At 47.4% G+C, this 72,089-nt stretch overlaps 1 long non-coding RNA gene, 6 other non-coding genes and 2 pseudogenes across 7 annotated transcripts; 4 read left to right on the top strand and 5 right to left on the bottom strand.

Annotated features, from left to right (window-relative positions):
• Window positions 1-15,379: 15,379 nt before the first annotated feature.
• LOC125977318 (uncharacterized) lies at window positions 15,380-15,896 on the bottom strand. Its single transcript, XR_007484592.2, has 3 exons — window positions 15,836-15,896; window positions 15,564-15,626; window positions 15,380-15,490 (listed from the first exon to the last, which is right to left on the bottom strand). It is a non-coding gene; the product is annotated as an uncharacterized lncRNA (long non-coding RNA).
• A 6,789-nt stretch (window positions 15,897-22,685) lies between these two features.
• LOC125977942 (U2 spliceosomal RNA) lies at window positions 22,686-22,893 on the top strand (annotated as a pseudogene).
• A 6,383-nt stretch (window positions 22,894-29,276) lies between these two features.
• LOC125977944 (U5 spliceosomal RNA) lies at window positions 29,277-29,361 on the bottom strand (annotated as a pseudogene).
• A 1,295-nt stretch (window positions 29,362-30,656) lies between these two features.
• On the bottom strand, window positions 30,657-30,822 carry LOC125977934 (U1 spliceosomal RNA). Its single transcript, XR_007484780.1, has one exon. It is a non-coding gene; the product is annotated as a U1 spliceosomal RNA (small nuclear RNA).
• Window positions 30,823-34,460: 3,638 nt separating this feature from the next.
• Window positions 34,461-34,533, bottom strand: trnat-agu (transfer RNA threonine (anticodon AGU)). Its single transcript has one exon. It is a non-coding gene; the product is annotated as a tRNA-Thr (tRNA).
• A 753-nt stretch (window positions 34,534-35,286) lies between these two features.
• trnak-cuu (transfer RNA lysine (anticodon CUU)) lies at window positions 35,287-35,359 on the top strand. Its single transcript has one exon. It is a non-coding gene; the product is annotated as a tRNA-Lys (tRNA).
• A 7,263-nt stretch (window positions 35,360-42,622) lies between these two features.
• LOC125977935 (U5 spliceosomal RNA) lies at window positions 42,623-42,734 on the top strand. Its single transcript, XR_007484781.1, has one exon. It is a non-coding gene; the product is annotated as a U5 spliceosomal RNA (small nuclear RNA).
• A 4,101-nt stretch (window positions 42,735-46,835) lies between these two features.
• trnas-gcu (transfer RNA serine (anticodon GCU)) lies at window positions 46,836-46,917 on the bottom strand. Its single transcript has one exon. It is a non-coding gene; the product is annotated as a tRNA-Ser (tRNA).
• A 2,764-nt stretch (window positions 46,918-49,681) lies between these two features.
• LOC125977945 (U5 spliceosomal RNA) lies at window positions 49,682-49,793 on the top strand. The gene has a single exon (XR_007484788.1). It is a non-coding gene; the product is annotated as a U5 spliceosomal RNA (small nuclear RNA).
• The last annotated feature ends 22,296 nt before the right edge of the window (window positions 49,794-72,089 follow it).

The following is a 72,089-nucleotide window of genomic DNA, read 5'->3' as shown; positions in this document are numbered from 1 at the left end:
TCAGACCGGCGACAAAGCACCCGCGACGCAAGGACGAGTCCGATTCCAGGCTGAAGAGGAATGTTTGGCGCCAATACGCTGGCAGAAATGGCGGGCTACCTCTTCGGGTTCCGTGTCGGGGGTTCTGTCGGTGTGAAAAGACAAGGACGATCCGTCCGAGTCCACCAACACGTCTTCGTCGTAGCCGTAAAATGTTTCGATGACCTGCGGGCGCGGAAGCAAACATCTCTCTGAACAAACTGAAGCGACACCTCACGATGAATCGACGAGAGGAACGATAGCGAGAAAAAGGCCATTTCATCTTGCGCAACACCAAGCAGCCGCAAACAAACAGACTCACCTTGCAGGACCTCACGCTTTGTTCCTCCTCAGAGATTCTCGACGTCGGTATCGTAGCAGCAAATCTCTCTCCCGTCGACACAAATAATCCGCCTTTGAGATTCTTTGGATGCAAAGGGAACGAACGGCTCCGGCGTAGAAACAAACGCGACTCACGATGACATTTCTGACATGAGCTCCTGTCTCCAGAGCCTGAAAAACCCGTCACCGGCGATGATTGGAGGGACGCTCGTCTTTTCCAAAAGTGACAACTACAGGGTGTGTCAGGGTTTTCCAGATTATCTTTATCGTATGATTATGTTGCTTTGACTTTGACTGCAACCTGTAATAAATAATATTATTTATCCCTTATTTATCCCTATCGCTTATCCCTTCCTACACAAAGTCGTAAAACATCCCTTGCTATGTTTTGACTAGAGGTCAAGGGCTTTCTCTATTCAATCCACTCTTACACCCACCCTGTTTCTCTTAATAAAAATGCTCGTGCAGGCGCCGAGAGTCAGACTTCATTCGTACAACGGATGGACTCTCCACCTGCAGGTGTCCAAAAGAACTTACTTGTCTCCCGTGTGGTTCTTGCAAAATAAGTTGGAGCGAGCGCAACTCTAACAGGGTTCATTTTGCCACTAGCTGCCTACGGACAATGACATCGCGCTCGCGGCTCATGGTTGACGGGCTGAGCAGCCGGGCGAGTCCGTCGTTTTCAGCGCACAGCGAGTGGCAAAGGCGCTGACAAAACGGGAGCTTTGAGCTGCTGAAAACGGCAAAACAAGTCTAAAGCGTGTTCAAACGCGTGCGCACAATGCTCCTGCTTGAAAGGTCGGAATTTAAGGGGCCAATTTTTTGGATGTCGGCCGCCGGCCAAGCTTTGGACGGAAAAGGTTTCCTGGCGACAGCGAGCGAGCGCGGCGCTGCCGTACGTGCACCGAGTCACCTGCCTGAAGACCTTGGACAAGTCGTCGATGATGTGCCGCTGCTCCACAACTTGAAGGAACTCCATTTCACCGTCCTGCTGGCCGCAACCGCGCTCCAGGTCATTGAGCGAACTAGGCCTTCTCTGTGGAACACAAATGCAGTGGACTCTGTTGGCACGCCGCCGTTGTCCGCGTCGACTTACCAAGCTTGCCATCTCCTCGTTCTCCTGGGTGACAAAGCGCACTTTGTTTTCAAGGCGACACAGCACCAGCGAGAGTTCTTCATTCTTCCTGCTCAGGCGTTTGTTTTTGTACAGGAGTGGCAGAAACTGGCTTTCTGTTTCTCTCAGTCGCTTAAGCTGCAAGCATGAAGTGCGGGATGCGAAAGACGCACAACACGCGGGCCAGTACGTATCCATTCCTTTTGCATCGGTTTGAACGGAATCGTGGCTTTGGCTCCCAATAAAAGACCAGGCAACCTCTCAACTAATAAGCAAGCGCAATGGGTGCCTCGCTGGATGGCGCGCATCAAACGTAGCGCAAACCTTCAAGCGTGCCGTCAATAAATTACCAGTTCATTGCGCTCTTCAGAAAGCAGGGCGTTTCGATCCTCCAGTTTCCTGATGACTGCGCTGAGCTCAGCGATTTTCAGATGAAACCTTCGCGTGTCCCGATCCTCCTGAGACTGAAAACGCCCCGCAACACACACAAACAACCACTCGTTCAAAGTTCAAAAGTGATTTTTGTACTACCTTCCTCCAGCAACGAACTAAGTCATGCGTACTGCAAGTGTGTGATGAGGTGGCTTACGCTATGAAGAGGATTGCTAGTAGCGCCGTTGACCCCACTTCCAGGGTAGTTTAGGCCCGCCCTTTGGGAATCCCTCAGGGCAGCGATCTGCTGCTCGGCAGCCTGAGTCTGCAGCTGAAGGCGGTGGACGTGGCCGGCCCCAGGGATTTATCCAAAACACTAACCGCTCTGTCTTTCAGCTTGATCTCATCCATCTGGATGTACAAACGGGGAGCGCTCAGGCAGGCGGGCAAACTCATTTGCCAGAATTGTGACAAAAACAAAGAGAGCAACCGGCCAATTTTTATCTTGAATCGACTAGAACACCATTGCTGTGACAAAAGCGAAGCGAGCAACCGGACGTTTTCTTCTTGTGAAATAGAATAGAATAGAATGCCTTAGGTGTCATTGCACTGCAGGTATACAACGAAATTGGGAACATAGCCACGCACCGCGCATCTGATCAGTCCTACCAGTCGGCAGATCTCCCTCTCGCAGTCTCTCTTGGTTCGGCTGAGCTCCTCCCGATGCTGGTGATGAGCCGATCGGAGCTCGGCCGCTCGGGACTGCCAGGCCTGCTGGGCCGCTGCCAGGGCTTCTTCCGCGCTCCTGGTGGAGGCGACACCGCTCGGTCTCCCGACACCGCCGCGTCTCCTCCACTTCCGCCAGCAAAGCGCCCCCGCTCCTCACCTGAGCAGACATTGCGCCACATCGGGCCGTTGAGACCGCAACGGAGCGCCGCGACGCTTACTGGGGACAAGCTACACAATACGGTAGCGGCCGCATCGGAGCCCGACGTGGCGTGCGGATAGTCAGACACGGATTGAGCGGATCACCTTGTCCATGGAGCCGTCCCTCAGGCTGAGGACCAAGGCATTCAGTCGCTGGATCTCTCCATCTTTGATTTTGATCACTCTCATCAGCTCCATTTCATGCTGCCGCAGTAATGTCTCCCTGGTAACGGCTAACTCTTTCTGCTTCTCCTCATGGAGTTTGCTTTTGAGTTCCGTCATGGCGGCGGTGGCACGGTGGTGCTCCGCCCGCAGGTCCTGACTTCTCTCTCTCTCCAGACAGCTGACCTGACATGACTTAGACAAACTTTATTGTCATCTTGTCTGCACATGGTGCATACAAAACGAAATTTCGTTGCACACGGCTTACAACAAAGTAGTGATATTGCAGTTGAATAGAAGTAACATATCCTATGAAAATATATATATACATATACTGTATATATATATATATTACAAATAAGTATAAAGTGCAGCAGTGCTAATTATGCAATAGTGCAAGTAGGCAAAACAGTATTCAAGAGTGTGCAGAGGAATGCTAAACCATGTATTAAACTTCTATTTAAAGGGTTTACACAAGTTCAGTAAAGTTGGTAGTGCGAGATAGTGCAAGATAGAGGTCCGTAGTGTCATAAAGTACAGTTCTGTGAATGTGTGATGCAGAGTTCAGTTTAGAGCTCAACAGTTCTAATGTTCAACAGTCTGATGACAGCAGGGAAAAAGCTGTTGCAGAACCTGGTGGACCTGCAGCGGATTGTGCGAAACCTCTTCCCAGAGGGCAGCAGGGAGAACAGTCCATGGTGGGGGTGTGATGGGTCATTGATGATGTTACGGGCACGGGACATGCAGCGCTGAGATGAAATGTCCTGAATGGAGGGAAGAGGAGCCCCTATGATCCTCTCTGCTGTCCTCACCACTCTCCTCACGTTCTTCCAATCGGAGGCGGTGCAGCCTCCACACCACACAGAGAGTCAGCTTGTCAGAATGATCTCTATGGTGCTCCTGTAGAACGTCCTCATGATGGGTGGGGGCAGGTGGGCTCTCCTCATCCTCCGCAGGAAGTACAAGCGCTTCTGTGCCCTCTTGATCAGTGCCGTAGTGTTCATAGTCCAGGTGAGGTCTTCTGTGATGTGGACCCCCAGGAATTTGGTGCTGCTGACCACCTCCACAGCTGAGCTGTTGATGATCAGTGGAGCGTGGTGAGGCTGGTTTTTCCTGAAGTCGACGATGATCTCCTTCATCTTCTCCACATTCAGGATCAGGCTGTTGTCTCTGCACCAGCCCACCAGCTGCTCCACCTCCTCTCTGTAGTCCAGGTCGTTGTTGTCTCTGATGAGCCCCACCACCGTTGTGTCGTCTGCGAACTTCACGATGTGATTGGTGGTGAACCTGGGGACGCAGTCGTGTGTCATCAGGGTGAACAGCAGGGGGCTCAGGACGCAGCCCTGAGGGGAGCCTGTGCTGAGGGTGATGACATCAGAGGTGTTCTGTCCGACCCGGACTGACTGAGGTCTGTTGGTGAGGAAGTCTAGCAGCCAGTTGCGAAGGGGGGTGTTGAAGCCCAGGTGTTCCAATTTTCCTACTAGATGCTGTGGGATGATGGTGTTAAACGCTGAGCTGAAGTCCAGGAACAGCATCCGAACATGGGTGTTCTTCTCCTCCAGGTGAGCCAGGCTCAGGTGAAGAACGGAGGAGATGGCGTCCTGAGTGGAGCGGTTTTGCCGGTCGGCAAACTGGAACGGGTCAAATAATGGGGGGAGTCTGGAAACGATGTGATCTTTAAGCAGCCTTTCGAAGCACTTCATCATGACCGGAGTCAGTGCAACAGGCCGGTAATCATTAAATGAGGTGATTTGAGGTTTCTTCGGCACCGGAATGATGGAGGCAGTCTTAAAGCACGCTGGCACTGTGGCTTGGCCCAGCGAGGTGTTAAAAATGTCTGTGATGACCCCAGCCAGCTGACTTGCACATTCCCTGAACACACGCCCAGGAATGTTGTCGGGGCCAGGGGCCTTACGGGGGTTGACTCTCCTCGGGGTCTTCAACACATCGGCGGAGTCAAGGCAGAGTACCTCCTCTTCCTGATGGGGGACAGTTTTAACTGCTGGAGTGCCGTTTAGTGCCTCGAACCTCCCAAAGAAGTTATTTAGACCATTTAGAAAGTCAGCATCAACTTCACCCACCGGGGGGGGAGGGTGAGTTGTAGTCTGTAATCGCCCGTATGCCTTGCCACATACTCCTGGTGTTGTTGGCGTCGTGGAAACGATCCTGAATTTTTCGACTGTGGTCTCGCTTCGCTACCCTGATGGCACGGTTCAAGTTGGCTCTCGCTGTCCTCAGTGTCTCCATGTCGCCAGACTTGAAGGCAGAGTTCCGCGCTCGTAGCGTTTGACGTACCTCCTCAGTCATCCAGGGTCGTTGGTTGCCCCGGGTGATGATATTCTTAGTGGTGCTGACGTCCTCGGTGCATTTGTTGACGTAGGCTGACACAGTCATGGCACACGCATGTCAAATCTACATCGGGGAAACTGGGAGGGAGGGAGGGAGGGAGGGCGGGAGGGAGGCAAGCAGGGAGGCAGGCAGGCAGGGAGGCAGGCAGGGAGGCAGGCAGGGAGGCAGGCAGGGAAGCAGGCAGGGAGGAAGGCAGTGTCTGTCTGTTGAGGTTTTCACCTTGTTCTTCTCCTGCTGAAGTTCTAACTGGACGTCCATCAGTTTGGCTCTCAGCTCGTCATTGGCGGCCTGAAAGGCGTCCGTTCGCTCCGCCTTGACCCGCCCTGCCGGAGCTCGTTTGGACATCTCTTACTCGAGTCTCGCCCGATCGTCAGTCAGAGATCACAACATTTGTACCTGGAGAGCACAAACGCAGCGCTGTTTTCCACTGGCTTCGGACTCAACTTCAATCGGTACCGTAACGTACAACATCATGAACATAGATCTAGCTTGACTTATTCATTGAATAAATGCATTTGGTTCTTCAAAACTGCATCACGCAACATAGCGTGACCGAGACGGCCGTTATCCACCTGCGTGAAGTTATTTGGTGAAATGAATGAGATGTTTAAGACACCATCGTTCTGTCTCTATGTAGATGAAGGGAAATAATCGATTGCTGAAGGTCCAAAGGTGTTGTGATAAACAAATAAACATATTAGTGACATATTTGTGATAAACATATTAGGCTGTGGCTGGAAGCAGACGCCGAGTTCGACGTTCCTCCCAAATGCCACACTGCCTCGCTTTTCAGGCCAACAAAAAAACATATTTTTCAAAACAATGAGTTGTAATTACCTTGTACGCTCTAGACGGTCAAGTTGCAAGCTGAAAACAAAAATATTTGTCTTGTTAGTCGTCGTGTTACTAACCGCTGTGTCTTGTTTGCCAGCATTGCCGCTTTCCTACTTCCTGTTGCAAGCCACGCCCACGGATTATAATTTTGCCATGAGTTCCGCCTATTGACGTCATGTCCGCGTCGCATGACTGCGACGTAATATTATCTAAAACTGTTTGTGCGGCATGGTGTTGTTCTGTGCGGTATTGTGTTATTCTGTGCGGCGTCGTGTTGTTCTGTGCGGCGTAGTGTTGTTCAGTGCGGCGTCGTGTTGTTCAGTGCGGCATGTTGTTGTTCAGTGCGGCATGTTGTTGTTCAGTGCGGCATGGTGTTGTTCAGTGCGGCATGGTGTTGTTAAGTGCGGCATGGTGTTGTTCAGTGCGGCATGGTGTTGTTCAGTGCGGCATGGTGTTGTTCAGTGCGGGATGGTGTTGTTCAGTGCGGCATGGTGTTGTTCAGTGCGGCATGGTGTTGTTCAGTGCGGCATGGTGTTGTTCAGTGCGGCATAATATTGTTCAGTGCGGCGTAATGTTGTTCAGTGGGGCATGGTGTTGTTCAGTGCGGCATGGTGTTGTTCAGTGCGACATGATGTTGTTCAGTGCGGCATAATGTTGTTCAGTGCGGCATAATGTTGTTCAGTGCGGCATAATGTTGTTCAGTGCGGCATAATGTTGTTCAGTGCGGGATGGTGTTGTTCAGTGCGGAATGGTGTTGTTCAGTGCGGCATGGTGTTGTTCAGTGCGGCATGGTGTTGTTCAGTGCGGCATGGTGTTGTTCAGTGCGGCATGGTGTTGTTCAGTGCGGGATGGTGTTGTTCAGTGCGGCATGGTGTTGTTCAGTGCGGCATGGTGTTGTTCAGTGCGGCATGGTGTAGTTCAGTGCGGCATGGTGTTGTTCAGTGCGGGATGGTGTTGTTCAGTGCGGCATGGTGTTGTTCAGTGCGGCATGGTGTTGTTCAGTGCGACATGGTGTTGTTCAGTGCGACATGATGTTGTTCAGTGCGGCATAATGTTGTTCAGTGCGGCATAATGTTGTTCAGTGCGGCATGGTGTTGTTTAGTGCGGCATGGTGTTGTTTAGTGCGGGATGGTGTTGTTCAGTGCGGGATGGTGTTGTTCAGTGCGGCATGGTGTTGTTCAGTGCGGCATGGTGTTGTTCAGTGCGGCATGGTGTTGTTCAGTGCGGCATGGTGTTGTTCAGTGCGGCATGGTGTTGTTCAGTGCGGGATGGTGTTGTTCAGTGCGGCATGGTGTTCAGTGCGGCATAATGTTGTTCAGTGCGGCCTAATGTTGTTCAGTGCGGCATGGTGTTGTTCAGTGCGGCATAATGTTGTTCAGTGCGGCATAATGTTGTTCAGTGCGGTATATTGTTGTTCAGTGGGGCATAATGTTGTTCAGTGCGGCATGGTGTTGTTCAGTGCGGGATGGTGTTGTTCAGTGCGGCATGGTGTTGTTCAGTGCGGCATGGTGTTGTTCAGTGCGGCCTGGTGTTGTTCAGTGCGGCATGGTGTTGTTCAGTGCGGCATTGTGTTGTTCAGTGCGGCATGGTGTTGTTCAGTGCGGCATGGTGTAGTTCAGTGCGGCATGGTGTAGTTCAGTGCGGCATGGTGTTGTTCAGTGCGGCATGGTGTTGTTCAGTGCGGGATGGTGTTGTTCAGTGCGGGATGGTGTTGTTCAGTGCGGGATGGTGTTGTTCAGTTTGGCATGGTGTTGTTCAGTGCGGCATGGTGTTGTTCAGTGCGGCATGGTGTTGTTCAGTGCGGGATGGTGTTGTTCAGTGCGGGATGGTGTTGTTCAGTGCGGGATGGTGTTGTTCAGTGCGGCATGGTGTTGTTCAGTGCGGCATGGTGTTGTTCGGCATGGTGTTTTTCAGTGCGGCATGGTGTTGTTCAGTGCGGCATGGTGTTGTTCAGTGCGGGATGGTGTTCAGTGCGGGATGGTGTTGTTCAGTGCGGGATGGTGTTGTTCAGTGCGGCATGGTGTTGTTCAGTGCGGCATCGTGTTGTTCAGTCCGGTATCGTGTTGTTCAGTGCGGTATCGTGTTGTTCAGTGCGGTATCGTGTTGTTCAGTGCGGTATCGTGTTGTTCAGTGCGGTATCGTTGTGTTGTTCGTATTGTGTTGTGTTGTTCGTAATGTGTTGTGTTGTTTGTATTGTGTTGTTGGTATTGTGTTGTGTTGTTCGTATTTTGTTGTGTTGTTCATATTGTGTTGAGTTGTTCATATTGGGTTGAGTTGTTCGTATTGTGTTGTGTTGTTCGTATTGTGTTGCCTCTAACACTTAGCTTCTAACACTTAGCCTCTAGCACCTAGAAGGTAAATAAATAGGAAGGAAGGACTCACCGGTGACGTCGTCGCCCACGTCCAAGCATTGTACTTTGTATTTTCATCCTTCTGACAGTGGAAAACATATAGCCAACAAACACCGTGGAACCTAAACGAATGAAAGAAAACTATCATTTGGCCACAACCAACATTCACAGATACAACACAATGTGACGTGCGGTGTTGAGGTTAAAGGTTGAGTGAAGGGCCCTCGTTTTAAACTACTTTTTTGAAAAGGAGTGGGAACAAGTAAGACGTATTTAATTTATTTATTGGGAAGTAGTAAGACTTATTAAATTTATTTAATCTACTTTTCTTCCCAGGCAAAATTTGATGTGCTGCAATTCCAAATTTCCAAAGTGAATGAAGGAATGAAATCCTTTAAATTATGATTTTGTATAAATACTAGGCATAAACACAAAATCTACGGCACAAAATGGGCAGACTTTACTTGTTTGAAAAGGACTGGTTACAAGACAGACTTTTTTAATTTATTTAATGGGAAGAAGACTTATTTAGTTTAATTGATCTATTTTTGTTCCCTGGCAAAATTCGATTTGCTGCAATTCCAAATTTCCAAAGTGAATGAAGGAATGAAGTCGTTTAAATTATGATTTTGTATAAATACTAGGCGTAGACACAAAATCTACGGCACAAAACGGGCAGACTTTACTTGTTTGAAGAGGACTGGTTGCAAGACAGACTTTTCTGATTTATTTAATGGGAAGAAGACTTATTTAGTTTATTTAATCTATTTTTGTTCCCTGGCAAAATTGGATTTGCTGAAATTGTATTTTGCCAAATCTTGACTTGAGACCTGATAGGAAGTATTAAACGCTTAGTTAAATCGAAACAAGTTGGTAATAAGAGCGAGTAATGTTGGTTGGACCGATGAATGAAGGTTGAAAGCAATTTAAATTATGACTTTGTATAAATACTAGATATTAACAGAACATCTACTGCGCAAAATGGGCAGAGTTTACTTGTTTGAGAAGGAGTGGCTTATTCAAAACTAAGATTTATTTAATCTGTTTGTTCCCAGGCAAAATTGGATGTGATGCAATTCCAAATTTCACCACATGATGGTGCCCAATTTTGACTTCATAGGACATGTTAGGGTTTTCCAGGTTATCTTGATCCTATGATTATGTTGGAATGTAACCTGTAATAATTAAACTCGCCTGTCCTGTCTTAACAAAAGTAGTAGAACAAAGTGCTAAGATCTTTTGAACTGATTGACTAGCTGCAGAGGAAGCAATCAAAGTTGTTTTGTTCACACAACATCGTGAAGGACCCCCTGCTGTGCTTTGATCAGCCAGGGGCTTCGGCCATTTGTCTACTCTGACCCCCACTCTCAACCCCCACTCTGTTTCTCTCAATAAAAATGCTCCTGCACGAGGCCTGAGTCAGACCTCCATTTCGATCATCGCTGCACGCACAGCGACGAATGGACTCTCCACCTGCAGGTGTCCAAAAGGACTTACTTGTCTCCCGTGTGGTTCTTGCAAAATAAGTTGGAGTGAGCAAATCTCTAACAGGACATATTAAACACTTAGCTTATTATTATGTTCAAGGTAATCAGATTTGTTTATTATTCTAATGGCCTTTTCAAAACTATTCTGGATTACTACTTTGGATCTATTCTACATTACTTGGCAACAACATACTCTGTAACAGATTAGGCAGTATAATCACATATGTTAACTTGAGAGTGCCCACACTCAATCTACTTATCGTGATGTGTTAAATCAAATAAATAAATATGCATTTGTCAAGATATTTTATATTTTCGGTGTCGACCCCTTGCATTTTAATTCATGTCGGGGTAGCGGCTTTTGTTTGCTATTTGATTTTCCCATGGTTTATTTCTCTAAATTTCGGAGTTGGCAATTCGAATGGCACCTACAGTGTCCTAAAGCCAATTTAATTCACAGGACAGTGGTAAAATATTCAGTGGTAAGTCTCCTTTCCTCTGCTTCCACACAAAGCCACTGTCTACAATCCTGTTTTATATAAAGGAGAGCTCACATGAGATCACTCTCAGTCAAACCATACACACACACACACAATGCACACTCTTATCATCTCACAGGCAAGCAGGGGAGCCCGCCCTCCCGTGGATTTTAACAAACTCTTTAACCTTCCTATTGTGTAATAAAAAACTTATTTTTGCCTTATTCTTAAAGTAGATATAAAACCTATCTGTCATGGATAAAGAAGCCAAACCAGCTAAACAAGAGTTAAGAAAAACACCACAGATGGCAGCAGAAAGCTAACACATTAGGAAGGCTAAGTTAGGAGGCCCCACGACACCTCAGCGGAATTTAACTGCTCAAAATTACCTGTACTTCTTTAGAAAACAGATGGGTCCGCTCTCCCATGGAATTTAACTGACTTATCAGTCAGGGGACTCCATCATCCCAGCGGAATTTACTGTTTCTAATTGCACTTGATAGGGTCTAGAATTGTCAAGGTTTTAAGTGACCTCTTGTCACTGCACTTTCATTACTTTCAACAGAATCAATATTCGTACTCACAGTCTGGTGGGCCTTCTCCTCGGATGATCTCGTCAACCACTCCGGCGTCCAGCTGACTGATCGAGTCAGCCCCGTGAAAAGGGTTTCCTCTATATGCCTTGGCCAAGGACTTGTCCTGGGTCGAAAAGTCAGCTGGAATCCCGAAATAGGTCTATTGAGACCCCGGAACGAGCCCCCAAAAATCAGTTAGGTTCAAAATAAGCAAAAGGATCAGCAGACAAAACCAGTGAGGCAGAATATTGAGTCTTTTCTCGCGAGGAGTGCATTCAGACTTACAGCAATCCGACTACACTAAAAATCTGTTTTACACTCCTCGCTCTTTTTATTTGGAATGCCCTACCCACAGTGTGAGACGATTAGCCCTTAAGGGGGGGGAAAGAGATTGTGGCTTCGTCTCGTAAGAAAATAAACAAAAAGTAACGCACAAAGTGTTGCGTGCAGATATGGCTATATCAGCAAAACAGTTTAAGCGATATTCCGAGAGATAAAAGGAGAAAGTGACGTTCTTTAAGGAAGATCAGAGGGTTCATGACGCATTGTTTGACATGTTGTTTTCACGATCTGTTCTGGTGGACGCTGAGCTGTCAGCAGCATCTTGTTTGACACAACCGTCATCTCGCCCCTGACCCAGCCGTAATCCTTCTGTTCTGTTGTACAAGATAAGAATAAGCAAGGCAAAGCAGCAAGCATACTGAACAGTAATATTGTGAATAAGTACTCATTAGAGAACGCATGATAACATATATATACAATTTTTCTAACAATTACTGTTAGACATTATTTGTCTGATAATCTACCAAATCTTTGAATTGAAGAATTTGTGATTTAATTAATAGCTTGCTATTATGTTCAGGGTAATCAGACTTGTATATAATTCTAATGGCCTTCTTTTGAAAACTATTCTGAATTACAACTTTGGATCTTATATTACTTTGCAACAATATACTCGGTGACAGATTAGGCAGTATAATCACATATGTTAACTTCAGTGCCCACACTGTATTTATTTATGGTTATTTGTTAAATCAAGTACTGTTAGACATGAAATAGGAAGTGTTTAACATAAATGTTATGGCTACTCACCATTGTAGCTCGCTCCTGATCAATGATACTTGTAGCTCGCTCCTGGTCAATGATACGAGCCTCTTCTTGCAGTGGAAAACTTACAGCCAACAAACACCGTGGAACCTAAAGGAAGGAAATTAAACATTAACATTTAGCCTCAACCAACATTCACAGATGTAACGCAATGCAAACTACACAAACGTAAATCTTTTTAAACACAATGAGTTGTACTTACCGTGTACGCTCTAGACGGTCCACTTGCAAGCAGAAAAAAAAGATATTTCTGTTGATAGTCGTCGTGTTTTTATCCGTTGTCTCGCTCAAGGCCATTGCGCCCACAGATTTGAATTTTGGCGACAGTTCAGCCTATTGACGTAATTTCCGCGGTGTAATACCCGCATATCTGAAACGGCAAAGTTAAGATTAGAGTTAAATAAAGTTTTTAATCAACGCAATCATTTACAACCGTTGACCAGTCGAAATAATCGTCGAAATTCGACGTTCCCCCCAAACGCCACACTCACTCGCTTTTCAGGGCAACAAAAGTACTTCTTTGTAAAAACGATGAGTTGTACTTACCGTGTACGCTCTGGACGGTCCAGTTGCAAGCAGAAAATAAAAATATTTCTCTCGTTAGTCGTATGTCGTATGTCGTATGTTACCATCCGCTGTGTCTTTGTCAACATCGCCATTTTGCTACTTCCTGTTGCGAGCCACGCCCACGGATTTAAATTTTGGCGGAAGTCCCGCCCATTGGCGTCGTTTTCGCGTATAGCAAATCCGATTGGTTGGGAAGGGGGCATGGTTATGCAGCCGAGGAGTCCTGTGATCGGTGGGATGCAAAGTAGGCGACGACGTCACGTGACCACGACGTGGCAGACGTCATATAGCAACCGCTGTTTTGTTTAGGAGACTTACAGTTGTTATGCATTGACATAATGGCGCACACTCCAAATAGATTTAAATAAATTAAATAATTCTTCTGCCCACTCCCTTTTAAACAAGTTAACTCTCCCCGCGGATTTGAATTCCGGCGGAAGTTTCGCCCATCGACGTCACGTCTGTCACGTGACCACAACGTGGCAGATGTCATATAGCAACCGCTGTTTTGTTTAGTAGATTTACAGTTGTTATGCATTGGCATGATGGTGTGCACTCAAAATAGTTTTAAATAAATTAAATATTTCTTCTGCCCACTCCCTTTTAAAAAAGTTAACTCTGCCCACGGATTCTAATTTCGGAGGACGGTCCGTCCATTGATGTCTTGTCTGCGTCACTTGACCACGACGTAGCGACGTCATATAGTAACCGCTGTTTTGATCAGTAGACTTACAGTTATTATGCGTTGACATAATGGCGCACTGGTTAGCATGTCCACCTCTTAAGCATGATGTTGCGGGTTCGACGCCTGATCAATGTTAGCCATGGAGTGAGCTGAAGTGCATGGCGCTGAAGATATGAATCTTTGAAATGCGCTGAGGTCTGACATATAAGGCAGAATGGTTTGCCATCACGGTCAACAAAAAATAGAAACTTTCCCACTCTGATAAAAACGTCCTGTGTTCATCTACATATTTCCGTTTTGCTGTGCATCTATTCCCTGCCATTTCGAGAGCCCAATTGACACTAATAGTTTACTGGATTGTGTTTGCCCATCCTACTTTGTGGAATTTCACCACATGCGCTTTTGACCAAAATACCAAATTGAACTCAAGTGAAGCCAACACGCACAACCCCCCCCCCCCCCCCACACACACACACACACACACACAAATGTAGATATGAACATAAAAGAGCCGCATGCGGTTCGGGAATTGCGGCTTGGCCAAACCTGTACTATACAACTTTATTTGTATAAAATTTTCACAACAGCTGTCACACAAACAAAGCGGGAAAAACCGAAGACGTGCGTGTTCCGCCCACGCTGGATTTATTTGCACCTTTGAAAAGACACCGTATTGCCGCAGATGTTGCAAAGAGTAGTTTTGGGCATCTGAGACGGAAGGATGTCCAAAGCATCACGTCACCAGCTGGTGTTAGGGCCACAGAATGAAGGCCAAGGAGAAGGATAGAAAGAGAAACAGAAACTTCTCCTCCAATTGTTTGATTTGTCTCTTCTGAGCTTCGATGAATTCTTTCAGCTCTTTGTTCCTCTAGGACGGACAAATGGAAAGTGGCCTTCAAAAGCCAGTAAGCGTGCAAGTAAGTGCCGGGCTGGCTTTGGGCCCTTACCTGTTGCGCGCTGTGCAGCAGATCCATTCTCTCTTGGAGGATGCAAGTGTCGCGCTCCCTCAACTCACACATCAGGGCTCGCTTCCATTGGTCCACGGCGCTCCTAAGCTCTTCTCTCTGATCCGCCGTCAGCACGTCATTCACGCCAGCGTGGCTGGCTTTTTCGCCGTCCGTGGCGGGGCAGTCCCGCTGCGGTAGCACCTCGTACAACATGGCCTCCAGCTCCAGGATCCTCTGGGCCGCAATCCTCGTCCATCAGTGGTCCGGCGGGAGATTTGAGGGCGGCTTACCTTATGAGCCTGGTTCATGGAACGCTTCCTGAAGTCCAACTCTTCATCCAGGTAGCCCTTCTGCTTACAGAACATATCCTAGCACAGCTCAAGGTCAGAATTGTTGGGGCACATTGCCGGAGTTCCCCTTGGCTGATGTCGCGTGTCTGTCTACCTTCTCACTTTCAATGTCCAACATCTTCTGTTGAAGTGCTGACTTGGTCACTTTGATGTATTCTAACCACTGAGGAAAGGCTGCTGTCACATAAGCAGAATGCGAGAGCGTGCGTGGACGTGCGCGTTACCTTCTCGGCTAGGGTGAGAAGGGTCCTGGCGTGAATCACGACCACCTGCTCCTCGTTGGTGAGATTCTGCAAGAGCCCAAAGGCACAGCGTCAACAAGCTTCTTTCAGCGCAAAGCCTTCCAAAAGTCACATTTGAGCCGCCGAGTCTCGTGGAGTGCGAACATAAGGAGTTCGACATACACTTACGGCGTTATCGCCCAGGATGTCCAGCTTCTTCATCAGATCACTGATGACGATGTCCGGGGGAAAGGCGCAAGGAGCAATGTAAGGTGTTCTGGGACCTCGGGTTAAGGTTAGGGTTGCGAGGGACGCCTTACGTACGCTCACGCCCTCGGCCTCGCAGTAGATCTGCAAAGGGCTGAGGCCGTCTGGGAAACGGACTTGCAGAAACTTCAAGACGGGGGAGCGCCACTCCCTCTCCTGAAAGGCAGAGGCATGCATCCGTCCGTCCGTCCGTCTGTCACATCTCTGGCCTCAACACGCTTGTGCGAGTCTTCGCACCTCCAGCTCCAGGATGCGGAACTCAAGCAGTTAGTTTTGGTCTCGGATATCCTGGATGTGCTCTTTCAGACGCGCTTCTTCCGCCTCCATCCGCCTGACCTGAAAAGACAGTCAGACCTCATCTGCGGGGCTTCCCGACGGGTGTGACGCCCAGCGCCTTTCTTTCCGTCACCTTTTCGGCCAACTGCTGATTGCTCTGACGCAGCAGCTGCTTCTCCTCCACCCACTTGACTTTCTAGAAGAGACAAACGCGTGGACAGCTTTGGAATGTTGTGTCATTTTCATCCACAAATTCTTTGGTTGACTGGAAAATGACATTTGCTTTTCTCCGCATTTTCCCAGCCACGTTCAGGGGGGGGTTGGTCCAGTAATGCCAGACGAATGAGTGACTGAATAATGTAGCTATTTTGTCTGAGAAAAAGGTGTGCTCATTGATGAGCTTACCTGTCCTTGTTGCTTTAGCGCTGACTCCAGATCTGCTACTCTGCTTTGATAGTGACCCATTTCTACCATCCTCCTCCTTTCAGACCAGAGAACACCCGAGGCTGGGTGAGAACGGGGAGGCTGCGACCCGGCCGGGGGTTGCGGGAAGGGGCGCCACCTTGATCTCCTTCTCGGCGTCGTAGTCCCCTCCGCTGGTCTGGGCGAGAAGCGCGTAGGCTCGTTGCAGCGCTTGATATTCTTGCATCAGCTGGCGGTAGCGAAGCTCCGCCTCCTCATGCACACACCAATGCAACACAGCACTAGTACCAGAATCAGTCAGACCGGCGACAAAGCACCCGCGACGCAAAGACGAGTCCGATTCCAGGCTGAAGAGGAATGTTTGGCGCCAATACGCTGGCAGAAATGGCGGGCTACCTCTTCGGGTTACGCGACTGGTTGCTGGTGGGGAAACCAGCTATGTTCCGATTCCAAAGTTCTAATATCATTGTAAAGAAAATTTGATGTATTAGCCCAGGAATTAGGTAGTGTGGCCAAGCATTCTAAGCGGTTATTTATTTATGCTCCAGTCACTCCTGACTTGTGGGTTCAAATCCCACCACAGAATCAATTCAGGTCTGGTCTTTTTGCCCAAATCCTGTCAGTGCAGCACTAAAGTATCAAGAACTTTCAAAGGTTTTTGCAAAATAGCAATCTTTGCCTTTTATTCTAACCTGGAGTACCCATTTAGTAGGTAACTACGCTGTGTATTTGGACTGAGAATGGTGAAAGAAGGTACATATATGCCTCATAAACTGTATGCATTGAGGATGGGTGTCGACTTCCATGCAGCACAACCATCCATCCATTCATCTATCTTCTTCCGCTTATCCGGGGTCGGGTCGCGGGGGCAGCAGCTTTGGGAGGGACTCCCGGAGTTCCCTCTCCCCAGCCACTTCATCCAGCTCATCCCGGGGGATCCCAAGGCGTTCCCAGGCCAGCTGAGAGACATAGTCTCTCCAGCACGTCCTGGGTCGTCCCCGGGGTCTCCTACCGGTGGGACATGCCCGGAACACCTCCCCAGGGAGGCGTCCAGGAGGAATCCTGATAAGATGCCCGAGCCACCTCATCTGGCTCCTCTCAACGTGGAGGAGTAGCGACTCTACTCCGAGTCTCTCCCAGATAACCGAGCTTCTCACCCTATCTCAAAGGGAGAGCCCAGACATCCTGCCGAGAAAACTAATTTTGGCCTCTTGTATCCAGGATCTTGTTCTTTCGGTCACGACCCATAGCTCGTGACCATAGGTGAGCGTAGGAGCGTAAATCGAACGGTAAATTGAGAGCTTTGCCTTTTGGCTCAGCTCTCTCTTTACCACAACGGACCAGTACAGGGTCCGCCTTACTGCCGACGTTGCACCGATTCGCCTGTCGATCTCGCGCTCCATCCCCCCCTCACTCGTGAACAAGACTTCAAGATACTTGAACTCCTCCACTTGGGGCAGGATCTCATCCCCGATCCGGAGAGTGCATTCCACCCTTTTCCGATCGAGGACCATGGACTCGGATTTGGAGGTGCTGACCGTCATCCCGACCGCTTCACACTCGGCTGCGAACCGTTCCAGCGAGAGCTGGAAATCACGGTCTGAAGAAGCCAACAGCACCACGTCATCTGCAAAAAGCAGAGACGCGATGCTGAGGTCCCCAAACTGGACCCCCTCAACGCCTCGGCTGTGCCTAGAAATTCTGTCCATAAAAATTATGAACAGAATCGGTGACAAAGGGCAGCCTTTGTCCAACCCTCACTTGGAACGAATCCGACTTACTGCCGGAAATGCGGACCAGACTCTGGCATCAGTGATACAGGGACCAAACCGCCCTTATCAGTTGGCTCGGCACCCCGTACTCCCGAAGCACCCTCCTCAGAACCTCCCGAGGGACACGGTCGAACGCCTTCTCCAAGTCCACAAAACACATGTGGACTGGTTGGGCGAACTCCCATGCACCCTCGAGGATCCTGCCGAGGGTGTAGAGCTGGTCCACTGTTCCACGGCCAGGACGAAAGCCACACAGCTCCTCCTGAATCCGAGGTTTGACCTCCCGACGGACCATCCTCTCCAGCACCCCTGGAGAGACCTTACCGGGGAGGCTGAGGAGTGTGAATCCCCTGTAATTGGAACACATCCTCCGGTCCCCCTTCTTAAAGAGGGGAACCACCACCCCAGTCTGCCAATCCAGAGGCACTGTCCCCGATGTCCACGCAATGTTGTAGAGGCGTGTCAGCCATGACAGCCCCACAACATCCAGAGCCTTTAAGAACTCCGGGCGGATCTCATCTACCCCCGGGGCCTTGCCACCGAAAAGTTTTTTTAACTACCTCAGTGACTTCGACCCCAGAGATTTGAGAATCCGCCTCAGAGTCTCCAGGCCCTGCTTCCTCAATGGAAGGCGTTTAGGTGGAATTGAGGTCTTCGAAGTATTCTCCCCACCGACTCACGACGCCCCGAGTCGAGGTCAGCAGCACGCCATCCCCACTATAAACAGTGTTGACGTTGCACTTCTTCCCCCTCCTGAGACACCGGATGGTGGACCAGAATTTCCTCGAAGCCGTCCGGAAGTCATTGTCCATGGCCTCACCAAACTCCTCCCACGCCCGGGTTTTTGCCTCAGCAGCCGCCGAAGCTGCGTTCCGCTTGGCCATCCGGTACCTGTCAGCTGCCTCCGGAGTCCCGCAGGCCAAAACGGCCCGATAGGACTCCTTCTTCAGCTTGACAGCATCCCTTACCGCCGGTGTCCACCAGCGGGTTTGGGGATTGCCGCCACGACAGGCACCAACGACCTTACTGCCACAGCTTCGGTCGGCCGCCTCAACAATGGAGGCGCGGAACATGGTCCACTCAGACTCAATGTCCCCCGCCTCCCCCGGGACGTGGGAAAAGCTCTGCCGGAGGTGGGAGTTGAAGCTCTTCCTGACAGGAGATTCTGCCAGACGTTCCCAGCAGACCCTCACAGAGTGTTTGGGTCTGCCAGGTCGGACCAGCATCTTCCCCCACCATCGGAGCCAACCCACCACCAGGAGGTGATCAGTTGACAGCTCCGCCCCTCTTTTCTCCCGAGTGTCCAAAACATGCGGCCGCAAATCTGATGACACAACTACAAAGTCCTGGTGCCATTGCCCACGTGAGCATTGAAGTCACCCAGTAGAACGATGGAGTCCCCAGAAGGAGCGCTCTCCAGCACTTCCTCCAGGGACTCCAAGAAGGGTGGGCATAGACACAAACAACAGTCAGGACCCGTCCCCCCACCTGAAGGCGGAGGGAAGCTACCCTCTCGTTCACCGGGGTGAACCCCAATGTGCAGACGCCCAGCCGGGGGGGCAATAAGTATACCCACCACATCTGCTCGACACATCTCACCGTGGGCAACTCCAGAGTGGAAGAGAGTCTAGCCCCTCTCGAGAGGGCTTCTACCGGAACCCAAACTGTGCGTGGAGGCTAGTCCGACTATATCTAGTCAGAATTTTTCTGCCTCGCACACCAGCTCGGGCTCCTTTCCAGCCAGAGAGGTTATATTCCATGTCCCAAGAGCTAGCTTCTGCAGCCGGGGATCAGACCGCCAAGGTCCCTGCCTTTGGCCACCGCCCAGCTCACACTGCACTCGACCCCTTTGGCCCCTCGCACAGGTGGTGAGCCCATGGGAAGGGGGACCAACGTTTCCTTTTCGGGTTGTGCCCGGCCGGGCCCCATGGGCGAAGGCCCGGCCACCAGTCGCTCGCCTTCGAGCCCCGCCTCCAGGTGCAGCACAACCAACGTGTGGAAAAGATAATGCGCACGACATTTTTTCTCAAAAGCATGACTTGAAAGAACGTCCAAACCAGACAAACAGCAGAGGATGGTTTTGATCTATCCACCTCTGGGTTATGGGCCCAGCACGCTCCCGCTGCGCCACTCTGCTGCTCAGTGCTAGCAATTCATCAAGTCCTCTAATCGGCTAACAAGCATTCGGTTCCAACTCGTAACTGGATTCTGACTGTCACTCATATTGTTCATTACATTATGAACAAAGCTCAGTCGGGCAGCACTAACCTGGATGCTGGTGGAGAAACCAACTTTCTCCAAGTGTCTCCACCCACTTCAAGGACAGCAAGGACGCACGTAGCCTTTGGCGGGGTATTCAGACCATCACGGACTACAAGCCCGCGCCGAGGAGCTGTGAGGGCGACGTCCGTCTGCTGAACGATCTGAACCGCTTCTTTGCTCGCTTCGACGCCCAGAACAGCACTTGCCCGCTGAAGTCCACTCCCCCCCCACACGAGCAGCCCCTGCGCCTCTCTGCCGACGGTGTGAGGAGGGCGCTTGCCGCTATTGACACCCGTAAGGCGGCGGGCCCTGACAACATCCCGGGTCGAGCGCTGAAGGACTGCGCTGGGGAGCTGTCGGGTGTCTTCACGGACATCTTTAACGTTTCCCTGCAGCAGGCCATCGTCCCCTCGTGCTTCAAAGCTGCCACCATCGTTCCTGTGCCGAAGAAACCTGCACCGTCCTGCTTCAATGACTACCGCCCTGTGGCACTGACGCCCATCATCATGAAGTGCTTTGAGCGGCTGGTCATGGAGCACATCAAGTCCGTTCTCCCCCCCACCATTGACCCTTTCCAGTTTGCGTACCGTGCCAAGCGGTCCTCTGAGGATGCCATCTGCTCTGCCCTCCACTCGGCCCTCACCCACCTGGAGAGAAAGGACTCATATGTGAGGTTGCTGTTTGTGGACTTCAGCTCTGCCTTCAACACCATTGTGCCGCAGCGACTCATCCGCAAACTCGACGAGCTGGGCCTCAGTACCTCCCTCTGCAACTGGATACTGGACTTCCTCTGTCAGAGGCCTCAGGTGGTGCGTGTTGGCGACAAAATCTCCGCCAGCATCACGCTGAGCACGGGGGGCCCCCAGGGCTGCGTGCTCAGTCCATTGCTCTTCACCCTGCTGACGCATGACTGCACTGCGACCTACAGCGACAACCGCATAGTGAAGTTTGCTGACGACACGACTCTGGTGGGTCTCATCACGAATGGCGACGAGACTCGGTACAGGTCGTAAGTTGACCTTCTGACCACGTGGTGCAGGGACAACAACCTCCTGCTGAACGTCAAGAAGACCAAGGAAATCATTGTTGACTTCCGGAAGGGTCACACAACACACCTGCCGCTGATCATTGACGGTGCTGTGGTGGAGAGGGTGAGCTGCACCAAGTTCCTGGGGGTGCACATCAGTGAGGACCTCTCCTGGTCCGCAAACACCTCGTCACTGGCAAAGAAAGCTCAGCGCCGCCTGTACTTCCTGCGGAAGCTCAGGCGTGCATGTGCTCCTCAGGCAGTCCTGTCTACATTCTACCGTGGGACCATTGAGAGCGTCCTCACCAGTTGCATCGCTGTGTGGGGTGGTAACTGCACTGAACAGAACTTGAAGGCCCTGCAGCGCATAGTGAATACGGCTGGTAAGATTATTGGTGCTTCGCTCCCCTCCCTGAAAGACATTTACACCTCCCATCTCACCCGCAAGGCAACCTCGATTGCCAGAGATGTGAGTCACCCGGCTCACTCTTTGTTTGACCTTCTGCCCTCTGGGAAGAGGTACAGGAGCCTGCGCTCCCGCACCACCAGACTCGCCAACAGCTTCTTTCTCCAGGCTGTTAGGGCCCTGAACTCGCTACCCCCTTCTGCGTAGCGTGCGGCACTGTTGCGCTATTTTCGGGAATGTCTGCTGTACGCGCACTTGCTCCTTTTTTTTCTGCTCCTCTTATTTATTTATTTATTGTTGTGTTATTTATTCATTATTTATTCAGCACACTTTTGTTATACTTTTTTACTTGTTTGTCTGTTGTGAGCCATGTCTTGTCACCGTGGGATAGGGGGGAACGAAATTTCGGTTTCTTTGTGTGTCTTTGGCATGTGGAGAAATTGACAATAAAGCTGACTTTGACTTTTGACTTTGACTTTTTATCCACTTTCACATTTTATTAGAAATGTCAACAAAATTCAATGTTGAAACTGCAGTTGGTAGGTAGTGTCGCTGAAGCGCTGGATTTAGGCTCTCAGTCTCTACTAAGGCGTGCGTTCAAATATTGTGTTAGTTCCGCTCTATTCTTCTGGCCTGACTCTTTTTGGCGCAGCCGTTGTACATATGATGACCCTGGAAAGTTCTTGGCAAATTCTCAATCTTTGCCTTTCATGTTCATCGGGTCTACCATTTTAATAGGTATCTACACTGTGTATTTGGATAGAGACTGGTCAAAGGGGACACATATATGCCTCGTGAACTACTACATGCATTACTGCGGATGAAGAAGAGTGAACAAATAAGTCATCAGACAAGTTTGCCGATTTTTTAGTGCCCATTAGAGCAGCACTCTGTTCCGTACTGTAACCTGTTAGGTTTGTTCCCAGTTCTTTATCTTTAATGCTCGATATGCTAACAGTAATTACCAAGAGAAAGCCTTCACAGTTTAACTATTTAATGTATGCCAAAATGATTGCTGCACAGCTGTGGAGCCCTTTCTGCGAGATGCAGAAGAAGGTTCCTCTCCCAGCGCCAAGGTTCCTGCTCTTATACTACTCTGGCCGCCTTCCTGCAAGGAGGCGACTGCCTAGCCTGTGTGATAATGTGTGACCTTGTCATCTTAACCGAGAGCGACTTCTACATATGTGCAAAGGGTTTCATAGAGTAGAGAAAGCTAATAAAGCAAGAGAAGTGTTACAGCGATATAATGGCATAGCTCAAGCTCCCTAGCTAATCACATGTGCCAAAGAGGCCTATTCTAACAAACCGTTGGTGAGAATGGGTAGACGGGGAAGCCTGTAAGCGAGTCCCTCACTCGCATACTCCATCGCTTCTCTGCCTTTTGGCTAAGATCAAGTGTAGTATCTGTTCTTGGGTTTGGGGGATTAAGAGAGCTGACCGTAGAAGAGAGAATTTTAACCATAAAAGTGGTGATTTTACCCTTGCTTTTACTAATCAGTTCTGTTTTCATCCCAGCAAGTAAGTTGCTTTTAGAATTGGACCGAGCCATTTTTTACTTCACCTGGAAATCCAAGTCAGAGGGACTGAAGAGGGACACCATGAAGAAAAAGAAAAAAAAAACAGAGGAGAAGGAGTCCCGAACTTAAAACTCTTCCTCGGAAGCAGATATGTTGCCCTGCACCTGCGAAGCGCGCTCGTTACACCAAATGCATCGAAAAGCCAAGCAATGACACGATTCTGGATGGGCTCATACTGTCACGGTCGGGTGGTGGAGCATGGAGCAGGACGACCAAGTGCAGCTTGGACCAGGGTTTATTGAAGCAACTCAAAATCCAGACTCGGTAAACTGACATGACTTAAACAATAACTTGACTGACTGACCGGGACGTGGAACAAGAAGACAGCAGGACATGACGGTACCAAGACAGGACGACACACCGAACGACAGGAACCAAAACCAATGACCAAAACCAATGACCAAAACCAATGATCCGACAGGGAGAGAGGGGCAGACAGGACTTTTATACACGACAGGTAACGAGAGGCAGGTGGGAACAATCACACTGATCATGGGCACACAGGAGGGGAGGGGCGAGCACACAGACAGAAACCAAGACAGACACATAGTGGAGCAGGGCGAGACGTGACAGAACCCCCCCCACAAGGGACGTCTCCCGACGTCCCAAAAAAAAAAAAAAAAAAAACTAGGGGAGCCAAACCTCACCGCACTCGGGCGGCGACTTGGGGAACCGCACCGCACTCGGGCGGCGACTTGGGGAACCGAACCGCACCGCACTCGGGCGGTGACTTGGGGAACCGAACCGCACTCGGGCGGCGACTTGGGGAACCGAACTGCACCGCACTCGGGCGGCGACTTGGGGAACCGAACCGCACCGCACTCGGGCGGCGACTTGGGGAACCGAACCGCACTCGGGCGGCGACTTGGGGAACCGAACCGCACTCGGGCGGCGACTTGGGGAACCGAACCGCACTCGGGCGGCGACTTGGGGAACCGAACCGCACCGCACTCGGGCGGCGACTTGGGGAACCGAACCGCACCGCACTCGGGCGGCGACTTGGGGAACCGAACCGCACTCGGGCGGCGACTTGGGGAACCGAACCGCACTCGGGCGGCGACTTGGGGAACCGAACCGCACTCGGGCGGCGACCTGGGGGACAGAACCGCACTCGGGCGGCGACTGCGGGGACAGATCCGCACTCGGGCGGCGACTGCGGGGACAGATCCGCACTCTGGCGGCGACTGCGGGGACAGATCCGCACTCTGGCGGTGACCTAGGGGACAGAACCGCACTCCGGCGGCGCCCTAGGGGACAAAGCCGCACTCTGCTGGTGACCTAGGGGACAGAGCCGCACTCTGGCGGTGACTTAGGGGACAGAACCGCACTCCGGCGGCGCCCTAGGGGACAGAGCCGCACTCTGGCGGTGACCTAGGGGACAGAGCCGCACTCTGGCGGTGACTTGGGGAACAGAACCGCACTCGGGCGGCGACTTCGGGGAACAGAACCGCGCTCAGGCAGCGACTTGGGGAACACAACCGCACACGGGCGGCGACTTGGGGAAACAGAACCGCACTCCGCGGAAACTCGGGGAAACACAACCGCACTAGGGCGGCGACTTGGGAAGTCTGTGCCGCGATCGGCGGCAACTCAGGAAGTCCGTACGGCAATTGGCGGCGACTCCGGAAGTCTGTACCGCGATCGGCGGCCACTCACAAAGTCCGTACCGTGATCGGCGGCATTCGGAAGGCGGGGCTGTGCGCGGCGGCAAGAGCCATCACGCGCCGCAGCAGTGGGAGTGGGGCCAGGGACGATCGCGGGTCCGGCGCAGCTGGCCCGAAATCTGGCGACGCCCGCAGGTTCTGCAACGCTGGGATGGAGCCCGGTGGTGCCCGCGAGTCCGATGGCGCCGGGGGGCACTCCGATAGCGGCCGCGGGTCCGGCGTCGCGGCAGCGAAGTCCGATGACGGTCGCAGAGGCGATGGTGCCAGGAGGAACTTCGATGGCGGCCGCGGGTCCGGCGTCGCGGGAGCCAAGTCCGATGACGCTCGCAGAGGCGATGGTGCTGGGAGGAATTCCGATGGCGGCCGCGGGTCCGGCGTCGCGGGAGCGAAGTCCGATGGCAGCTGCAAGCCCATGGCGCTGGAACAAGCTCGGACGACGATCGGGCGTCGCAGCGGGAGTTGGTGGTGGAGGGGGATCCAAGCGCTGGTCGTTGTGATGGTCGGATCATTCTGTCACGGTCGGGTGGTGGAGCATGGAGCAGGACGACCAAGTGCAGCTTGGACCAGGGTTTATTGAAGCAACTCAAAATACAGACTCGGTAAACTGACATGACTTAAACAATAACTTGACTGACTGACCGGGACGTGGAACAAGAAGACAGCAGGACATGACGGCACCAAGACAGGACGACACACCGAACGACAGGAACCAAAACCAATGACCAAAACCAATGACCAAAACCAATGATCCAACAGGGAGAGAGGGGCAGACAGGACTTTTATACACGACAGGTAACGAGAGGCAGGTGGGAACAATCACACTGATCATGGGCACACAGGAGGGGAGGGACGAGCACACAGACAGAAACCAAGACAGACACATAGTGGAGCAGGGCGAGACGTGACACATACCTCCGGAAACTAAAGCTAATACCCATCGACCAATGAATTCCTGTGTCTTTTAACGCGCCACCTTCTTATTTCTTCACCAAAAAGTTTTTGAAGAACTTTAAATTAGAGCAAGAAAATTTTAACAAGTCACAGATCTATGATCTGTACAGCGGGAAGTGGTTTGTCCAGTGCTCGGACCCGCATTCGGCGAGCCCACAACAGTTTGGCACAACGTCAACCACCCCGCCCTCTCGAAACAAACTTGTTGGGACCTGTCGTGGATGGTGGCCCATGATGGCCTCCCAGTCAGGTCCGTTATGCACTCCCGGGGCATATCAGCGCTCTCAACGTGCCACCGACCTGGCTGTGGCGCCCAGGAGTCAGTGTGGCACCTGCTCAGGTAGTTCATGGCTGCCGTATACCTGTGGGCGACCTGCAGTTCCCGGCAAGGGAAGTGTTGAATGCAGACATCAACATCTCAACAGACCCTTCGCACCCAGGTTGCAGCCTGTTTGAACTACTCCCCTCCGTACGCCGTTATAGAGCTCTGTACACTAAAACCAGCAGACACAGAGACAGCTTCTTCCCCCAGGCTGTCGCTCTGATGAACTCACACCACTCTTAGAGTCTCAGAGTCATTACTGTGCAATAACATCCCGCTTTCCACACCTTTTTTGTTTACACTGTTTGTACTATGTGTCCTCTCTGCATCCATTGCAGCCTGGTCATCCTAGAAGAGGGACCCTCCCATCTGTGGTCTCTTCTCAAGGTTTCTCATTTCCCCTAGCTGGAGTTATGAGTTTTTCCTTGCCCTCTTGGGAGTTTAAGATCAGTTTAAGATCAGGGGATGTTTGAGAATATCTTTCATTTTTCACATGTTGTTGTTAGTCACCTAAATGTTGAACAGAGGCTGTGATTTACCGAAGTCAAATTCCTTGTTTGGCACGCTCAAACATGGCGAATAAAAAACTCTTGAATCTTGAATCTTGAACCTTGTACTCTATGGGGTGAGCCCGTTGAAAATCAAGCAAGAAGACTTTACAAAGCAGTGGCTCACTTTTGCTGCCATCAAAGACGCCATGTGGACTTCCAGAAATTTGCTGGTAAGGAGGCACAGACAGACAAGGAAATGATGGAATTGGGCTAAAATGGTGCACGAAAACAGTGTGTATTCACCTTTATATTTTGCTTCATGTAGCCTTATCAAAATGAATAAAACTTCTCTCTGTATGTGCATTCACGTGTAACATTGAAGGAGGTAGATATTTTGTTTCAATATTTAAATAAATACCATCATTGTCTATTAAGACACTAAAAGTTGATGGAACATTTTTTGTAGGGCTGCTGTGTTTTAACAAGGAAAGACTCATGTGCTTATGGATGAAGACGACTTGTACTTGTGATTGTGCTTGTGAACAGTAAAGAGGAGTGCTTGTGCAATTGACAGGGTTGGTTATTGGTTTTTATTTAAAAACAATATTTTTTGCCAAATTACAATAGACTGGCATGTGCCAATTCAAATGGGCCCCACCAGAAGTTAAACTGCATTGATAAACGAAGCCCCTTCGTTAGTCATCACTTTACCGTGGAGGAGGGGTTTGCACGCCTCAATGATCCTAGCAGCCATCTTGTCTGGGGCTTCATGCCCCTGGTAGGGTCATCCATGGCAAACGGATCCTAGGTGAAGGGCCAGACAAAGCACGGCTCTCACAAGCCCCTTATGAAGAAAAACATAAATGGATTTTGTTTTCCCTCGCCCGGACGCGGGTCACCGGGCCCCACATCTGGAGCCAGGCGTGGAGGTGGGGCTCGAAGGCGAGCGTCTGGTGGCCAGGCCTTCGCCCACGGGGCCCGGCTGGGCACAGCCCGAAAAGGAAACACGGGTCCCCCTTCCCATGAGCTCACCACCTGCCGGAGGAGCCAAAGGGGTCGGGTGCAGTGCAAAATGGGCGGCGGAAAAAGGCAGGGACCTTGGCGGACCGATCCCTGGCTGCAGAAGCTGACTGTACTTGAAGACCTCCTCAATTCCACCGACACGCCTTCCATTGTGGAAACAGGGCCTGGAGACTCTGAGGTGGACTCTCCAATCTCTGGGGTCGAACTCACTGAGGTAATCAAAAAAGTCCTCTGGGGCATGGCCCCGGGGGTGGATGAGATCCGCCCAGAGTTTTTAAAGGCTCTGGATGTTGTGGGACTATCATGGCTGACACGCCTCTACAGCATTGCGTGGACATCGGGGACGGTGCCTCTGGATTGGCAGACTGGGGTGGTGGTTCCCCTCTTTAAGACGGGAGACCGGAGGTTGTGTTCCAACTATAGGGGAATCACACTCCTCAGCCTCCCTGGTAAGGTCTATTCAGGGGTGCTGGAGATGATGGTCTGTCGGGAGGTCGAACCTCGGATTAAGGAGGAGCAGTGTGGCTTTTGTCCTGGCCATGGAACAGTGGACCAGCTCTACACCCTGGGCAGGATCCTCGAGGGGGCATGGGAGTTCGCCCAACCTGTCCACATGTGTTTTGTGGACTTGGAGAAGGGGTTCAATCGTGTCCTTCGGGAAGTTTTGTGGAGGGTGCTTCGGGAGTACGGGGTGCTGAGCCAACTGATAAGGGCGGTTTGGTCCCTGTATCACCAATACCAGAGTTTGGTCCGCATTTCTGGCAGTAAGTCAGATTATTTCCCAGTGAGGGCTGGACTCTGCCAAGGCTGCCCTTTGTCACCGATTCTGTTCATAATGGTTATGGACAGAATTTCTAGACGCAGCCAAGGCGTTGAGGGGGTCCAGTTCTGGGACCTCAGCATTGCGTCTCTGCTTTTTGCAGATGACGTGGTGCTGTTGGCTTCTTCAAGCCGTGATCTCCAGCTCTCACTGGGGTGGTTCGCAGCCGAGTGTGAAGTGGTCGGGATGAGGGTCAGCACCTCCAAATCCGAGGCCATGGTCCTCGGTCGGAAAAGGGTGGGATGCCCTCTCCGGATCGGGGATGAGATCCTGCCCCAAGTGGAGGAGTTCAAGTATCTTTTGGTCTTGTTCACGAGTGAGAGCAGGATGGAGCGCGAGATCGACAGGCGGTTTGGTGCAGCGTCGGCAGTAATGTGAACTCTGTACTAATCCGTCGTGGTGAAGAGAGAGCTGAGACAAAAGGCAAAGCTCTCAATTTACCGGTCGATCTACGCTCCTACCCTCAACTATGGTCACGAGCTTTGGGTCGTGACCGAAAGAACGAGATCCAGAATACAAGCGGCCGAAATGAGTTTCCTCTGCAGGGTGTCCGGGCTCTCCCTTGAGAAGCTTGGTCATCCGGGAGGGACTCGGAGTAGAGCCGCTGCTCTTCTACGGTGAGAGGAGCCAGATGAGGTGGCTCAGGCATCTCATCAGGATGCCTCCTGGACGCCTCCCTTTGGAAGTGTTCCGGACATGTCCCACCGGTAGGAGACCTCGCGGGCGATCCAGGACGTGCTGGAAAGACTATGTCTCTCGGCTGGCCTGGGAACGCCTTGGGATTCCCCGGGTTGAGTTGGATGAAGTGACTGGGGAGAGGGAAGCCTGGGAGTCCCTCCTAAAGCTGTCTCCCCCTCGACCCAACCCGGATAAGCGGAATAGGATGGATAAATGGATGGATGATAAACGAGGTTTTAAACGTGATTGTCTGTCTGCACTCGGCATAATTTCTCTGTTTATGTGAACATGTTCACACGTGCCGGTATGAATTATGTGAACGTATGATTGTTGCACGGAGTATGATATAGGCGGCTATCCGTTGCAATATTGATATTCTTTCGCAGAGCATCAACAAATTGAGATATACTCTTATTGTTCCTCTCCACGGAAATGGTATACTCTTTATTGTTCCTCTCCACAGAAATCTTTAGTAAAAAGCGAAAGATTTATTCGATCTGAAGAGAAACGAGTGATCTGAAAATCTGAGTCAAAACGGGCCACCCCACTGCTGGTCTCACTAAATTCACAGGCGGTCTCACACTCAAATTGCAGCAACCATTCCTTCTAATACAAACAATAGAAGTTGATGGATTTACTATACTTACAAGGACTCAAGCAAAATAGAATGTTTAAACGAGTATTTTGTTTTCATTAATGTCTCACTTACTTTAAACATTGTTGGCGCACAGGATTGTAGGTATCTGATCGAACACTGATGGCGCTCGTTCTTTCAATTATATTGGGCGTCTATTTTGATTATTGATGGTAAAAACAGTTGTATGTCTTGGTACGTGTACTTTTGGTCTGAGAGAACGGGAAATGATCCCATCCCTGTGTTTTATTTGAAAATTTGTAATTTCATAACTTTATTCAACACAAATCGGGAAACAAAATACGATCGTAATTTCTCAAATGATTTTTCAAACTTCGGAAATGCTCTATGTCTCCCTTGTGTCGCAAATAATTGAGGCTTTTGACGTTGCTGGCATGGTTTGGAGTGTAATTCACCTCCACTGCGTTGGTGGCGTTTGATATTTGACATTAGAAAATATTACTTTAGAAAGTAAAAGTTGGGATGTTTTCTAGAAATCCATACTTGTGATGTATGAGGAACAACAATCGGGCGCATTCTTAAAAAGACAGACCTACAGCCGACAAAAAGGTTTTGATACGTTCATATCATATGACGAGTCAGGAACGTGGTAATTACATATTATTTTGCATTTGCTAATTTGGTGAATACAGTTTAGCAAGCAAATGCACAGTGTTAGAGATTCGCTCAGTCAAACTTATTTTGCAAGAACCACACTGGAGACGAGTAAGTCCCTTTAGACACCTGCAGGTGGAGAGTCCATTCGTCGCTGTGCGTACAGCGATGTTCGAATGGAGGTCTGACTCTCGCCTCCTGCAAGAGCATTTTTATTAAGAGAAACAGGGTGGGGGTAAGAGTGGACTGAATAGAGAAAGCCCTTGACCTCTAGTCAAAACATAGCAAGGGGTGTTTTACGACTTTGTGTAGGATGGGACACGCTAGGTGATTTATCACAGGTTGCATTCCAACATAAGCATAAAACTAATCTAGCTAGGTTATTTATTACAGGCTGCATTCCAACATAATCATACGATAAGGATAATCTGGAGAACCCTGACACACAGTTCCAGAGTACAGTTAATTACATAATCAAAAGCGTTCAGTGTGTCACAGCATCGCAGACTTAAACTCCATGTGCATACTACTGCGCTTAATTTTTGTTTTCATCAGAAAGACCAGAGGAGAGCGCGAACACAGTCCCCCACTACCAGAAATAATGCAGTCAAGATTCACACAGTAGGGGAATTTGCAGAGGTCAGCACAACCGTAGTGCAATGGCTGAGCCTCACATGGGGTGAACCACCTTCTTGATCATGGGCCGACGTCTTTACCGCACACGCCATTTTCAGTCACGGGCTTAATTGCTAAAAACGTGTGGCACACATACACACTCAGTGGATGAAACAGGATTCGTAGAACTGTTTAAGTCAAAGTCAAAGTCAAAGTCAGCTTTATTGTCAATTTGTCAACATGCCGAAGACATACAAAGAAACCGAAATTTCGTTCCCCCCTATCCCATGGTGACAAGACATGGCCCACAACAGACAAACAAGTAAACAAGTATAACAAAAGCGTGCTGAATAAATAATGAATAAATAACACAACAAATAAATAAATAAATAAGAGGAGCAAAAAAAGGAGCAAGTGTGCGTACAGCAGACATTCCAGAAAATAGCGCAACAGTGCCGCACGCTACGCAGAAGGGGGTAGCGAGTTCAGGGCCCTAACAGTTGGAGAAAGAAGCTGTTGGCGAGTCTGGTGGTGCGGGAGCGCAGGCTCCTATACCTCTTCCCAGAGGGCAGAAGGTCAAACAAAGAGTGAGCCGGGTGACTCACATCTCTGGTAATCGAGGTTGCCTTGCGGGCGAGATGGGAGGTGTAAATGTCCTTCAGGGAGGGGAGCGAAGCACCAATAATCTTACCAGCCGTATTCACTATGCGCTGCAGGGCCTTCAAGTTCTGTTCAGTGCAGTTACCACCCCAGACAGCGATGCAACTGGTGAGGACGCTCTCAATGGTGCCACGGTAGAATGTAGACAGGACTGCCTGAGGAGCACATGCACGCCTGAGCTTCCGCAGGAAGTACAGGCGGCGCTGAGCTTTCTTTGCCAGTGACGAGGTGTTTGCGGACCAGGAGAGGTCCTCACTGATGTGCACCCCCAGAAACTTGGTGCAGCTCACCCACTCCACCACAGCACCGTCGATGATCAGCGGCAGGTGTGTTGTGTGACCCTTCCGGAAGTCAACAACGATTTCCTTGGTCTTATTGACGTTCAGCAGGAGGTTGTTGTCCCTGCACCACATGGTCAGAAGGTCAACTTCCGACCTGTACCGAGTCTCGTCGCCCTTCGTGATGAGACCCACCAGAGTCGTGTCGTCAGCAAACTTCACTATGCGGTTGTCGCTGTAGGTCGCAGTGCAGTCATGCGTCAGCAGGGTGAAGAGCAATGGACTAAGCACGCAGCCCTGGGGGACCCCGTGCATGCATTGCCTTTTTTAACCTGAGAACCCTAAAACTGTATGAATTTGTATTTATTGAAAACGTCCAACATTACCACTGAATAATATTTTTTTTCCTGAACAAGTTTTGAAAATGACAAATATATCAAATAACAATAACATAAACAGTTCACCGCCACACAGCCCCAAGCACCGGCATCGACTTCCAGGCGTGTGGCAGCGTGGACTTCCATCCCTGGAGGTGGCACTTCCAGCCACAGAGGTGGAAGAGAGCTCCATAGAATAGGACCGGGTGTGCGTGAAACATATAATAGTTTTTCAAACCTTCTGTGTCACTCCAAATCATTAAATCCTTCAAACTAGTGGTAGAGTGTCCGCCCTGAGACTGGAAGGTTGTGGATTCAAACCCCGGCCGGGTCATACCTATAAAAATGGGACCCATTGCCTCCCTGCTTGGCACTCAACATTAAGGGGTGGAATTGGGTGTTAGATCACCAAATGATTCCCGAGTGCGGCACCGCTGCTGCTCACTGCTCCCCTCTCCCCCAGGGGATGGATCAAAATCACACGGGGATGGGTTGAATGCAGAGGACAAATCTCACCACACCCAGATGTGTGTGTGATGATCATTGGGAAAAAAAAAAAACTCTTCGTCCTCTGTGTCACTTACAAGCAAAGCCACTAAAGATGCCGGTAGTACATGGGGCCCTTCGTCATCTTCGTCATCCCGTGATCGAATCCTTTGTCCTTTAAGTAAACAACCGCCGCGCCGCTGATGTCACTTGCAGTTCAAACTACAGTAATCCCTTGCTACATCACGGTTCGTTTATCCATTTTTCGTTTTTTTTTTATTTTGAAAATTTGTGACAAAAAATCACGTATAAGTTGCTCCTCAGTATAAGTCGCCCCCCCACCCAAACTATGAAAAGAAATGTGACTTATAGTCCAGAAAATACGGTAATGACAACACACAATACAACAAAACACAACACAACAATACTTACCTTTCCTTTAAAATCTTTTTCTCTACCTAACACAGACAGATAATGGGAGAATGTGTCACAATGTGAAGGAGATGTATTGGGTAATGCAGAAACAAAATAAAAACTATTATTTAATGTTAGACACATTATCCACTAGGCTACTTTCCTCTTGACATTCATTAAATTGACAACGAAGGGACTTGAACCCCTTAATCTTCTGATCCAGTCAGTTAACTCCACTTGAATCTAGGCTGTAGATTTACTGTATATGCTCAAAAATCATTGCACTGCTATCACTTGTCAGAATTTCCTGTATGGCTATCTGGCCTAATGGATAAGATTTCAAATCTAAACAGGTATTCATGTCTAGTGTATCATCAAATTGAAAGAGGAAAATATAGGTAAACTGTTTGTGTGATGTTTTGATCTTTGTTGTGGTGACCCCAATTGTCAGTGACAAAAGCCAAAAGAAAGAGGCACATTTTTCATCTGATGTACAATTTTTAATTTGTTTCTCTTGACTCCAGTTGAGCAACCTGTGCTTGCTGATATTCACAATCCCTGCTTACTTTGCTGCCCTACCCCTTAAAAGAAGAAAAAGTTATTTTAGTCTGAGCAACCTGCTCCCTACTGGAAATAGGGTTTTCAACTAAGGTTTCCAACTAGGACTAGGGTTTCCAACTAGGGCTAGAGTTAGGGTTAGGGCTAGTTTGGACTAGGTATATAAAAAGTCTGCCCCAGCTGAGGACCGAACTCTTGACCTTTAGATTGTGAGACTAGCATGCTAGCACCTGCATTAATGAGGCTGTGCATTTACAGTTTTACAATTCTTTTTTACTGTAAAATTGATCCAACCACCGGCCATTTCAATCAAACTGAACTTCACAGAAAGATAAAGTGACTTTTAGTCTGAGCATTCTGAAACTAGGGTTTCCAACTCGGGTTAGGGAAGCCAACTAAGGTTTCAAATTGTGGCCAGGGTTTCCAACTGGGGCTTCCAACGAGGATGAGGGTTTCCAACTCGGGCTAGAGTTAGGACTATATAAAAGTGTGCCCTGTGTGAGGGTCGAATTTACGACCTCCAGATTATGAGACTGACACACTACCACTTCCGCGAACGAGGCTATGCATTTGCAATTTGTGCAATTGTTTTTTACTGTAAAATTGATTCAACCACCGCCCATTTTGATCAAACTTAACTAGGCTAGGGCTAGGATTTCCAACTAGGACTAGGGTTTACAGGTAGGGCTAGATTTAGGGTTGGAATATATATAAATCATGCACCGTGTGAGGATCAAACTCTCGACTTTCAGATTACGACACTGACGCGCTACCGCCTGCGCCAACGAGAATTTGTGGCACCTGTCTTAAAATTCTATTTTACTGTAAAATTGATTCAACCACCGGCCATTTCCATCAAACTGAACTTCATCAAAAGAAAAAGGTACTTCTGTCTGACCATTCTCAAAGTTGGGTTTCCAACTGGGGCTAGGGTTTCCAACAAGGGCTCGAGTTAGGGTTAGGACTAAATAAAACATAGCCCCGTGTGAGGGTTGAACTCACGACTTTCAGTTTACTAGACTGACGCGCTACCGCCTGCGCTACCGAGGCCATGAATAGTTGGTTTTACAAAGCTATTTTACTGTAAAATTGATTCAACCACTGGCCATTTCAATTAAACTCAACTTCACAGACAGTAAACCTTATTCTATGTATTATTTAATATTCTTTTCTATACTGTCAGAAAGGTTTTGGTTTCTGATTTCTTTTTTGTTGTGCTGACTCCCCCCCAATCTCCATTTTCAGTGCAACAAAGTGACAAAAACCAAAAGAAAAAATGCTTTCTCTATTGCACACTAGAGCCAGCATTTCCAACTAGGGCTAGGGTTTCCAACTAGGGTTCCAACTCCGGGTAGGGTTTCAAACTAGGAATTCCAACTGGGGCAAGGGTTTCCAATTAGGGTTTCCAACTCGGGCTGGGGTTTCCAACTAGAGACAACATTGGACAGCTGCCACTTGTTGGGAACCTTTAAATGTTTAGTCTTATCAACGAATGTGTTTCAGAGGCCAGATCTAAAACGTGGCTTCTGGTTTTCGTGAACCAAACCCATTAAAAAAAGTGAAAGAATGAAACAGTTCTTAATAGGAGAAGCCTGGTTAGCTCAGGTGGTAGAGCATGCAAGTCTTAATCTCAGGGTTGTGGGTTCTATCCCCATATTGGGCAGCCCACACTTGTCGGGAACCTGTGATTCTTTAGTCTTATCAATAGATGTGTTTCAGAGGCCACACTTAAAACATTTCTCTATTTCCCCTAACCCATTCAAAAAAAAAAATGAAAAAATGAAACAATTCCAAGGTCGAAAAGCCTGGTTAGCTCAGTGGGGAGAACATGAGACTCTTAAACTCAGGGCCGTGGGTTCGGTTCCCACATTGGGCATCCTTGCTTGTTGGGAACCGTTAAACAGTCTTATCAAGGCCACACTGAAAACATGGAGTATTTCACGTGGCGATGTGGCCTAATGGATAAGGCACCTGACTTCGGATCAGACGATCCCTTTCATAGTCAATTTAACGTGTCATGCTTTGAAATCAAAAACTTGACTTCAGTCTGAACCAACTCTTGACTGATTGATTGAACTTTATTCATCCCACAGCAGGGAAATTCACTTGTCACAGCAGCGCATATCAGTGCAATAATAATACGAGTGCAAGAATAAAACAAGTGCCAGAATTACAAAAAAGGGTAAATAACAGACAAGGATAAACACAAGTGCTGCTAGTAGAGACGAAACACATTCATTTTATCAGGCGGCATGCATGTTGTAAAGTCTGACAGCAGAGGGAATGAAGGACCTGAGGAACCGTTCCTTCCTACACCGAGGGTGCAAAAAGTCTGCCGCTAAAGGAGCTGCTCAGGAACCGCACACTCTCATGGAGGTGGTGAGAGGTGTTGTCCATGATGGATTTAAGCTTAATCAACGTCCTCCTCTCACCCACAACCTCAATGGAGTCCAGGGGACAGCCCAGAACAGAGCTCGCTCTTCTGAGCATCTTATTCAGTCCCCCCCTGTCCCGGTCACTACTGCCCCCACCCCAGCAGACCACAGCGTAGATGATGGCCGAGGCCACCATAGAGTCATAGAAGGTCCGGAGGAGAGCCCTGCACACACCGAAGGACCTCAGTCTCCTCAGCAGATGGAGGCGACTCTGGCCCTTTTTGTACAGGATATGGGTGTGATCAGTCCAGTCCAGTCCAGTTTGTTGTTAAGGCGAACACCCAGGAATTTGTAGTTCTCCACTACCTCACTGTCCGATCCCTGGATGTTCATTGGAGTGAAGATGGGTGCTGTCCTCCCGAAGCTCACAATCAACCCCTTCGTCTTGCTGGTGTTGTTCACCTGATGCTGGTTGAGCTCACACCAGCTGACAAAGTCCTTGATGACCAACCTATATTCCAGATCGTTCCCCTCTGCGACATTTCAAACAATGGCCATGTCGTCGGAGAACTTCTGGATGTGGCAGTGTGCGGTGTCGTGGGTAAAGTCTGACGTGAACAGGGTGAAAAGGAAAGGAGCACCCTACCCTGGGGGACACCAGTGCTGCAGTGCACCACGTCGGACTCACTGCGATGTAACCTCACAAACTGCGGCCGGTCGGTGAGGAAGTCCGTTGTCCATGCAGTCAGGCACTGGTCCACACCCGCCTTCTCCATCTTCACCCTAAGCAGTGACGGCTGGATGGTGTTAAAAGCGCTGAAGAAAACAAAGAACATGATCTTCCCAGTGCTCCTGTTGTCCTCCAGGTGAAGCAGTGTTCTGTGCAGTAAATAAATCAATGCATTGTCCACCCCAATACCAGGCAGGTAAGCAAACTGCAGGGGGTCCAGCTGCGCTCCCACTAGTGAACGCAGGTGACCCAGGATGATCCTCTTCATAGTCTTCATCAGGTGGGAAGTCAAGGCAATAGGCCTGAAGTGGTTAGGCTCCTTGGGGCATGGCACCTTTGGTACAGGGACCACGCAGGAGGTCTTCCACAGTACTGGGACCTTGTTCAGGCTTAGGCTTAGGTTGAACAGGTACCTGACCACACCACTCAGCTGGTCCGCACAATCCCTGAGCAGTCTCGGCCAGATGTCGTCTGGGCCCGGGGTCTTCCCTGCTTTGATCTTTCTGAAGTGAACCTGAAGATCTGTAAAGAAGAGGGGGATGTCGGAAGACCGGGGTGATGGAGTGGAGACAGGAGACAGAAGAGTGACTCCGGGGGAGGGGGTTGGTGAGCTGGCGGGGGGGCTGGAGTGTCGAAGGTGGCAGAAAAAGATACGGAGCGAGGTGAAGGGGTGGGGGGGAGGCGGAATCAAATCTGTTGAAGAACAGATTGAGTTCATGCACCTGTTGGATTTTGTCCACAATTTAGGGAGCGCACTATCTGCGCCTCACGGCAAAAGTCATTGCCAATCACCAGTTATCCAATTTACTCACTGTGTGCTCGTTTGATTTCTTCAGATTTAGGAAAATGCTAAGACACTGAAGCAGAAATTAGACTTACACAGGTTGGTTGAGTTCAATCACAATTCTTGTTCAGAAAGCTCTGTCTTCAGGAAAGTACAATACAGCGCTGGGCCTTTCAAGAGCGCAAAGTCTCCATTCAGAAAAGGCCACGTTCAAGGTTCTTTGGTCAGCTTATATTCAGTCGGCCAGTGTGGGCCGAGTTTGATGGGTGATGAGTCTTTGGGGTGGGGCAAGTTCACAGGAGAGTTTGATTCCATGGGAGTGGGTGCTGGTTCGGTGAGAGCTGGTTCCGTGGGGTTGGGTGCGATTATGGGAGATTCGATTTGTGGGGGCTGTTGTTGTCCTTTCCGTCTTTCAGCCTTGACGATCGTCTTTGGCTTGGCTGTCTCCCTCTGGCACCTGCTGGTTTTATCTCCAAGTGACCTTCCTGTAAACATTCTTGCACATATACTGTTCCACCTCATCCATTCATCATTCTTTCAATTTTGTCATTTTGTACGGAATTATGTGAGCTTTTGGCTGTGACATCATCTACCTATTTATTAATGTTCCCTGACCATGCAAAGTTTGTACTCACCACTTACCATGTTTTTGTTTGTTTGTTCTTTTGATCTCCATGTACTTGCTTACGTCATCATATTCTTAGTTTAATCATGCTTTCAACCATATCTTTTCTTTGTTAGGCAAAATATTTCCCTCTGTCCAGAACGTTCAGTAGTAATCGAAAACTGGTGTCTAGAATTAGTCAAAACATAAGATACAATCAAGTACTGAACATTTTTAGACGACTTTGGCAGTGTCCGTGATTTAGAAAATCATCAGGCATGCATTGAATAGTTCCTTAAGGGTCATTAAGCTATTCAGGCAATATATCAAAAAACATTTGTTATTTCAAAGTGCTCAGAAATATATATATCAGATCATAAAGTTATAAAAACCTTTCTCATTACCACTTATCAAAAATGTTTAGTTATGTCTTCTTTATTGATTTGGTGTGTAGGTATAATTATATGTTTAAAATGTTTTCTTTTATTTATTTAATATGTGAATATACTTGTCTGCTTATGTACTTTATTCAATGAGGTTTGAGCCAGGGCTGTGGACTCGGTCGGATTTTTGCACCGAGTCCGGCCTCTTGACCACCGAGTCCGAGTCCGGGTCCTAGTCCGGCTGTCAATTTTTTCCGTTAATTCATGTGACTGCTTCGTCTTTAGTCAAGGCTAATTTAGATCAAAATCTATCAGAACGAACGCAACTGCTTTCACACTGGCTGGTTCGGCTTATATAGGATCCCTTGCTGAGAGGGCGGACGTAAATGTGAGGCGACGTTCCAATCGGACGTCGGATCGATAACATTTTCCCTGCCCCACCGGAGTTGTGCTAGTTCATAACGTAGATCACTCGAGGCATAGTCATAAATGTACGGTTGACAATTTAACCGATAGAAGTGGATACATTGGAACATAACCTACACTCTAATATATTATTTGACATGGTATTAAATGCGTGGCTTTACAAAAATGGTCATTGAAGCCCACCCTTAGCCCTGAGTGCCATTGGCATGAGGCAAAACGCTTGAAAACACTCTTGCCCAATTAAATAACCATTCTGAAACACGGGACATGTAAGATAATATTTTTTAATCATTAATTACACCATTATAGCTCAGACATTTATCTAAACACAAATAATTAGTGACGACCCCACAACTATCGAAACACATCAATGATATAAGCTGGGTGACATAATCGTCCTTGACATTGGTACATAATGTAAACATTAGCCTAAGTGCAACTCAACGTGGCCGCATTGATCGTAAGCAGGGCTGTGGACAGTATTCCTACTCGCATTCTGAGCAGCATGATGAAAATAAAATTGAACGTGATTTTTTTATTGTCGGACTCGGTGGACTCGGTCAAAATCAGCACCGAGTCTGAGTCCGAGTCCGGCAAAAATGACAGAGTCCGACCGAGTCCGAGTCCCCGAGTCAGAGTCCAAGTCCAGGAATATAGGTACGTTTTGTGTGCCAAATCTTCATTACAGCCAATAGCAGATTTCTGATTAAAGGTACAAAAAGAAAAGCAATGACTATGTGTGTCCGCTGGTTCTTCTCTGCAACACAGGAAGTTTGCATTCACTACAGTTGTGCCCATCGGCAAAAGGCAGCCCCCAGGCCTGTTCTAAAACAACTCACTGATGAGGACGTATTATTTTCAAGGAATGTTCTAGAAGTAATCGTTGTTAAAAAAAAACAAACACATGATGGTGGTTCTTGGAGATCACTGTTTATATATACACACACAAATATATATATTGAGTCTAGGTAGACAAATACACCGCAAACTGTGGGTAGGTGTCAGGTGATGAGCCACAGAAAAAAATCACAGTTGCCACAGAAAGATGACAAGCCTCATTTTGAAGCAGAGCTAAACATCAGGGATGAGAACGGCAAATGAAAAAAAACACTGATATATTGATCAAAACCAGAGCACATTTCTTGGCTTGCTTATCCGAGTCGAGAGCATAGACATGGAGACTTTCAAGGCAAGTTACCCCAAGTTGCGCAGCGGTCTGGGTTAGCTACAACAACCATACACCATAAAGGTCAAGCCAGGTGCCGTGCCATATTCAGTAAAAAAACCCAGGAGGATTCCACTACCACTGGTGGGTGAAGTCAAGAGAGAGCTCCAGCGCATGGAAGCTCTGGGCGTCATTAGTCGGGTGAAGGAGCCAACTGATTGGTGTGCCGGCATGGTGGTCGTGCCCCAAAAGGACAAAAGACAGCTGCGATTGTGTGTGGATTTAACCGGTTTGAATGTGTATATGTTTCTCAAAGAAAACAACTGCTGGGTCTGGGACATGGACCAGGCAGCAGCATTTGAAGACCTAAAGAAAGCTCTGTCCTCTCCTCCGGTGCTGGCTATGTATGACCCGGGCAGAGACACCAAAGTATCTGCTGATGCATCATCGTATGGGTTGGGGGGCGTAATTCTTCAGAAATGAGGGGAAGGATGGAAGCCTGTGTCTTACGCATCACGGTCACTCACTCCAACTGAGCAACGATACACACAGGTGGAGAAGGAAGCTCTGGGCCTCACATGGGCCTCACATGGGCCTGTGAACGGTTTCGGGATTTCCTCATTGGAAAGGAGTTTTGCCTGGAGACCGACCATAAACCCCTTCTCATCCTGCTTGGAGCCCAAGCACTGGATCTTTTGCCACAGAGAATCCAGGGTTTCAGGATGAGGGTGATGCGCTACTCATACTCCATCGTGCACGTACCAGGAAAGTCGCTTTGGACAGCAGACACACTTTCACGTGCAACCTGTAAAATGACGCATGTCCACTGATGACCAGGAGCTGATGGAGAGCACAAACATATTTGTGGACTGTGTCACTGAGAGTCTACCTGTCAGCTCATCATATACAGAAAACCTGAAAGAGCAGTTGAAAGCCGACAGTGTCTGCTCGCGTGTCATGACCATGTGCATGGAAGGATGGCCAGCACATGCAAAACAGGAACCAGCGCTGAAAAATGACTGGCCGGAGCGAGCCACATTAACAGTGAAAGATGCTAAAGGACACACGACTGGTAATACCTTCCGCAATGAGGAACGACGTGCTGTTCAAATTACACGAAGGACACTTAGGTGTCCTGGAATGTAAATCACGTGCACGTCAATCTGTGTGGTGGCCGGGACTCAGCCAGCAAGTGAACAAAATGGTACTGAACTGCAGGACATGCATACAAGAGCGACACAACCCAAAAGAGGCACTCGTGCCATCAGGGTGCCCTGAAAGACCTTGGCAAAAGTTAGGAACAGACCTTTCTACACAAGAGGCAGAATAATCCTCTAAGGCAGTGGTTCTTAACCTTTTTGGAGGTACCGAACCCCATCAGGTCCATATGTGCATTCAACAAACCCCTCTTTGGGGGGCGGGTTAAACGAACCCCATCAGTTTCATGTGCACATTCACCGAACCCCTCTATATAGGGGGGGATGACATACCAGCAAATCAGTGTGACTTCTGCTGTTGCCTTTGCAAGAACAGTTCAGATATGAGATGTGGTATTATCGTATGTTGAAACTATAATATTATATAGTTTGTTATTGGAGGTCTCAAATAATGTTGACAGTTGGGGGCTCTGTGGTGCGCCAGGGGCATTGTACTGCTATGTATGGCATGAGTGGGGAGAAAATAAAAAGTTGCAGAATAAAGAAGTTGCATTCGCGTTCATCTCTACTCCGTATAAACACAACAGTCGTGGACTGCGTTCGCGCTCTCCCCTGGTCTTTCTGATTAAAACAAAAATCACACGCAGTCGTACGCACATGGAGTTTAGGTCTGCGGTGCTGTGACACACTGAATGCTTTTGAGCATGTTATTAACTGTACTATGGAACTGTGCATTTGCTTGCTAAACTGTATTAACCAAATTAGTCAATGCAAAATAATATGGAATTACCACGTTCCTGACTCGTCATATGATATGAACGTATCAAAACCTTTTTGTCGGCTGTAGGTCTGTCTTTTTAAGAATACGCCCAATTGTTGTTCCTCATACATCTCAGTATGGATTTCTAGAAAACAACATTTACTTTCTAAAGTAAATTGACAGATTTATATTCAAATGTCAAATATCGAACGCCACCATCACAGTGGAAGTAAATTACACTCCAAACCATGCCAGCAACGAGAAAAGCCTCAATTATTTGCGACACGAGAGATATAGAGCACTTCTGAAATTTGAGAAATCATTTGAGAAATTACGATCATATTTTGTTTCCCGATTTGAATAAAGTTATGAAATCACACGTTTTCAAATAAAACACAGAGATGGGATCATTTCCCATTCTCTCATACCAAAAGTACACGTACCAAGACATACAACTGTTTTTACCTTCAATACTCATAATAGACGCCCAATCGATAGGTGACGCTGTTTGAAAGAAGGTTTGATCAGGTACCTACAATCCTGTGCGCCAAAGATGTTTAAAGTAAAAAAGACATTAATGAAAACAAAATACTTGTTTAAACCTTCTATTTAGGTTGAGTCCTTGTAAGTATAGTAAATCTATCAACGTCTATTGTTTGTATTAGAAGGACTGGTTGCTGCAATTTGAGTGTGAGACCGCCTGTGAATTTGGTGAGACCAGCAGTGACGTCGCCCGTTTTGACCCAGATTATCAGATCTCTCTTTCTTTTCAGATGGAATAAATCTTTCGCCTTTTACTAAAGATTTCCGTGGGGAGGAACAATAAGAGTCTATCTCTACCCATTCTCACCAACGGCATATATGCTTCCCCTTTCAGCAGTCTCTATCCAAATACACAGTGTAGATACCTATTAAAATGGTAGACCCGATGAACATGAAAGGCAAAGATGGATAATTCGCCAAGAACTTTCCAGGGTCATCATATGTACAACGGCTGCACCGAAAGAGTTGGGCCAGAATAGAGCGGAACTCATGCAGAAGTGCATGAACACCACCTTGCTGAAAGAATAAAACCAACACAATGCATGAATTCACGACAAATGACATACCAGCAAATCGGTGTGACTTCTGCGGTCTTTGCGAGACCAGTTCAGATATGCTTTATCACGAATTTATAAATCTGGTGTGTTCGGACCTCCGCAGTGGAGGCTCTGCTGAACCCCTGAGACCGACTCACCGAACCCCTAGAGTTTGACCAAATCCAGGTTAAGAACCACTGGTTTAGAGGCAGTTATTTCTGCAAAAGGAGGATCTACTAAATATTGCTGTCATTTTTCTGTTGGAGTTTCCAAATGTATGCACCTGCCTACTTTTGTTTAAATAATGATTGCACACTGTCTGCAAATCCTATAAACTTCATTTCACTTCTCAAATATCTGTGTTGATCACTGCCATCATCCGCCATGCATGGATTCGGGCCATCTGATTGGTTCCTTTGCCCCCCCATACACACAGGAATTGGTTAGGACTTGATTAGCAAATGCTAGGAATCGTTTTGCCTGTCTGTTCAGAGCAAGAAACAAGCCACTAGCCCCACGGGAAGTTGTCATTTTCTGTAAGCTTGTGTGTATGTAAATTTGTCATGGTCCAACGTAAGACTGTTTAGGGTGAATAAAAAATAACTGCAACAAGTTTATTCTGCTATTAACCAGATTCAAACTGGGGTTGCAGCCGCCTCATTGCTATATTATGGCCAATATGCAGTTGCATGTTTAGGGTCTTTTCTCTAGGAACTTCAGCCACGACACCCAGGCAGACCATGAAAGAATGTCGATGTTAAAATGTTGGTTGAACTATCCAATAACTATGCAGATCCGATGATTCCTAAGACTTGAGATCAGACAAAATTGGAAAGACTATTTTTTGACAGTGTCTGTGAGTTACTTCAACCCAAAAGTTCACATAAATTACACATAGCTAATGTTGACCACAAAATGGTATGTGAGCTGGCCAGGAGTCCTGGAATCTTTTGATTTGTAGACAGATGCGTTATCCATTGCTCCACGCTTTATCCATTGCGCCATTCGCCCTACAAGTTAAGGCTATCGACCGCAAACGTGAGGAAAATCGTCATTGTCCAAAAGATGGCTGTTCAGCAATAGTGAGCAAGGGACAAATTCCACATAGTTATTTGAGTATGCCATGACCCTGATTCGAACCAGGGTTGCTGCAGCCACAACGCCGAGTACTAACCACTATATGATCATGGCCAATATGCGCAACTTATTTAACGCTACTGCATACAGGCCATGATCGTGTAGTGGTTAATGGTTGTGTTCCATTCGAATCCGGGTTATGGTATAATCAAATTACTTTGATGAATTTGTCTGCTGGTCACTGTTGCTATACAGCCTTCCTTTGGACAATGACAGTTTTCCACACACGTTTACAGTCGATACAGTCTTGTAGGGTGAGTGGCGCAATGGATGACACATGACGGCAGATTCAAGTGATGAGAATCGAAACAACAGATTCAAGAGACCCAAGGTAAATGAACACAACCCGTTTCGTTTCAATTGACAGCCCATGTGACATGCACCTCAGATGAAATGGGGCTAGTTGATCAACAGCAATGTTTTAACGAAGGGATCATCTGGGAGTTAAACCCCAGACCTCTCACACCCAAAGCAAGATTCATACCCCTAGACCACTGGTGTCAAACTCGAGGCCCGGGGGCCAGTTATGGCCCACCGTATCATTTTCTGTGGCCCGCAACGACAAATTGTGCATTAAATCTATGTCATACTAACATTGCAAATTGTCGGAACTTTTAAGAATCTTCTTAAAATTATTTTTGAAATATGTGAAAAGTTTCCACGAGTCTGATTTGAAAAAGCAATTATTTGTCAGTTTGTTTTGTAGCTTATACTGTATATAATATGAGGCGTTTATTTATTTGGGTTGACAGTCATAATGGCCCATTGAGGGAAACTTTGACTACAATGTGGCCCGCGACAAAAATGAGTTTGACACCCCTGCCCTAGACCAACGAGCCTCAAAGAAAGCTTGCAGACCATGGTACATTCTGTGTAACATTGGCCTGTCATATGAGAAAGGACTCATATGTGAGGTTGCTGTTTGTGGACTTCAGCTCTGCCTTCAACACCATTGTGCCGCAGCGACTCATCTGCAAACTCGACGAGCTGGGCCTCAGTACCTCCCTCTGCAACTGGATACTGGACTTCCTCTGTCAGAGGCCTCAGGTGGTGCGTGTTGGCGACAAAATCTCCGCCAGCATCACGCTGAGCACGGGGGCCCCCCAGGGCTGCGTGCTCAGTCCATTGCTCTTCACCCTGCTGACGCATGACTGCACTGCGACCTACAGCGACAACCACATAGTGAAGTTTGCTGACGACACGACTCTGGTGGGTCTCATCACGAAAGGCGACGAGACTCGGTACAGGTCGGAAGTTGACCTTCTGACCACGTGGTGCAGGGACAACAACCTCCTGCTGAACGTCAATAAGACCAAGGAAATCATTGTTGACTTCCGGAAGGGTCACACAACACACCTGCCGCTGATCATCGACGGTGCTGTGGTGGAGAGGGTGAGCTGCACCAAGTTCCTGGGGGTGCACATCAGTGAGGACCTCTCCTGGTCCGCAAACACCTCGTCACTGGCAAAGAAAGCTCAGCGCCGCCTGTACTTCCTGCGGAAGCTCAGGCGTGCATGTGCTCCTCAGGCAGTCCTGTCTACAATTCTACCATGGCACCATTGAGAGCGTCCTCACCAGTTGCATCGCTGTCTGGGGTGGTAACTGCACTGAACAGAACTTGAAGGCCCTGCAGCGCATAGTGAATACGGCTGGTAAGACTATTGGTGCTTCGCTCCCCTCCCTGAAGGACATTTACACCTCCCATCTCGCCCGCAAGGCAACCTCGATTGCCAGAGATGTGAGTCACCCGGCTCACTCTTTGTTTGACCTTCTGCCCTCTGGGAAGAGGTACAGGAGCCTGCGCTCCCGCACCACCAGACTCGCCAACAGCTTCTTTCTCCAGGCTGTTAGGGCCCTGAACTCGCTACCCCCTTCTGCGTAGCGTGCGGCACTGTTGCGCTATTTTCGGGAATGTCTGCTGTACGCGCACTTGCTCCTTTTTTTTCTGCTCCTCTTATTTATTTATTTATTTATTTATTGTTGTGTTATTTATTAATTATTTATTCAGCACGCTTTTGTTATACTTGTTTAGTTGTTTGTCTGTTGTGAGCCATGTCTTGTCACCGTGGGATAGGGGGGAACGAAATTTCGGTTTCTTTGTGTGTCTTTGGCATGTGGAGAAATTGACAATAAAGCTGACTTTGACTTTGACTTTGACTTTGACTTTGACTCCACCCGATAGACAACAGTGTTTCAAAGAAGAGCTCGTCCGGGAGTTTAACCCGGGCAATCAAAGAACCCTAGGCGAGAATCATTCCCCTGCACCAATGAGCCCCATAGTAGACCAGCTGACCCCATTACATTCCAGCAGAATTTCAAAGATTCTCCCAGAAGGTAAACTTAAAAACACATGGAAGAACACACACAGGTGAAAAAAATGTTTCCTGCTCAGCTTGTGGCCAAAGATTCTCAGAGAAAGGAAGCTTGAAAAGACACACAACAACCCACACTGGTAAGAACCCTTTTTCCTGCTCAGTTTGTGGCCAAAGATTCTCTCAGAAGGTAAATTTAGAAACACATGAATTAACACACACAGGTGAAAAGCCTTTTCCCTACTCAGTTTGTGGCCAAAGATTCTCAGAGATGGGAAACTTCAAAAGACACACAAGAACCCACACTGGTGAGAAAAACCTTTTGCCTGCTCAGTTTGTGGTCAAAGATTCTCAGAGAAGCGACAGTTCAAAACACATACACAGGTGAGAACCCTCTTTCCTGTTTAGTTTGTGGCAAATATTCTCTCAAAGGAAGACTTCGACGAGGATGGGATTTGAACCCATGCGTGCAGAGCACAACGGATTAGCAATCCATCGCCTTAACCTCTCGGCCACCTCGTCTTGTGTTGATAAGTCATGTTACGTATGTTGTGCCAAGATGCTTTGGATGTGAATGTGAAACCGACGAGGATGTGATATGAAATGATGAGTGGAGAGCACAATGGAGTAGCAACCCATCGCCTAAATATTTCAGCCATCGCATCTCATGCATGAGTTGAATAGGCGACGTGATATGGTATGTACGGTGTAGTATAAGCCGCAAGGTAAAATGATACGATACTTTAGATGTGTAACGAAGAAAAGGTAAGCCACAAAATAAGTGACACTGTAAACAAAGCAAAACGTTTTTTCAATGTTGTCTCACCCCAAATCTTTGGGATCATCGGATCTGCACAGTTGGATAGTTCCACCGACATTTTAACATCAACATTCTTTCATGGGTGTCTTGGCTGAAGATCCTAAAGAAAAGACCCTAAACTTATTGTATGCGATTGCATATTGGTCATGATCGTATAGTGTTGTGGCCGTAGCATCACCGGAACGAATCTGGGTCATGGCGTCAGTAAATTACCTTGCTGAATTTGTCCGTTGTTCACTGTTGCCAAACAGCCTTCTGTTGAACATTACGTCCACCTATGTTTTAACATCAACTTTATTTCATAAAGTTCTTCCAAATTCATCTTGGCGAAACTCCCTCCCTCAGGTGTTCCCATCTTTTTTTAGGCCTGGCTGCCACGAGGCAGCGGTAGAAACAAAATATGACCCTGAATGGACACGCCCAAACCGGCTATGATATTAATCAGAATTCGTTCATCACTAAAATGCAGTCCTCAGGTCCATGTCATATTCGCTACCAATCGGAATGTAACGGACAGATTTATATTCAAATGTCAAATCTCGAACGCCACCGTCGCAGTGGAGGTGAATTACACTCCAAATTCACCTCCACTGCAACGACAAAAGCCTCAATTATTTGCGACACGAGAGATATAGAGCACTTCTGAAATTTGAGAAATCATTTGAGAAATTACGATCGTATTTTCTTTCCCGATTTGTGTCGTTATGAAATAACATGTTTTCAAATAAAACACAGAGATGGGATCATTTCCCATTCTCTGATATCAAAAGTACACGTACAAAGACATACAACTGTTTTTACCTTCAATACTCAAAATAGACGCCCAATCGCTGTTTGAAAGAATGTGTTCGATCAGGTACCTACAATCCTGTGCGCCAACAATGTTTTAAGTAAAAAAGACATTAATGAACACAAAATACTCGTTCGTTTAAACCTTCTATTTAGGTTGAGGCCTTCTAAGTATAGTAAATCTATGAACGTCTATTGTCAAAGTCAAAGTCAAAGTCAAAGTCAGCTTTATTGTCAATTTCTCCACATGCCAAAGACACACAAAGAAACCGAAATTTTGTTCCCCCCTATCCCACGGTGACAAGACATGGCTCACAACAGACAAACAAGTAAACAAGTATAACAAAAGTGTGCTGAATAAATAATGAATAAATAACACAACAATAAATAAATAAATAAGAGGAGCAGGAAAAAAAAAAAAAAAAAAAAAAGGAGCAAGTGCGCGTACAGCAGACATTCCCGAAAATAGCGCAACAGTGCCGCACGCTACGCAGAAGGGGGTAGCGAGTTCAGGGCCCTAACAGCCTGGAGAAAGAAGCTGTTGGCGAGTCTGGTGGTGCGGGAGCGCAGGCTCCTGTACCTCTTCCCAGAGGGCAGAAGGTCAAACAAAGAGTGAGCCGGGTGACTCACATCTCTGGCAATCGAGGTTGCCTTGCGGGTGAGATGGGAGGTGTAAATGTCTTTCAGGGAGGGGAGCGAAGCACCAATAATCTTACCAGCCGTATTCACTATGTGCTGCAAGGCCTTCAAGTTCTGTTCAGTGCAGTTACCACCCCACACAGCGATGCAACTGGTGAGGACGCTCTCAATGGTCCCACGGTAGAATGTAGACAGGACTGCCTGAGGAGCACATGCACGCCTGAGCTTCCGCAGGAAGTACAGGCGGCGCTGAGCTTTCTTTGCCAGTGACGAGGTGTTTGCGGACCAGGAGAGGTCCTCACTGATGTGCACCCCCAGGAACTTGGTGCAGCTCACCCTCTCCACCACAGCACCGTCAATGATCAGCGGCAGGTGTGTTGTGTGACCCTTCCGGAAGTCAACAATGATTTCCTTGGTCTTCTTGACGTTCAGCAGGAGGTTGTTGTCCCTGCACCACGTGGTCAGAAGGTCAACTTCCGACCTGTACCGAGTCTCGTCGCCATTCGTGATGAGACCCACCAGAGTCGTGTCGTCAGCAAACTTCACTATGCGGTTGTCGCTGTAGGTCGCAGTGCAGTCATGCGTCAGCAGGGTGAAGAGCAATGGACTGAGCACGCAGCCCTGGGGGGCCCCCGTGCTCAGCGTGATGTTGGCGGAGATTTTGTCGCCAACACGCACCACCTGAGGCCTCTGACAGAGAAAGTCCAGTATCCAGTTGCAGAGGGAGGTACTGAGGCCCAGCTCGTCGAGTTTGCGGATGAGTCGCTGCGGCACAATGGTGTTGAAGGCAGCGCTGAAGTCCACAAACAGCAACCTCACATATGAGTCCTTTCTCTCCAGGTGGGTGAGGGCCGAGTGGAGGGCAGAGCAGATGGCATCCTCAGAGGACCGCTTGGCACGGTACGCAAACTGGAAAGGGTCAATATTAATAATATTGTTTGTATTAGAAGGAATGGTTGCTGCAATTTGAGTGTGAGACCGCCTGTGAATTTGGTGAGACCAGCAGTGGGGTGGCCCGTTTTCACCCAGATTATCAGCTCACTCTTTTTTCTCTTCAGATCGAATAAATCGTTCGCCTTTTACTAAAGATTTCCGTGGGGAGGAACAATAAGAGTCTATCTCTAGCCATTCTTACCAACGGTTTGTTAGAATAGGCCTCTTTGGCACATGTGTTTAGCTGGGTAGCTTGAGCTATGCCGTTATATCGCTGCAACCCTTCTCTTGCTTTATTAGCTTTCTCTTCTCTATGACACCCTTTGCACATATGTAGAATTCGCTCTCAGTTAAGACTACAAGGTCACACGTTATCAAACAGATTAGGCAGAGTCGCCTCCTTGCAGGAAGGCGGCCCAGAGTAGTATAAGAGCAGGAACCTTGGCGCTGAGAGGGACCTTCTTTCGCATCTGGCAGAAAGGGCTCCACAGCTGTGCATCGATCATTCTGGCATACATTAAAGAGTTAAACTGTGAAGGCTGCCTCTTGGTAATTGCTGTTAGCATATCGAGCATTAAAGATAAAGAACCGGGAACAAACCTAACAGGTTACAGTACGGAACAGAGTGCTGCTCTTCTGGGCACTAATAAATCGGCAAGCTTGTCTGCTGACTTATTTGTTCACTCTTCTTCACCCGCAGTAATGCATGTAGTTCACGAGGCATATATGTGTCCCCTTTCAGCAGTCTCTATCCAAATACACAGTGTAGGTACCTATTAAAAGGGTAGTCCCGATGAACATGAAAGGCAAAGATTGATCATTCGCAAAGAACTTTCCATGGTCATCATATGTACGAAAGAGTTGGGCCAGAAGACTAGAGCGGAACTTATGCAGAAGTGCATGGACACCACCTTGTTGAAAGAATAAAACCAACACAATGCATGAATTCACGACAAATGACATACCAGCAAATCAGTAGTACTTCTGCTGTTGCCTTTGCGAGACCAGTTCAGATATGCGTTATCACGAATTTATAAATCAGGTGTGTTCGGACCTCCGCAGTGGCTCTGCTAAACCCCTGAGACCGACTCACCGAACCCCTAGAGTTTGACCGAATCCAGGTTAAGAACCACTGGTTCAGAGGCTGTTATTTCTGCAAAAGGAGGAACTACTAAATATTGATGTCATTTTTCTGTTGGGGTTTCCAAATGTATGCGCCTGCCTACTTTTGTTTAAATAATGATTGTACACTGTCTGCAAATCCTATAAACTTCATTTCAATTCTCAAATATCACTGTGCCGTCATCGGCCATGCATGGATTCGGGCCATCTGATTGGTTCCTTTGCCCCCCCCCCCCATACACACACAGGAATTGGTTAGGACTTGATTAGTAAGTGTTAGGAATCGTTTTGGCTGTCCGTTCAGAGCAAGGAACGAGCCACTAGCCCCACGGGAAGTTGTCATTTTCTGTAAGCTTGCGTGTATGTAAATTTGTCATGGTCCAACGTAAGACTGTTGAGGGTGAATAAAAAATAACTGCAACAAGTTCATTCGGCTATTAACCAGATTCAAACTGGGGTTGCAGCCGCCTCAATGCTATATTATGGCCAACATGCAGTTGCATGTTTAGGGTCTTTTCTCTAGGATCTTCAGCCACGACACTCAAGCAGACCATGAAAGAATGTTGATGTTAAAATGTTGGTGGAACTATCCAATAACTACGCAGATCCGATGATCCCTAAGTCTCGAGATGAGACAAAATTGGAAAGACTATTGGTTGACAGTGTCTGTGAGTTACTTCAACCCAATAGTTCACAGAAATTACACATAGCTAATGTTGACCACAAAATGGCATGTGAGCTGGCCAGGAGTCCTGGAATCTTCTGATCTGTAGACAGATGCGTTCGTTATCCATTGCTCCACGAGCCCCACGGGAATATGTGGCTTGTAAGCTTTTGCAAAAATGAAAAAAAAAATAAAAAATGGGTGACATTATTTGAATACGCCATGATGCTTTATCCATTGCGCCACTCGCCCTACAATTTAAGGCTATCGACCGCAAACGTGTGGAAAATCGTCATTGTCCAAAAGATGGCTGTTTAGCAATAGTAAGAAAGGGACAAATTCCACACAGTAATTGGAGTGTGCCATGACCCGGATTCGAACCGGGGTTGCTGCAGCCACAACACAGAGTACTAACCACTATACGATCATGGCCAACATGTGCAGCTTATTAACGCTACTGCATACAGGCCATGATCGTGTAGTGGTTAATGTTCGATTAGAATCCGGGTTATGGTATAATCAAATGACCTTGTTGAATTTGTCTGCTGGTCACTGTTGCTAAACAGCCTTCCTTTGGACAATGACAGTTTTCCACACAAGTTTACAGTCGATACAGTCTTGTAGGGTGAGTGGGGCAATGGATGACACATGACGGCAGATTCAAGTGATGAGAATCAAAACAACAGATTCAAGAGACCCAAGGTAAATGAACACAACCCGTTTCGTTTCAATTGACAGCCCATGTGACATGCACCTCAGATGAAATGGGGCTAGTTGATCAACAGCAATGTTTTAACGAAGGGATCATCTGGGAGTTAAACCCCAGACCTCTCACACCCAAAGCAAGATTCATACCCCTAGACCACTGGTGTCAAACTCGAGGCCCGGGGGCCAGTTATGGCCCACCGTATCATTTTCTGTGGCCCGCAACGACAAATTGTGCATTAAATCTATGTCATACTAACATTGCAAATTGTCGGAACTTTTAAGAATCTTCTTAAAATTATTTTTGAAATATGTGAAAAGTTTCCACGAGTCTGATTTGAAAAAGCAATTATTTGTCAGTTTGTTTTGTAGCTTATACTGTATATAATATGAGGCATTTATTTATTTGGGTTGACAGTCATAATGGCCCGTCGAGGGAAACTTTGACTACAATGTGGCCCGCGACAAAAATGAGTTTGACACCCATGCCCTAGACCAACGAGCCTCAAAGAAAGCTTGCAGACCATGTTACATTCTGTGTAACATACGCCTGTCAAACACTCCACACAACGATAGACAACAGTGTTTCAAAGAAGAGCCCGTCCGGGAGTTTTACCCGGGTAATCAAAGAACCCTAGGCAAGAATCATTCCCCTGCACCAATGAGCCCCATACTAGACCAGCTGACCCCGTTATATTCCGATTGGTAGCCCATGTGACATGGACCTGAAGACTGAATGTCAGTGATTTAAGTCAAGTCAACAAGTCCGATGTCAGCGGCGCGTTGCAGTTCAAATTTTGCTACAGGCCCATATAACAATATATAAACTATGTATGAAATAACAAAAATATAAACAACTATTTTATCGAACCATGCATGTCACTCCAAATCAATAAATCCATCAGAATCTTCATCTTCCGTGTCACTTGAGAAAAAAAAAAAAGAAAAAAAAAATTACGCCGGAAAGAATACGTGTGCCACGGACGTCAGACTAGATATATCAAATAAATGTAATATAATCATCAATTTTAACAAACCATCCGTGTCACTCCAAATCATTAAATCCACCGGAATATTCATCCTATGTGTAAAAAAAACCCCCAAAATAAACAGCTGTCGATTCCGGACCTACGTGCGGCGCTGATGTCAGCCTCATTTTCAGTTGGCGGCTCCAATTATTCCACAGATCTACATATATAACTATATCGTAGCGTTACAGAAGTACCAGGCAAGACGTGGGTTTGGTAACAGGCCGGCTCTTTATTTCACAAATCAAGAGCTCAACATGTGAGCCAACACACGCAAGCGCCCAGGATCGCTCTTTCCCCCCCCCCCCCACGCCCTGCTGCCTTCACGGCCTCCCTAAAAAATCGGAAACTACTGAAGTCTAACAACATACACGTTGCTACTCTAAATGAACTACATATCAAATAACTATAAAATAAATAACAAGTTTATCGAATAATCTGTATAACTCCAAATCACTAAATCTCCCGACTTCGGAAGTCAGTAAATGGAACTCATTGTCAGTGAGGCTCCAATTATTCCACAGCCATAGTGCCCCCTCATGCGGTTAAAAAGTGAAAATAACATGTGAAGTGATCAACTATACTAGTAAATAAGTAAAGTGTTAATGATAAAGTAAAAATTTGTGAAAAAATTCACATATAAGTCGCTCCTGAGTAAAAGTCGCCCCCCCACCCAAAGTATGAAAAAAAGCCTCGACTTATAGTCCGAAACATACGGTGTATAAATGTGTTATTTATTTATATAAAGGCCGGTCCACAAAAATATTTCTGACACGTAACCGGTCCGTGGCACAAAAGAGGTTGGGGACCACTGATTTAGTAGAAGGTGGCTACAGATGAAAGTTTCAGTTCAATTTGAAAAACTTACAGGTCACTCAAGTTCAGACGCACGCACAACCAATGCAGCTATATAATAACGCTGCTGCAAACATAGGTTAACGCACTTGGGTTGAAAAGCGAACCCCGGTCTTTCACGCAACAAGCAGAGATACTATTCACGATACTAACGAGGAACATGCCCTGTGTTGGGGCAAGATGTACTGCTTGGCGGAAGAAAGGAAAGGGAGGGGACAGAAAGGAGAACGCTCACGGAACACATGCGCTATTATGTGGATTTTAACCATCTGTAAAGGTTTCTAAAACAGTACTGAAATGGGACAATCTGCTGGTCTGGTTCATATATGCCTGCCTTCAAGTTTAGAGGGCACTACCTTTAGGGGGAGCATTGAAGGTTAGGGTTAAATGTGAGGGGGTTACCGTTAGCGAGTTAGCAGGTTAGGGGTTAATTATTAGGGTTTGGTTATTATTAGGGTTTTAGAGTTAGCGTTAGGGCTTGAAGTTAGGGAATTAGGAGCATTAGGCCAACCAGATTCCATTTATTCCATTAATCACTGACATTCAGTCTTCAGGTCCATGTCACATGGGCTACCAATCGGAATGTAACGGGGTCAGCTGGTCGACTATGGGGCTCATTGGTACAGGGGAATGATTCTTGCATGATTCTTGCTTTGGGTGCATGATTGCCTGGGTTTAGCTCCCGGACAAGCTCCTCTTGCAAACACTGTTGTCTATCATTATGTGGAGCGTTTGACAGGCCAACGTTACACGGAATGTAACATGGTCCGCAAGCCCTCATTCTTGTTCGTTGGTCTAAGGGTACGATTCTCGCTTTGGGTGTGGGAGGTCCTGGGTTCAACTCCCAGACGAACCCTTCTTTAAAACATTGCTGTTGATCAACTAGCCCAATTTAATCTTGGGGGCTAGCCCGAATCCATACACGGTGGATGGCGACAGTGATATTTGAGAAGTGAAAAGAAGTTTATTGGATTTGCAGACAGTGTGCAATCATTATTTCAACAAAGGTAGGCAGGTACATAAATTTAGTAGATCCTCCTTTTGCAGAAATAACAGCCTCTAGACCAGTGGTTCTTAACCTGGGTTCGGTCAAACCCTGGGGGTTCGGTGAGTCGTTTTCAGGGGTTCGACAGAGCCTCCACTGCAGAGGTCCGAACACACTTGATTTATATATCCACATATCTGAACTGGTCTCGCAAAGGCAAAACCAGAAGTCACACTGATTTGCTGGTATGTCATTTGTTGTGAATTCATGCATTGTGTTTGTTTTATTCTTTGAACAAGGTGATGTTTATGCACGGCTCATTTTGTGCACCAGTAAAAACATCTCTGTCTTGAAAAAAAAAAAAAAAAATCACTAAAGAGGGGTTTGGTGAATGCGCATATGAAACTGCTGGGGTTTGGTACCGCCAACAAGGTTAAGAACCACTGCTCTAGATACTTCCTAAAGCTTCTATAGCTGCTTCTAATGTGAGTGTGGATTCTGGTTGAAGGTATATTGGACCATTCTTCTTGACAAATCTGTAACTCCCATGAACTTCATTTCACTTTTCAAATATCTTTGTCTCTGTCCGTTATATGATATATTTAACTGATATTGCTGATCTGAACAGCCATTGATTTATAAAGGAAAATCTTGACATTGATTTTGCATACGAATGAAACTTTTGCATATGACCGTATATGACCAAAGGGTTGAGGTCCAACCGAGACTTGAGCTGGGATCACTGGTTTCAGAGTTGAGTGTTCAAGGAACCCTCAGGTGTATAGAAGCATAGGCTTTCATGGGGCAGCACACAAGCAACCATTTCACAATTTCTACCCAGCTATATGACAATATATTTGAGGTCCCACCAAGACTTGAACTCAGAATGCTGGATTCAGTGTCCAGAGTACTTACCATTACACTATGGAACCCTGGCAGTGACAGAAGGAGGGGCATCATTTTTCTAAGCACAATGCACTCTCTAAGGCGCTCATTTTACTAAACTGACAAAATTAGTGGAAGCAGTGATTACACACTCATAGTGCTGTACACAATGTACTGGATTGGAATTTCCAAATTTTTGTTCCAGACAAATGACTACAAATTGTAAGTTCCACCAAGACCTGAGCTTGTATTGCTAGATTCAGAGTGCTCACAATCACACCATGCCAACATTATACGATAATCTAGAAGAGCATTAGCTTTCGAACCATCCAAGATCTAAAGTAAGTTCCACCAGTTGACATTGTAACTCGGAGAACATGTGATTACTTTATCAAATACTATTTGACCAATTATTTGAGGTACCACTGAAACTTAAAACTCGGATCACTGGATTCAGAGTCCAGAGTGCTAACCATTACACCATGGAATAGACACACACACACGTACTCACACTTACACACATGCGCGCACGCGTGCGCGCACGCACGCACGCGTGCGCGCACGCGCACACACACACACACACACACACACACACACACACACACACACACACACACACACACACACACACACACACACACACAGGACAGTGACTCTCTTATAAACATAGATACCAAATAGTCAGGTGACGCTTTCCCGCCTTTTCCGGACAGTATAATAGCTTGACCTGGAGATGGGGGATGTTGTTACATCTGCTGAAGTGCCGTGTGCATTGACCGCCATTAAACAATTCCAAGATCTTGCCAATAAAGAACAAACCGTTACTCCACATCTTAGTTTTCCTGACCCAGCAACAGACATCATCAACAACATGCAACAGCTGTTGGTGGAATCGAACCCGCACTTTCCTAACTGTGAAGTGGACGTGCTAACCAGTGTACCACCAAGCCGCCAAAGAGCATATAAATATTACTATGTAGAGTCAAATACAAGCCAGATTCCAGATTCAAAACCACCCTTCGACGAGGATGGGAATCCATGCGTGCAGAGCACAGCGGATTGTCAATCCATCACCTTAAACTCTCGGCCGCCTCTTCTTGGACAATTTGTGTTGACTTAGAGACTTAGACTTAGACTTAGACTCAACTTTATTAATCCCTTGGGAATACTCCTTCAGGGAAATTCAGGCCCCAGCAGTATCCATACCACAGAGCGGGTTTACAAAAGACACACAGATGGCATGAGCGCAACTCAATAGGCCCTCATAAGGCTGCCATACAACGGTGCCACAAAGAAAGCCAGAAAGTGCGAAAGATAAAAGCCATCAAAGCAAAGCAAAGCAAAGCAAAAAGACATAAGAAAAAAGTAACAGTGCCCAACCAGCACCCCTCAATATCAGAAAACACCCCATAACACACAAAATAGCCTCCACGGGGTCCACAGACAGGTGTAAGGGTAGTCCAGTTCAACGGCACCCAATGGACCGTGGTCGTGAATCGGTGAAAACATCACAAAGCAGGCAAACATGTGAGCAGCGTCCTGGGCACCCAGTCGGGGCACGTGCAGATGGTCACCACGGGGCTAGCACGGCGAAGGTCGCTGGTTCTGACGAGCACGAGGGAGCACAGGGGTCGCGGCTGCAAGGCAAGGGACCCGGTCAGCATCAGCCGGATAAGCAGGAAGCCGTCGTAGAGGTACGCCGGTCTCGACCGATGTGCGCAGCCATCCCGGTCCCAGGGGAAAAAAAAAAGAAAATCATATCCAAAGCGATACCGAGGTGCGGTAGAAGGCACCAGCATCGCCGAATGGACAAAAAGACAGAAAGAAAAAGGAGAAAAGAAGGAAATAAAGAGAAAAAGAGAGAACACTGCTGGGAGGCTGCCACTCACGTCGGCGCCATACCAAAAAAAAAAAAAAAAAAAAAAAAACACATCACATTATGTACGTTGTGCCAAGATACTTTCGATGTGAAGATATTGAAAATCCGGCGAGGATGTGATATGAAATGATGAGTGGAGACCACAATCGGGTAGCAACACATCGCCTGAATATCTCAGCCACTGCATCTCATGCATGAGTTGTATGGGCGACATGATATGGTATGTACGGTGTAGTATAACCCGCAAGGTAATATGATACGATACTTTAGATGTGAAATGATGAAGAGGTAAGCCACAAAAGAAGTGACACTGTCAACAAAGAAAAACGTTTTTTCAATGTTGTCTCACCCCAAATCTTTGGGATTATCGGATCTGCGCAGTTGGATAATTCCACCAACATTTTGACATCAACATTCTTTCATGGTCTGCCTAGGTGTCCTGGTTGAAGATCCTAAAGGTTTTGAACTCATTTTATGCTTCCGCATATAAGCCATGATCGTATAGTGATAAGTACTCTGCGTTGCGGCCCCAGCAACTCCGGTTGAATCATGTTTGCAAAAGTATTACACACAAGCTTGGAAGGTACGACCTATTCCTGGGCAATGGACACAATGGATAATGCATCTGACTACGGAACAGAAGATTCTAGTTTCAATTCCTCGCTACCTTATATGGCACATTTTGGTCAACATTAGCTATGTGCACTTGAAACTTATGCATTGAAGTGACTTAAGGACACTGTCAAGTTTTTCCAATGTTGTCTCATCTCAAGTCTTTGGAAGTCTGATAGTTCCACCAACATTTTAACATCAACATTCTTTCATTGTATGCCTGGGTGTCCTGGCTGCAGATCCTAAAAAAAGACCCTAAACTCATTGTATGCTATTGCATGATCGTGTAGCGTTGTGGCCGCAGCATCCCCGGAACAAATCTGGGTCACGGCCTAATTAAATTACCTTGCTGAATTTGTCCATTGTTCATTGTTGCCAAACAGTCTTCTGTTAAACACAAGCTTCCAGACATTACGTCCACCTATGTTTTAATATCCACTTTATTTCATGAAGTTTTTCTTAATTCATCTTGGTGAAACTCCCTCAGGCATTCCTATCTTTTTTTAGGCCTGGCTGCCACGAGGCAGCGGTAGACATACAATTATGACCCTGAAAGAATATGCGCAAACTGGCCATGATCCATCCATCCATTTTCTGAACCGCTTAGTCCCCACGGGGGTCGCGGGCGTGCTGGAGCCTATCCCAGCCGTCATCAGGCAGTAGGCGGGGGACACCCTGAACTGGTTGCCAGCCAATCGCAGGGCACACAGAGACAGACAACCAATCGCACTCACACTCACACCTAGGGACAATTTGGAGTCTTCAATCGGCCTACCAAGCATGTTTTTGGAATGTGGGAGGAAACCGGAGTGCCCGGAGAAAACCCACGCCATGATATTTATCAAAATTCGTTAATCACCGAAATGCAGTCCTCAGGTCAATGTCATATTCGCTACCAATCGGAATGTAACGGCGTCAGCTAATTTGATACAGGGCTCGTTGGTCGAGGGGCATGATTCTCGCTTAGGGTAGGAGAGGTCTCGGATTCAACTATCGAATGAGGCCTACTTTGAAACACAGCTGTCTCCCGTTCTCTGCCATTTTCGACAGGCCAATGTCACATGCGCATCATTTACAGGCTGCATTTGTGTGACACGTGATGTTTCGGGTGGTAGCTACACTGAATACAACATGAAGGCCCTGCAGCGCATAGTGAACACGGCTGGTAAGATTAATGGTGCTTCATTCCCCTCCCTGAAGGACATTTACACCTCCCATCTCACCCGCAAGGCAACCACGATTGTGAGTGGTGTGAGTCACCCCGTTCACTCATTGTTTGATCTTCTGCCCTCTGGGAAGAGGTACAGGAGCCTGCGCTCCCGCACCACCAGACTCACCAACAGCTTCATACTTCAGGCCGTTAGGATCCTGAACTCTCTCCCCCCTTCTGCGTAGCGTCCTGTATTTTTGCGCTATATTCTGACTGTCTGCTGTATGCACACTTGCTCCATTTTTGCTCCTCGTATTTATTATATTATTTGTTTATTTATTATTTATTCATCTGTCAGGCGCGGAGCAGGGAGAGGACTCGAATGCAGAGTTTCCAAAGTCCAAAGATGTGTTTATTTTCTCCAATGGCAGTAGTAACAAAAAGCGCCTCAATATGAGGGAAAAAAGGGGGAAACTAAGGCGCCTCGAACCGAGAGAGAAAAAGGGGAAATCAAAGCGCCTCGAACCGAGGGAAATACTATAACGAAGATAACTATGTAACCAAGTTAACATAGGTGATCAAAGTCGTTCAAAGAAGGCTTCTACGTGGAACTCGAGGGTTTCGTGATCGCTAGTGTTCTGAGCAAGGCAAGACGCACTAGCACTGGACACAGGGAAAGGCGCGGGTTATATGGACACAGGAGGGGAACACAAGTGAAGACAGTTGGTCATTGCCGCAGGTGCACACACTTGGAATCAGGGAGTCACGTGACCGGACGCACAGGGGAAGGACACACCGACTGGAACGAGAGGAAAATTACACAATAAAACAGGAAGTGACCAGGACGACACATGACAGCATGACATCATCACTCTTATTTATTCATTGTTTACTTGTATGTATATTGTGTACTATGTCTTGTCACCGTGGGATAGTGGGAAACGTAATTTCGATCTCTTTGTGTGTCTTGACATGTGAAGAAATTGACAATAAAGCAGACTTTGACTTTTGACTTTGAATTTAGACACGGCTAAGAACTACCAAATGGAATGTATCAGACTCAGCATGGTTCCATCTGAATTAGTGAAAGAAGTCAATTTTCACCCAGTCTCAAATCAGGTACCACAACATAATTGCAGCGCAAAATCGTTTTAATGTGTCATGGACTTTGCATAGGAACCAACAATGACAAGAAATAGTAGAAGAAGCTTTTTCCACCCAGTCTCGAACTGGGGATCCAAAAAAAAAACATACCTGTCTAGAGTGGCAAAAATCTAAAAACTTTTTATAAGGCAATATAGACTGTCAATACATGACCTGTATGCCTACTATTAAAATAATTAAGTAGGCTACAAATACAAAGCAACAAAGCGACGCAAGACGTTGCCTCTGGATACCCAGCAGACTTTGTTGAGCAGCAGGAGATCGGCATATTCGCTCTCAACTTCATCTAGCAATTCACGGAACTGGTGGTGGTTTAATGCTTTTGCGATTGTTTTCTTCACAATTTGGATGACAAGGTTCATTACCTCCATACAATCTGGTGGGAATGTTTACGCACACAGCGCCTCTTGGTGCACTATGCAATGGAATGCAAACAAATTTCGATCCAATGCTTTCTGTCGTAAGGTCACAAACTTTTGCGACCCTCTCAAACTTGGTGTGCCGTCTGTAGGGTCTGAAATCAGATGGCCAGTGTGTATCGCTGTCATTTAAACACTGCAGCACAGCCTCGCAGATGTCCTCCCCCCGTGTTTGGCCTTTTAGTGGTATCAATTTCTTCTTCAAGATTCAAGATTCAAGAGTTTTTTATTCGCCATGTTTGAGCGTGCCAAACAAGGAATTTGACTTCGGTAAATCACAGCCTCTGTTCAACATTTAGGTGACTAACAACAACACTCAGGACATGTGAAAAATGAAAGATATTCTCAAACATCCCCTGATCCTAAACTGATCTTAAACTCCCAAGAGGGCAAGGAAAAACTCAAAACTCCAGCTAGGGGAAATGAGAAACCTTGAGAAGAGACCACAGATGGGAGGGTCCCTCTTCTAGGATGACCAGGCTGCAATGGATGCAGAGAGGACACATAGTACAAACAGTGTAGACAAAAAGGTGTGGAAAGCGGGATGTTATTGCACAGTAATGACTCTGAGACTCTAAGAGTGGTGTGAGTTCATCAGAGCGACAGCCTGGGGAAAGAAGCTGTCTCTGTGTCTGCTGGTTTTAGTGTACAGAGCTCTATAACGGCATCCGGAGGGGAGTAGTTCAAACAGGCTGCAACCTGGGTGCGAAGGGTCTGTTGAGATGTTACTTGCACGTTTCCTGGTCCTGGACAGGTACAAGTCTCGGATAGATGGGAGGTTGATTCCAATTATCTTTTCTGCAGTCCTTATTGTCCGTTGCAGTCTGTGCTTGTCTTGTTTTTAGGCCGATCCAAACCAGACAGTGATGGAGGTGCAGAGGACAGACTGGATGATGGCAGTGTAGAAGGTTTTCAGCAGCTCCCGCGGCAGGTTGAACTTCTTGAGCTGTCTCAGGAAGTACAGCCTCTGCTGGGCCTTCTTCCGGACAGAGTCTATGTGGCCGGTCCATTTCAGGTCCCGAGAGATTGTGGTTCCCAGGAACTTGAAGGTGTCTGATGAGAGAATAGTATTACTGTGGATAGTGAGGGGTGAAAGTGGTGAAGGGCCTCACCTGCAGTCCACTGTCATCTCCACGGTCTTGAGCGGGTTCAGGTCCAGGTGGTTTTGGCTGCACCAGTGGACCAGCCGCTCCAACTCCTGTCTGTACGCAGTCTCATCACCGTTCTGGATCAGTCCGATGAGAGTGGTGTCGTCTGCATACTTCAGGAGCTTCACAGAAGAGTCACTTGCGGAGAAATCGTTGGTGTAGAGGGAGAAGAGCAGTGGGGAGAGGACGCACCCCTGAGGGGCTCCAGTATTGGTGGTCAGGGTGTCAGATGTGATGCTCCCCAGCCTCACACGCTGTCTCCTGTTGGTCAGGAAGCTGGTGATCCACTGACAGGTGGAGGCAGGCACCGCGAGCTGGATGAGCTTCTGTTGGAGGATGTCCAACGTACCTGCATAGCAGAGGTGTCTGTTCGATATCGGTCACGTCACACGACTCATCACAGGCAATTGTGAAAGCTGGAGCTGAATTGATGTCCTTGATTTGCTGATTGGTAATATTGTTTACCATTCAAATTACCATTTTATTCACTGATTTTGCAGAGAGAGGCATGTCTTTAATTTTCGGAATGATGTTGGTTTTGTTTTTAAAGTCCAAAAATAGGCACTCTGATATTTTAACGAATGAATCCTTCATGTACTCGCCATCGGTGAATGGTTTTCCGTGTCAGGCATGGAACAAGGCGGAGGACTCGGATGCAGAGTCTTTCTTTGCACTGATTTATTCCAAAATAAGATGACCAAAAAGACAACTCAAAGCGCCTCTTGTGAGGGAAACACTCGGCAAAAATCCAAACAAAAGGCGTCGCACTCGGGCGAGACAAAAAGAGCTAGGGAGAACAAGGCACTAACAAAAAGCGTCGCTCTGTGGCGAGACAGAAAAGAGGAATCTTACTAGGACTTAGGACGGCAAGGAATCGCTGGTGGTCGGGACGAGGCAAGACACACTGGCACAAGACAAGGGGAAGACACGGACTAAATACACACAAAAGGGCTGGGACACAGGTGCTGACAATTAGCGTCAACCACACAGGTGCACACAATCGGGATCAGGGAATACAAGACAACAGAAACAGAGGAAGGGACCACGAACTGAAACCGAAGGGATGACAAAATAAAACAGGAAGTGAAGTTACGACACCGACAAGACAGAAATCCGGAAAATAAACGTGACCGCATGACATTCCGCGCTTTATTATCTACCGGGCTGCAACAAAACGCAGCAGTAGTAGAGTTTGGAGATGCAATCCTCTTCTTGAAACAGTTTTTTCATTCCTCAAATTGCACCTTTCCTCTTAGTTCCAACTGGGTGATCAGAAGCAAATTTAGCATGCTTTAGCTGAAAATGTCACTCCAAATTGCTCTTTTTGTCATATCTGACAACTTCTCATTGCAAATCAAACATTCAGGCAATCCTTCAGCATTGGCAATGAAAGCAAATGGTTGAGTCCATTCTTTCTTAAACCCTCTGTTCTTATCAGCAATCTTTCTCTTTTTGCCTTTAGAATCCATGGCCCGTCACTCAAACACCTGTTTGTTTACAACTCGCCTGTGCTGTGTCGCTTGCTATGACGCAATTTTGCGCCATTCTGATATTCAGTATTTTTAATATATTCACAACTACATACATTTTCTACAGAATAAGAATGTTTGTGTCATGATTACCATCTAAAACCATATTTAAAAAACACAAAAAACAAAAAGAAAACATATTTTTCCATTTTCATGCATTTTTGCAAAAGCTCCAGGTAGCAGCTAGGATTGTGCTAAAGCGCTGCATGAGGCTCTGATAAGATGCACTCACTGAATGTCTTCTTGGTTGGATGAACTGGAGGCAGCTCTGGAGTGGGTCTGCAATCAGCTAGCCAAGCCAAGAAGTAAAGAGTTGGCTTGACAGTTGAAGGAAAAAAAAAATGCAAACACAGATTAGAGGCTGGTTCGTCCGACATGTGGTCAGGTGACCATTGTAGCGGAGTGTCGCACACCTGGCTGTTGCTGACTCAGAGACCTTCTGGCTCCTGTTTGCCGAAGTGTCCCTGGCACACTTTGCAAAGCAGACAGCACTGACAAATATATTTAGAAAATGTTGTTTCCACTCAGTCTCAAAGAGGGGGTGTTTCCAGCTGAGAAGAACACGATGACTACTACGTTATGGAAACTGCTGTGACGTCCAAAGCATTTTGAGAAGCCCGGCAAAAGTTCAACAAAAGTGAGTGAAGAAAAAAGCAGGCACTTGTGAACTTTTTGATTTGCTTTTCAAAAGTGTGCCAGCAAAAACTATTTTTTCATACAAAGAAATAAACTCCGCGTCGGGGAGATGAAGCCCGATTTGCCAAGCCGATATTGAATACCGTAATTTCCGGTGTATAAGCTGCACCGGTGAATAAGCCGCACCAGCTAAAATTCGGGGATAATTTATTTTTTTCTTACATAAGCCGCACGTGCACACGAGTTTTTTTACAAAGAAAGACAGTACACAGAAATCCTTTTTGAAGTTTCAATAACATGCTTTAACATGTCTTTCTAAACATTGCCTGTGACGCAGCAGTAGTATCGCAGCAACACGGAAGTGTGCACCTGAGTTATCAACAAAGAAATACTGGACACAGAAAGCTTTTTTAAAGTTTTAATAACATACCTTAACATTTCTTTCCAAACACTGCCTGTGACGCAGCAGTAATACCGCAGCAACACGGAAGTAACACAGCACTAATAGGGTTTGATTAAATAAAACATACCGGTAAAAGTCACTGAGACGCGGCGGTAACACAGCAGCAACACGGTAGCAGAGCACTAACAGGGCTGGTTAAAGTAAAAGTAAAAAAAAGAGCTTCATCGTCTTCATCTTCCTCCTGTGCACTGAAACCGTCGAAGTCTTCCTCCTCAATTTCCGATTGGAATAGCGTTAGATATCCTTCGCCACACACTTTCTCAATATCTCTTTCGTCGTCGTTTTTATCCATTTCTTCTGGCATTTTCCATGATGAGGGTCTGTTCATGCTCATCTTATTCATGCACGAAGCGCTAAATTACATTAAACTTGCGAGCGACACGAGTAGACGGGACCACGAAATAAAGAAAAGGGTGCCGCAACACAATGTCATCAACATCGACTGCCTTTAGCTTAAAAGCGGCATCATATGCATTTCTTTTTTCCCCCATAATGACGGTTTGTGTATAAAAGCTTCCTTTCAGTAATGTCCGTCTTGATCGCGTTCTGCGTGATGCGCGAAATGTTGTGAACACAAACCAGCACGTCTTCTTCGGCGCATTATCTCTTCTTCGCCCGTCTCGCTCTTGCTTCCTGCGAGAGCGCCCCCTGGAGGCCGTAAAAATCCATAAGTACGCCGCGCCGCCATTTAAGCCTCAGGGTTCAAAGTAACCTTCTGAATAAAATGCATTAAAAGTTCACATTCATTACAACTTGTTTTTGGTGAGCATAATTGAATTTAAATGCTGATTGATTGGGTTTTAATACAATGCAGATGGTCCAAACAGCGCCACTGCTTTGTGTAATCTCTGAGTCACATGGCAGAGTAAGAGAAAGGGTTTAGAGCACAGGTGTCAAACTCAAGGCCCGGGGGGCAGGTACGGCCCGCCACATCATTCTATGTGGCCCACGAAGACAAATTGTGCATCAAATTCGTGTGTCATTACTAGAATTGCAAATTGTCTTCACTTTTAATAATATCTTTTTTTAAAAATATTTGACCAGTTTTTACTAATCTGATTTGAAAACGAGTCATCTGTCAGTTTGTTTTGTAGCTTTTACTATATATAATAGTGTTAAGAGTAAAAGTGATCAAGTCATCACAAAAATCACGATTTTTTTTTTATATAGGCCGCACCTGACTATAAGCCGCAGGGTTCAACATTTTGGAAAAAAGTCGCAGCTTATACACCGGAAATTACGGTAGTTTCGCTAAAGGGTACCTGATTTGAGACTGGGTGAAAACCATTCGCACTTTTGTTGAAATTTTGCCAAGCTCTTCAAAAGGCTATACATGTAGTGTAGTTTCCATGGTGTAGTGGTTGTCATGCGGTCGCGTTTATTTTTCCGGTTTTCTGTCTCGTCGGTATCGTAACTTTACTTCCTGTTTTATTTTGTCATCCCTTCCGTTTCAGTTCGTGTTTCCTTCCTCGGTGTTTGGTTGTCTTGTCTTCCCTGATCCCGATTGTGTGCACCTGAGTAGTTGACACTAATTGTCAGCACCTGTGTCCCCGCCCTTTTGTGTGTATTTAGTCCGTGTCTTCCCCTTGTCTTGTGCCAGTGTGTCTTGCCTCGTCCCGACCACCAGCGATTCTTTGACGTCCGAGCTCTCAGTAAGACTCCTCCTTTTTGTCTCGCCACAGAGCGACGCTTTTTGTTAGTGCCTTGATCCCCATAGCCTTTTTGTCTCGCCACCGAGCGACGCTTTTTGTTAGTGCCGTGATCCCCATAGCCTTTTTGTCTCGCCCCAGTGCGACGCTTTTGTTTATACTTTTTGCCACGTGTTTTCCCTCGCAAGAGGCGTTTTGAGTTGTACTTTTGATCAGTGTGTGTGCTGGAATAAATCAGAGAAAGAAACGACTCTGCATCCGAGTCCTCCGCCTTGTTCCCAGCCTGACAGTGGTTGTCACATTCGCCTCACACCCTGAAGGTCCCTGGATTGAAACTGGATGGAAACAAGTCTGATGATCCTTTTGATTTGCTCTTCAAAACTGTGCAACAAAAGAAATTTTCAAACACAAAGAAATAGACTCCGCGTCAGGGAATTGAACCTCAGTTTGCCGAGCCGAGCCCGTGAATACTGTTAGAGATTCGCTCACTCCAACTTATTTTGCAAGAACCACACGGGAGACAAGTAAGTCCTTTTAGACACCTGCAGGTGGAGAGTCCATTCGTCGCTGTGCGTGCAGCGATGTTCGAATGGAGGTCTTAACTCTCCACCCTGCAAGGGCATATTTATTAAGAGAAACAGAGTGGGGGTATGAGTAGGCTGAATAGAAAGCCCTTGTCCTCTAGTCAAAACATATCAGGGGATGTTTTACGACCTTGTGGAGGATGGGACGAGATAGGTTATTTATTACCGGTTGCATTCCAACATAATCATACGATAAGGATAATCTGAAAAACCCTAACATCTCCCTCCTGTTTTATCATATGATTATGCCACCCCAAACAACAAAGACAAGTAAAAAAAAAACATATATACATGTATAATGAAGAAAGAAGAATAGTAAAAATAAAAAAAATAAAAAACAATGATAGCAACACTTTCCAGTGAAGATTAGGTATTACCTTAATACCCCAGATCAAACTTATTGTGTAAGCGAAAAACCTGCTGGCCAGATGTTATTAGCAGGAAAAATTCTCACACGGTCCCTCTGCCTTAGGCGACCAGAATGCTATCAATAAAAAAAAATAAAAATAAAAAGAAAAACACAGAAACAGTACATCATTGTATCCATTACTTGCAAAGCAATTTTGATGGTCAAATCAACAAGTTTCCGTAAAATATGACTTCCGGCGCTGTAGGAGACGGCAGCCTTTCCAGTAGCTCTCTTGTTTTTGACTATTTTTTGACTTTTTTCGACCTTTCGGATTATTTGTCTTATTATTTATTTATATTTATATTTATATTTTTTGTCTATTTTTCTTTGTCCTTTAACTGGTCAGCTCTTGACTTTTAAGTTTAAGCTCGTGCTTTCTTTATTTATTCACTGCTTTTCGGAGGTAGTGGACACTTCTTTTTTATCATCATGCGACGCGGAGCCGGTTTGCTCACATACTTGAAGGAGGAACTGTTATCGCTGAGATTAATGGGGCAAGCTGGACTACGACACGACATCCCGGTGGAGCTGAGGAGGAAGTACCGGGGCTGCAAAGCCGGTGCTAAGATGAAAGCCAGGCGGTCGGAGAACCGGAGGAGATATAAACCATCGATTCCTTCCGTAATCATGGGGAATGTGAACTCCCTGTCCAACAAGATCGATGAGCTGACGGCACTGAACAACCAGCGGACCTACAGGGAAAGCAGCGTGCTCATCTTTACGGAGACATGGCTAAACCACCTCGTACCGGATGCTAACGTGGACCTGCAGGGATTCACTATGGTGAGAGCCGACAGAGACGCCAAAGCTAGTGGAAAACGGAAAGGTGGGGGTCTGGTCGTGTATGTGAACCATCGCTGGTGTAACCCGGGACATGTTTCTGTAAAGACTGTGTTGTGCTGCCGGGACCTTGAGCTGCTAGCGGTTAGCTTGCGGCCATACTACCTGCCGAGGGAGTTCAGTCACGTGATTACCATCTGTGTTTACATCCCTCCGAGCGCGGACGCAGCCACTGCCTGTGAGACTATACACACTGTCACAGCCAGGCTAACGACTCAGCACCCCAATGCTTTTGTAATAATCTCTGGAGACTTTAATCATGCAACCTTGGACTCTACTCTGCCCGTTTTCCATCAGGCTGTTGACTGCCCCACAAGAAACAACAGGACAATAGACCTCATGTATGTCAATGTGAGGGATGCGTACAAGGCCACACCGCTCCCCCCACTGGGGAAGTCAGACCACAACCTGATCCACCTACAACCAGAGTACACCCCCCTGGTCAAAAAACAGCCCGTTGCGACCCGCACCATCAGGAAGTGGACCCCAGAGATGGAAAGTGTCCTGCGAGACTGTTTTAACACCACAGACTGGGATGTGCTGATCGATCCGCACCGTGAGGACATAGAGGGGTTGACACACTGCCTGACGGACTACCTGAACTTCTGCATGGATGTGGTCTCTCCTGTTAAGACAGTCCGCTACTACCCGAATAACAAGCCTTGGGTAACACGGGAGGTCAAAGCCGTCCTGAACAGGAAGAAAGCCGCCTTCAGGAGCAGAGACAGGGAGGCCATGAAGGCAGCACAGCAGGAGGTAAAACACTGTGTGAGGGTAGCCAAAGACACCTACAGGACAAAGGTGGAGCAGAAGCTGAAGGAAAACAACATGAGGGCCGTCTGGGAAGGTGTGAGGACTATCACGGGCCACAACATCAAGACCAGGGTCGTTGAAGGGACAACGGAGAGGGCGAACGAGCTGAACAACTTCTTCAATAGGTTTGATCGGCCCTCGACCCCCCCACCTCTACTGCAGCCATCTCTCCTTCCCTCCACAACACACCACCCCCGAAACGACACAGCACCACCACTCTCCTCCTCCAGCCCCCCCACGCCAACACAAGCTCTGCCTTACTTCACAGCAGACCAGGTCAGAGGACAACTGAGGAAGCTTCGACCCAGGAAAGCACCAGGCCCGGACAAGGTGTGTCCCAGACTACTGAAAACCTGCGCTGCTGAACTGGGGGAACCACTTCAACGGATCTTCAACCTCAGCCTGCAGCTGGGGACGGTGCCTACACTATGGAAGACATCCTGCATCACGCCGGTTCCTAAAAAGACCCGGCCCAGTGAACTGAATGTCTTTCGGCCGGTGGCACTCACTTCACACCTGATGAAGACATTGGAGCGGCTCTTCCTCGGTCTCCTCAGACCTCAAGTGCGACATGCTCAGGACTGCCTGCAGTTTGCATACCAGTCAGATGTTGGAGTGGAGGACGCCATCCTCCACCTACTGCACCGAGTTCACTCCCACATGGATAAGGGAAGCGCCACAGCGAGGATTCTGTTCCTAGACTTCTCCAGTGCGTTCAACACCATCCAGCCCCCCCTGCTCAGAGACAAACTGGGCAGGATGGGAGTGGACCCATACTTGGTGACCTGGATCTCCAGCTACCTCACAGACAGGCCACAGTACGTCAGACTAAAAGACACCATCTCTGACACTGTGGTCAGTAGCACTGGAGCCCCACAGGGCACAGTGCTGGCCCCTGTACTTTTCACCTTGTACACCTCAGACTTCTGTTACAACTCTGAGCTGTGTCACATACAGAAGTACGCGGATGACACAGCCATTGTCGGGTGTATCAGGGACAATAGAGAGGAGGAGTATAGGAGCCTGGTGGGGGATTTCGCCACCTGGTGCCGTGCCAACCAACTGGAGCTCAACATCTCCAAGACCAAGGAGCTGGTCATAGACTTTGGGAGGAACAGGACTAAGCCTAGGCCCGTACTGTTGGAGGGGGCTGAGGTGGAGGCTGTGGACTCCTACAAGTACCTTGGGGTGTGGCTGGATAAAAAAATGGACTGGTCAACTCACACCAACCACCTTCACAGGAAGACACAGAGCAGGATGTACTTCCTGAGGAGACTACGTTCTTTTAACATCTGCAACAAACTCTTGGAGATGTTCTACCAGTCCGTGGTTGCCAGTGTCCTGTTTTACACCGTGGTGTGCTGGGGCAGCAGCACATCCAAGAAGGACACCTCCAGACTGGACAAACTGGTCAGGCGAGCCGGCTCTCTGATCGGCAAGAAGCTGGACTCATTGGAGACGGTGGCAGAGGCAAGGACACTGAAAAAACTGTTGGACATTATAGGCAATGTCAGTCACCCTCTGCACTCTGTCATCACTAATCAGAGGAGCCGGATCAGTGGGAGACTGCTCCTCCCCAATTGTAGGACTAACAGACTGAAGAACTCCTTTGTCCCCCAAGCCATCAAGCTATTCAACTCCTCACTGGGGAGGAGGTGACATGGACATGGACAGGGACATGGAGATGCTTGTAATAACTGTACACATTCTTCACGTCAATATACAATGTGCAATATTATGGCAACTACTGTGTAGTGTTTTTACCTCCCTCAATTTTCTTGCCTAGTTTATCTTTTGGCCTCTTTTACATTTAATTGCTATCTCTTGCACTGTGTGTATTTCTGCATCTTCTGTATATCTTGATCTCTTGTGTTGTTCTTGTGTATTTTGTATTTTACTGCTACTGGACACAGAATTTCCCTGAAGGAGTAATCCCAAGGGATTAATAAAGTTGAGTCTAAGTCTAAGTCTAAGTCTAAAACATGCTCAACAGAACAGCATCTACGCAATCCACGTCTCGTTATTATTATCACATCTGTCACGTCAAAGAAGTTGTATATGTGCTCGCGTTGTCGTCAGCTGATGATGTTCCAGTCTGTAGGTGTGGTCTGTCACTCACACTGGCGCACACACTCACGTCCAGTTGGCAGGCAGCATCGGACAACTCTGGTGACCACAAAACCACGATCCGTTCTGAACAGGCACGTGCACTCACAGGATGCAGGTGAGGCAGTGCTTCTGAACTTCTGGATGAAGTAGGTCCCGTCCGATGGTGCAGCCATGTTGGTAGTAGAGCCCTTACACCTTGAAAACGTTAAATTTTATGACTCGGTGTATAAGTCGAGGTCGATTTTTTTCGGTCGATTTTGGATCGAAAAAGGTCGACTAATACACCGGCAAATACGGTACATTCTCGTTACTCTGAGGATTGCATCAACTCTAATCATGCCTCCAAAGGAAGCAAGTGGGAGCAGTAAAAACATCCCAAAACACAAAGACGCTCCTAAAGCAATGCGACAGTGAGCGCCCGGTGAGTTGCAGTTGCGCGATCCGACCAAATTAAGCTCCCTGCGCACTGAGGTCCATTTAAATTTTGGAAAGTACATCAGGACTTTCAAACTATATTCTAAATTTTAGTGACAGCTCTGTCACAATAATGCGACCATCAGTTGTGCAGTCGGCGACACGCTGCAGTTACGTGATCGGACAAAAATGTGCGAATGAAAAAATGCTTAAAAAGGGCGTTTTTTTTTTTCTTGGAATGGATTTTTGTTTTTTTCATTATTTGTAATGAGAGAACATGATTCGGAATTCGAACGATTCACTTCTCGAACAGCCTTCTGGAACGGATTGTGCTCGAAAACCAAGGCTCCCCTGTATCTGTAATCTGGTTTGTATTTGACTCAATATAGTAATATTTATATTCTTTGGCGGCTCGTTGGTGAATTGGTTAGCATGTCCGCTTCACAGTTAA

The sequence above is a fragment of the Syngnathus scovelli genome, chromosome 11, assembly GCF_024217435.2.
Source record: "Syngnathus scovelli strain Florida chromosome 11, RoL_Ssco_1.2, whole genome shotgun sequence".
Lineage (NCBI taxonomy): Eukaryota > Metazoa > Chordata > Actinopteri > Syngnathiformes > Syngnathidae > Syngnathus > Syngnathus scovelli.
This window is presented reverse-complemented; position numbering and strand designations above follow the sequence as displayed.